Source organism: Carya illinoinensis, chromosome 6, assembly GCF_018687715.1.
Source record: "Carya illinoinensis cultivar Pawnee chromosome 6, C.illinoinensisPawnee_v1, whole genome shotgun sequence".
Taxonomy (NCBI): domain Eukaryota; kingdom Viridiplantae; phylum Streptophyta; class Magnoliopsida; order Fagales; family Juglandaceae; genus Carya; species Carya illinoinensis.
The window spans coordinates 4,680,662-4,752,750 of record NC_056757.1 but is presented as its reverse complement, the minus strand read 5'-3'; the positions used below and the strand labels follow the sequence as shown (position 1 = coordinate 4,752,750).

Here is a 72,089-nt window from a genome sequence, read left to right as displayed (position 1 = left end):
GCATACGGATTAATTGGTTAATGGTTTGAGTTGGATAAGGGCCAAATGGGACTTTTGGCGTGATATTTGAAAATGATTTGTTTTTGGGCCAAATGAGATTTTTGGCGTGTGTGAAAAAATATGATTTTATGGGTTTTGTGCATTGGCATCATTTCATGCATATTGTTTGAGTTCTATATGTTTTTATCTGGTGGTGTTTGGATTTTACTTACCTGCGGCACCATTTTTGGTATCGTAGATTTTGGTGCAGAGATCGAGGATGAGGAGGAGGAGGCTGAGCCCGAGGATGCGGTTCCGTCGGGGTGCTGAAGTTTATGTTTTGTATTTGGTTTAAAACTATACTTGTGTTTTGTAATATTTATTTATGTATGTTTTGAACAGCTTGTATTAAACAAGAAAAATTCAGGTACTTAGTCATGACTTTCGTTATCTGCTGCGTATTTTTTTTTGCACATTTGTTGCTTTTACACACACTTGACACTCGTCGATAGGATGATGACCCGTGATGTCATCATCCAGACGTCTCAATTTCCCCGTGTTCGTGCATGAGGATTTGGGGGCGTCACAGTTGGTTTTCCCTTAAGGCATAGAAAACAACCCTTAGATGCTCCACATGTTCTTCAAGGGTAGAACTATAGATGACGATATCATCTAAATAGACTACTACAAATTGATCAAGATAGGGATGGAAGATCTTGTTCATGAGTGTGCAGAAGGTGGCTGGAGCATTTGTGAGGCCAAAGGGCATCACTAGGAACTCGTATGCCCCATAGCGAGTCACACAAGTCGTCTTTGGTTCATCTCCTTCCGCAATCCTCACTTGATAATACCCCGATCTTAGATCAAGCTTAGAAAAGTACTTTGCATGGCCCAATTGATCAAACAAATCAGCAATCAAAGGAATGTGGTACTTGTTTTTTATGGTTACCTTATTTAGAGCCCGATAGTCGATGCATAGCCGCAAAGACCCATCATGTTTCTTTTGGAACAACACGGGTGCCCCATATGGTGCCTTGGAGGGTTGAATGAATCTGACATCGAGTAGCTCCTTAAGTTGCCTCCTTAGTTCTTCAAGCTCTGGAGGTGACATGCGATAAGGTGCTTTGGCGGGTGGTTTGGCGCCGGGTTCCAACTCGATCTGATGGTCCACCTCTCTCCTAGGTGGTAGTTGCTTGGGCAATTCTGGCGGCATGATGTCCTCATAGTCCCTGAGGACCTTTTGGATCTCTTTAGGTGGAGGGGAAGAAATCTTCACTTCATCTTCCTCCATAGAAGCCAAGTGAGACACTTCGCCCTTCTTCCATCATTTCTTGAATTGCATGGCAGATAGAAGCTGGGTGGTGTTTGGTTAGACACGGTGGGTATCATGCATGGACCACCTTCTAAGATGCACACCGAGTTATAGTGGAGAAGAGACACTACATTGAACTGTCTCAAGAATTCCATCCCCAACACGATGTTGAAGTCATCCATAGGAGCGACTGAGAAATCTACCATACCTTTCCAAGAGCCAAGTTGTAGCTCTACCCCGTGAGTTATACCGTCAAGGGGTTTGGTCTCGGAATTCACAGTCTTCAGCCATCCTTGACCCTTCTTAAGAGGAATCCCTAGCCGTGCGGCCTCTTCCTTCTTGATGAAGTTGTGAGAAGCTCCTGAGTCGACCATGACATGAGTCTTCTTCCCATTGATGAATACCTCTACAAACATCAAAGATCCATCCTTAATGGTTGGCTTTGTGCTTGCCTTGAGGGAGTTGAGAAGTTGTAGACACCCCAGGTGCGACTTCTCTCGAACTTCATTTTCTTCCAACATAGCATTGAGGGCCTTCCTCTTGGGACAATCTCTAGCCCAATGTGGCCCGTCACAAAGGAAACAAGCATCCTTTGGCTTCTTGTCTTTGGAGTGATCTTTCTTGCCCTCCTTTGATGTTGAAGGCTTGTCTTCTCGGTCTTTGTACTGTGGGGGCTTGAACCCCTTCGCTCCCCCACCCTTACTGTGATTATCCTTTGAAGACTTGGGCTTTGAAGAGTTGTTACTCTTATGATACTCAAATTCTTCTAAGGTTTCTGCTACTGTCAAGGCGGTGGAGATGTCGTTGACCCCACGACGCTTGAGTTCTTGAGCCACCCAAGATTTGAGACCATCAATGAAGTTGAAGAAGAGATCTTTTCCACTCATGTTTGTGATTTGAAGCATGAGGGCAGAAAATTCCTCAACATAGTTGCAGATAGAAGAGGTGTGCTTCAACTCTTTCATTCTCTTCCGCGCATTAATAGCCACATTCTCAGGATAGAATTGTTTTTTGAGTTCACGCTTGAACTCTTCCCATGAGTCAATGGTGCAAGTACCCTTCTCTATCTCACTATGCTTACGACGCCACCAAATACCAGCAAGATTAGTAAGGTAGAGAGAGGCAGTACGTACCTTGACATGCTCATCTTGCATGTTCAAAGCTTCAAAGTAGCGCTCCATGTGCCATATGTAGTTGTCTAGTTCTTTGGCATCTCGCTTGCCGTCGAACTCTTTTGGTTTGGGGGTATCTACCCTTGGTGTCGCCATCATTCCAGCTCCGATGGCGCCCCCATTGGCCACTGTCCGTTTGCACATGGCCCAATCCGCCTTAGTCTCCTCCAGATCGATGCGGTATTCCTCTATTTGCTCTTGGAGTTTTGTTAGCTCCCCCAAGACCCGGTCTTGGAAAGCAACGTTCTCAACATGTTGTGCTTCAATAGTGGGGTTGATGATGCTCAGAATGGACTCCTTGAGTGATTCGGATTGTCCCTCCAATCCTAGCTCCTCCAAACCTTGCTCCACGATGTCAAGTCGATCCTTGACATCCGCTACCGCCACCTCCATCCTTGTCACAGTGTTGTCAAGGGTGCTTACCTTCCTGTGAGATTGATCCCATTCCTCAATTTTGGCCAATATCTTGGCCATGGCCTTCTCAATGCCATCGAGACGAGACTCCATAGATGAGGTTGAATCCTTCGACCTCTTGTTCTTTCGTGTCTCTTGAGGCTCCATGGTGATCTCGCTTGGATCCGCCATCCTAACTTGGCGGCTCTGATACCAACTGTCACGGACTTAGAATTTCTTCACACGTCCCGTGCGGCCTTAGGAGGTTTTGTCTCCACAAAGCTCCTAAGTAAGCCTTCTAAAGGACTCAAGACAATAGAGAACAAAACTAGAGAGAGAAGATAGAGAGAGAAGCTCTAGAGAACTTGTTTGCTCTTATTGCTTGGTGATTTACACAAATGAGACTCCCTCTATTTATAGGGAACTCTTGGTACAAAGAATGGTTAGGATTGTGACACTTGTCACCAATCCAAGGGTAAAGAACTTTCTAGATCACTACTCTAGAATTGTCTATAAAGCCATTCCCTAAGAGGTTCTACACCATTCTAGAATACTCCACACAATTTTACAAGATTCAAGAGTAATCTACAAAGGGCTAGGAGACTCTAGAAGGTTATAGAATTATCTAGAAAAATCTAGGTGGTGACGCCCCGCCCCCACATGGAAGGAGTTGACTTTTAAGAGTATCTCCATTGACTTGGCCAAAATTTAAATAATATGTGTAAAAAAAACCCCACATTGGGTTGAGCGTATCTAAACTAATTTAGACTTGAGCTATAGTATTTGGCCAAATATAAATAACCATTATTCATTCATCAAATATTAATATATTAATTTCTCATTTCAAACAAATAAATTAAATTAATTAGAATATAATTAACATTTAACATTTAGAATATAATTACTATTAACATTTAATAATAATTTTTTGTAATATTAATTTAATTAGAATATAATTATTATTAACATTTAATTGGTTGAACTACAAATTAAAAGTGATAAAATAAATTAAATAAAAATTATTAATTTAATAATATTTTATTATTATATAGAGAATGAATGGCTAATCCAATTTGGGGATTGAATTTAGATAGAATAGGCAAATGTAAAAAAGTGTTGATATTAGCTAAATTTGAAGATGAATTTGACTAAACCAATGTGGATGTTCTAAAATAGCTTTTAAAAATTTTTATACCAAAAACAAATTTTAAAAACTAAAAACCAAAGAACCTAAAGAAATGGGAACAAAATATAATTTAAAGAGTTTTAATACATCACCTGTTGTTTGAAACTTAGATCTATTATAATTGATGATGCAATTTGTAAAAACCTCCGAACTTGCGATCATAATCACGATTCACAATACTTGTTATATAATTCTGCCCAGCCGGTGGACTCTCTATGGCCTCAATTACTGTTTATAGGAGATTCTTGATAGATGGAGATCTTAGTTGATTGCCAAAAGTCCTCCCCTCATACCTGGGCCGTTCTTTTCAACATTGTTAGCTTACTTCTTATACAAGCATCAGCAAAGCTCGAGTTTATCACTAACCCACATTTTATTCAAGTAACAAGTCTAGTATTATAACATGATTTTCTCTTATCCCTTCACATATTTAAGATATGTTCATTATCAATATAGAGATATGTAAAATAATAAATACGAATTCATTTAAGTTTATACAAACTTATATGAGTCGAGTTTGATCTTATACAAATTGTATCATTTAATAATCGGTTATAATTTTGTATTTATGAAAAAAATTATTTAATAAATTAATCAAGCCGAGTTTAAGTTTAATGGAGCCACTTGTCCAAGAATTTTGCTTATTTAAAACCATATTCGCCTGTTGGTGTATCAACTATCAAGTGATGTTTTAAGCTATTGTTTGGAATGCAAGACAATGGACACATTCTTTGACCCCTTTTCAGGTAGGCATTCCCACGGCCACGTTCCCTTATTAGTGGAGTACTCACGGGTGCATTTTCAACTTGGCCTCGTGGACCTTATGGGCTTCGTTTCGTTTTTGCTGGTTTTGCTACCCGCACCCTGGCCGTCACCCATGATGAAGAGAGAGAGAGAGAGAGAGAGAGAGATGCATGAGGCGGTGGAGCCGAGGGCGATGATGAGAGGGGGAAAGATTGCGATAGACGATGACCGGACGAGATTGGGGACAACAATGACTGCGGGGCAAAACAGAGGAAGAGAGATTTAGAAATGAAAGAGAGAAACCGTCAATAATTCTATACATCATATTATTATCTTACTTGTATAATTATATCACATTAAATAAGATGCGGCATATTTATCACTATTGAATGATTATTTATTGTATATATTTTATCATTAAATAATAATAAATAGTCACATCATATATAACAAAATATAAAAAAATAGTAATGTGATGTATATCAACACTGTTTAAATATATCTTATATATATTGGGAGCCTCGTCCCCCCAGCACCCAAATGAATGAGGGCGTTTGCCCCAAGCTGGGCCTAGATATGGGGCGGGTCGAATGAGGTGATCTGCTGCCCAACCTTACTTAAAAGACCAATATTTTTGTTATTATTAACTTGCATTGTATTGAATTTATAAAAAATAAATAACAAATTGATTATATTTTTTTCTAAGGTGGAAAAATTGAAAATTACAGCCAATAATGGGCAAAATGCCGGAGATCAATATTTTAGATTTCATTTGGGTGATCATTTTGATTTGTATGAAATTAAATATTTTGTTTAGGTATACCGTTTGGAAATTAGCTATGTATATACAGATAATTAATAAAATAAATACATATATATATATAAGTATGTATCATATATGTATTTGTGTGTGTATATATATGTGGAAGAATTGAAGACTTTTTAAAATGAGTATACATTAAAAATATTAAAAAAAAGTAGAGATATATGTGTTAAAAGATAACATTAAAAAAAATTACAAAAGTAAGTTGTTAAAAAAACACAAATAAAATAAAAAAATTTACAAAAATATTATTCAAATTCAAAAAAATTACAAATTTACTATTAAAACAGTCTAAAATAAAAGAAAATTTTTATTCATCATCCTTACTAGGGGTGAAGAAAGGTCGATCCAGTCCAAACCAGACTGACCATGGGACCGGTCATTCTCAATCCAAGATTATGTGGATTTTTAGTTTTCGATCCAGTCCTGGGGTTGGATTTTTCTGGGCTGGACCGGATTACCAGACTAAGAAAATATATTTTTTTTAATTTTTAAATATATTATTTTATATAATAATTGTATAATTAATTACGTAATTTTCATCTAAACTATTAGTACATTAACAATATAAAATTTTAAATATGTAATTACAAATTAATATTCTATTAATTAACAAATATATATTATCAATTTACTATTAACTAATTAGTAATTACTAACATCTACATCTATGATCTAATTAAAGTTATTAGATAAATTTTTTATACCTAATTTGTAAATTGTAAATTAATATAAAGCAATTATTATTAATGTAAATTTTAATTAACTAACTTATCACCAACTCACCATTTAATAATTTAATATATTATTTTTATATAGTAATTATATAAGTTAATGATGTAATTTTTATCTAATTTATTATTATTGACCATATAAAATATTTTTTAATAAATTATTTATATAATCTATATTAATAATTCACTTAATTTTAATTTAGTAATTTAAATAAATTTTTTATTAATTTATTTAAAGAAAAAAAAATTAGAATAGACGGGACCGACGCAGACCAGCGCTGCTACATACAGTCTCCTTTAGGGGACTGTATTGCAGTCCCAGCATGGGAAATGTCCATATTATCCCCACTTTTGAGCATAAATTTACAATATTACCCTTACAATCTAAACCCAATCTGAAAGTGGGCATTTGAATATGTGCGTGACTAACTCTGGACTTGTTTCCCTCTCCCCTGTGCGTGACTGAATCTAGACCCATTTGTTGAAGGCAGCACACCATCGACGAAACCACCACCTGCTCCACCATCTTTTGCCGATTACTTCCTTGGTAAAAATGTAGTTTTCTCATGTTTTACTGATTTACATTGTAATAATTTGTCATTTTTGTAATGTTTTTTACTAACATAAACTCTCGACATCTTTTTTTTTCTTCTTCTTCCTTTTTATTTTTTATTGTCGTTTTGGGAGAGGGTGGGAGGCAGTGGCTGAAGTTTGGTTCTTAAAACTTGGATGTTTGCATGAAACCAAATTGGTAAAACAGAAGCCGATTAGTGGGTTAGTGGGTTGGGTAAAACAGAAGCCAAAAGAGGCAGGTAGATGTATAAAAAAGTAGGAATGTTGTATAGGCTTTGCTTTGAATGTTGTATAGGCTTTCTATTTGCCCTTTTTCTAGTCGATTGTCTCATAGTTGGTTTGTCAAACTTACAGTATTGGTTTGTGCATAGATGATGTGTATTCTCATCTTTGAAGAAAGGAAATGTTATGCTTATATATTCGGTATAATGGGAGGAGCAAGCAACAAATTATTTATATTTTTTTACAATAACGACATATGCTAAAAATTTGCTTAATTTCTACTAATGCATAGTAGGTTATGTGTTTTTCTTCCGTTGTTGTTTTTGCAATTCTTATTTGCCATGATTTTTTTGAGGGGTGTTATACATATTCTTTTATATGTGTATACACAGTGTATACATGATTGTGTATTAAGCTTGGTTAATGAGATTGGATATGTTGTTACGATATGTCATGAAGTTCATAAAATAGACATTTATTGTCCTTTCAAATTCTAATGATTTAAAATGTTGTAGAGAACTCTAATTTTTTTTATTTTGATTTTTTCATTTTCATGTTGTGCCTAAATATATCAAGATTGTTCTTGATGGAGAAATGGGGAGAATGCACTTCTGCTAGGCGACTGCTGTTTTTTATGGAAAACAGTAATTATATGGATACGCCAACGCCGGGGGATAATGAGGTAGTGATTGATAATCATGATGTAGTGTTGGGGAATGATGATGATGATGTGGTGGTTTTAGAGCCAACACCGGGAAATGATAATGATAGTATTTCAGAGCCAACCTCAGGAAATGATGATGATGGGGTTTTAGAACCAATGCCGAGAAATGATGACAATGGGGTTTCATTTCCAACGCTGGGAAATGATGATGGTGATGGTGGGGTTTCAGAGCCAACGCCGGGGATATTTTTTAAAACTGAGAAAGAACTCATTTACTACTACAATCAATATGGGAGACAGGCTGGATTCGGCATAATGACACAAAGAAGTAAAAGGAAAGATGATGAGCGTGTTAGATATGTAACACTTGGTTGTGCTCGTGGTGGTAAGGCAAGAAAACGTATTACCAACATTCCCTGGATATGACAGAGAAGCTTAAAGCAATGAATTCGATTTATACTAAATCAAAACCCCAAGCTACTATTGCAAGCACTCATATTTCCGCTGATGCTAAAACTGGAAGTTCGAAAAAAGTGTTGAGTTCTCGTGTTGTCAGATGCAAAGGTAGGCCCCCATCAAAGAGGAAACAACCTACCATAGAGAAGTTGCAAACCAAGAATAAAGTTGGTGGCAAGCGACAAAGAAAAAATGTAAGAAGATTTAAATATTTCGATTTTGATATAGTTTTAGAGCATTTAAGCATATGCTGAATTTTAACCAATGACTATTTAAATGTAGGCAACTTCACATCTGAAAGATGTACAAAACGCCGCAGATTCAGTAAACTAAATTGGTACACCACAAAGTGTACCATCGCAACTGCCTGGTACACAACAAAGTGTTATTTCTCAGGTAACTTTAGCTTAATACTCCCTATTGCATCTGTCTTTCGAACAAATCATTCTAATGAGTTTGCATGATTTTAAATATTGCATGAACTTCTTGTAGGTGAACTTTGAAATGCATGGCCCTCATGTTGATTAATGGAAGACATTGTAGACTGCTGCAGAAGACAATGTAGACTTTTGTATTAATGAGATTTGATGGGTTTGGATTGTGTATTTACATTGTAGACTGTTGATGGGTTTGATTTATTTAATGAAATTTGAAGACTTAGATTCCACAAAGTCTGTTTGTTGTTCAAAAGTTCATGGTCTCTTTAGCTTGATGATTTGCCTCACTTCTTGTATTGTTGTGACGTTGGATATAAGAACCAATTATAGGATATTTTCAAAATTTCAGCATGAACTATTTGCCATGGTAAACATTTTTACCCTTAAATACATAGTTATCCAAAATACATAGTGCGACGTTCACATTAGATAACACAAAATCAAAGAGTTTCATACATAACTGCTGGGTTTGTCCCTTGTACACGGATTCAAAAAGGTGACAAACCAATCGATTACAACCTACTTAACAACATTACACTTTTTGTTACACTTTACTTAATCTTCAATTGTTCTTGATCCTATCCAACAACAAAATAATAGAATTGCAAGTCCCCAATACACGCACGGTCGCATGCGTGGATTGTTATCATTGTTTATTAGAGCATGAAGCTCATCCCGATCGGAGGCGAGTTCTTCTTCCCTTTTTTAGAGTTCTTCCTCCCATTTTCGGAGTTGTTCTTTTTTCTCTTCGAGGTGACGTTCTCTTTCACATGAAACTTTAGCTTCATTTTCCATTTCGATATCTGCCCATAAAAAATACTTGCAATATGGCCTTCCCTGCAGCAACAAACAACTTATGATGATTAATTATGGGAATTAAAATATCAAGTTCAATATTTGAAAAAAGATAGCACAAACGTAATATTTACCTCTCTATTGTAATTGGGACACGAATAAAAAGGTCGCCTTGGATTTCTAGGGGTGTTCGACAATTTTAGACGTGCCATCTCCCCACATAAACATTTTGGAGGGGTGTTCGAAGATGATGAAGCATGTGATGAGAACATTGCATATCAAAACTTTGAAAATCTACATTAAGAGAAAATACCAATGTTGATAAGAGCATTCAATAAATATCAAAGAATTTTGAAGATTTTTTTTTTGGACTAGGAGGTTTTGTATGTAGGACTAGGTTTTAATTGTTTTTGGCAGCATATATTGTTTTTGGTATTCTGTTTCAGTTTTCAACAGTAATAGTCAGTTTGTTGGTTTTTTTTTTTTTCCCTAAAAAAGTGAATTAAAATAGTTAGGGTGATTGGTTGCACCCTCCTTTTTTTGCTTTCCCCTTGAAAAGGTTTTTATCCAATTCAAGGGAAGAGGGGCCACTTTGTCATAATATTACAAATTTAATATAAGATTTACCTTAGATCAAGTAGAAGATCTCCTGGAATTTTTATCCAAACCTATGACCTAGAGTGAGAAAAAGATAGACACACATGTAATGTGTCCTCTAATATGTTTTGAACATTTAATATTGCTCTCAGGCGACTCACTTCATATTATATGACATCTAAAAATATTAATCTAACTAATTCTGCCTCGAAGATCCAAATCTTAATGATGCAAAGAAAAATAAAAAGTGAAAAATCAGAATTTTAATGAAAGATAAGTCAGCGGATTTTGGATAAGACATGACCTTTGTTGTAAAATAATGCAATTATAAGAACAAGCAATTAAACAAAGGCATGTCCCATTGAAAGCTCTTTGTTTACTTCCACATCCTTTGAACTGAAATCCACAATAAATTCCCCTTCAAGATTATCACTAATGATAAATAAATAAATAGATAAAACTGTAACTCCAAGATCAGTACAGATAAAGCTGTAAACTCAGCTGGATTGAGAAAAATTCTCTCTACTAAGCATTTACACAAACAGTTGGCATGCATTACGAGTAACATTTTGGGCTACATTGTTTCGGCAGTCTCTAATCACCCATTATACAACAATGTCCAAGTGTTTCTAGAATAGCATAGATTAACAATACACAAAATCTACAAATTTTGTTAAATATACTCATAGATTTCGAAATTTTTTTGAAATCAAAGGGATAGTATCCACACGGATTCACATTCAATACCACAATTTCAGGAATGAAAAGGGATATCCGAAAGGATTTATCGTATTTTCAAATCCTGAGCGAACGGAAACCGACGTACCAGGTAGCGACGACGACGAGCGAAATCTGGGCAGTGCCGTGATGGGGCTAGGGAAGGCCGGGGTTCGTTGATGGGCAGTGATATCTGGGTAGTTCCGTTTGTGTTTTCTTCAATCAATTATCCCCGTGTGTTTTCTTTCTTAAATGAAACGGTGTAAATGAAACGCACCCATTTCATTTATGGCGTATATTGCAATCCCGCATACGGGGCTTGCAACCAGAATTTTTCAACATTAAAATGGAAAATTCCGTTGGGCTGGAAGAAATTCAAAACTACGCTGGTGATCTCAGCCTCAACCATAAAAGCATTAGCATTAGCATTTGACTGATTTCGCATTATAGGTTATGTTTATTTTATAATAATTCCTTTTTTTAACAATATTACAATGAACATAAGATCACGAAATTATTTTATAAAATCTCTTAGCTACAGTCATCTAAATATTTTAGGAGATTACATAAAAATAATTCAATAAATTAATATAATTTTATATAATTAATCAGATTTATTTTAAAATAAAAATAAATTTATAATATAAATATTAAGCCACGAATTAATTTTACGTAATTTCTCAAATATTTCTCGAAGGTTGTTTTTGGGGTCTCGGCTCCGTTGGTCTTTTGGTTGCGTAAAGCTCGAGTCTACTTGTTCTTCCTCCGAAACTATTATCTCCCATCGCAGCCCAAGGTAACATTTTTCCTCTTCCTTTTCGGCTTTTCCTCGTATTGCAAATCATTCTCTATTTTCCTTATTTTTCTTTCGCTGTGAATTTGTTTCCTTTCGTTTTCTGAACTTTCGCTGTGAATTTGTTCATTTCATTGTTGGTGGGCAGTGATAATAGCGGGTTTTGATTGCATTGGTAGTTCGCTTGTACGGATTTCAAATTTTCTATTCATCTATTCATCAGTTCGGATCTTTGTATTTTATAGAGTGGTTTAGATCTTGTGTTATCCTCCCCCCCCTTTCTCCTTCAGTTCTGTTTGTATATTTTTCTATGTTTTGTGTTTATTATTTCCTGCTTGATTTGGATTTCATTTTTAAACTATTGCTTGTTAGATTTAAATGACAAAGATTTTCATATCTGCCACGCTGTGGTTGTTTTATCAAAGCAAAACAACTAAGCAAACCAACTAAAAGAGACGACCTAAGTGAGAGGTCATGAATAAAATTACGGGTACCATCCCTCTTTCGTAAAAGAAAAAGAACTGAAATTGATGACCATTAGATGTAAAATTCCTTTTATTAATTTGGATTTTTTTTTCCTGTATTCTCTGCCACCAAAGAGAGGATCAGACTACCTTGTTTAACGGCTACCTAAGATTTTTTTTGGAGTGGTTGTAAATTTTTGCAAGAGAAAGGGAGGGGGATCAAACCTTGGTTTTTTATTTTATTTTTATTTTTTTATTTATAAGTAAGACATTTATTAAAACACCTAATTACGTATAGCCCAAATACAGAGGAAGTATAGGAGGAAAAAAACACTTGTAATTACAAGTTAAAGCTGAAAAACAGCATAAAAGTCATTAAGACAATTCCCATCCATTACAATAACTGAAGCCCAAAAGCAGCTAAGTACGAAAAAAGAAAGATCTAATCCCTTCCACTGATCGTTCTCTATTGTCAAAGGATCAAACCTTAGTTATTATTCGATGAGTTTCTCCTTTTATATTGAATTTCACTATCATCTCTTCTTGGATCTAATCCCCTCATCAAGTTTATATTTGAACAGTTTACAGATCTCATTTGTTGCATTACTGGACAAAAGCACAGTGAATTAACTTATAAACAAGGATCACTGATGAGTGATGTTTAATAATTTATAGGAACTTTTCAGATTTGAAAGCAGTTGTCTATCATATGCATGTCCTTGAACTTTTCAGAGCTGTGTGTGTGTTTTCAACTATCATAATGATCCCTGCTTTTGAATTTCAACAATTTTTTTTTTTTTTTTGATAAGTAATTTTATTGAAATAAAGATGGGCATTGCCCAAGTACACTGGAAGTATACATGTGCATACACCTAATTAAGATTTTCAACAATTTTGTTTGGAGGCAAACTCATTTTTTTCCCCAAAATTTTCATTACCCTGTATATATGAACTTCTTTATCTGGATTGATATTTTCATTACCCTGAATGTCGACTAATTTTTACCAGTTTTATTAGTTTAAGTTGTTTGAAAGCATCAAGGTTTCAATAATTCTATAAAAAGTTGGATAAGCAGAGTTTTTTTTTTCCTAATTGTGAATTTTGTTGCTAGCATATCTATTTAATACATAAGGGGTGTCTAAACGAATGAGCTGATGGTTGAGCAGGCAAGTAAGAAGCGAGAACTTATTCATTTCCAGCAAGCATGTCATTGAACAATGGAATGAGGTCCTGTGCAAGGTTGTTGATGTCCTCGGAAGCATTTATGGCAAAATCAGGTTAGTTTGGTGCCATCTGCTGCTTTCTAAGGCATCTGGTGTTCCCCATGCCATTTATGGCATTTGTGTCTTATGTTATAGTTAAGTGCATGAACAATATTATATCAGATATGATATTTTGGAAAATATTTTTATTAAAATATATTAAAAAAATACTTCTTTACTTATCAAAAAAAAGATATGTTATTTTGCAAAAAAAAAAAAAAAAAAAAAAAAAAGGAATGTATGCAGGATTTCATTTGTCTTGTGGCTTATATATTTTTCAATGGTTTTAATTATGCTAGTTAATCATAATCAAAAATAACTTCCCTTGAGATCTAGTATGCTATGATGATTTGGACAAATGCTGCGTGCAAACATGTGCATCATGGTTGTGCAAAAGGGAATTCTGAAAGATGCTTGCACTTCAGTATTACAAAAGAATTTAATTGGTACTGCACTTGCATGACAAATCTTTTAGTTTATTGAGCGTCTAAAATTTACAAATATTAGCCAAAATCTCATAATGTGTTAATTCGTATTTATTCCCGACGCGTCAAGGAGCTCTCTAGTGCTAAAAGGGTGGACTTGGGGATGAGCAATGGCGGAACTAGCAATTGTGTTGAGGGGGGGTCAACTTTTCTACTGCATGACACATTTATATAAAGAGTAATGCTAGATACAGTCTTAGGGTATGCAAGCTCTAAGCACTCCATTTGAAAAAAAAGTGGAGTCCACCATTAAAAAATGATTTTTTTTCATGTAGGTCCTAGATAAATAATCTTTCTTGTATTTTCACTTCAGATTCCATATTAAGAAACTCAATATTGTATAACAAAAAACGTTGGGATTCATATTAATAAGTTTATTATTTCTCCTAAACTTAAGCTCCGTTTGGATTCGGAAAGCATCTCATTTAATCATTACAACTTTTACAAATTTTTACATAAAATATAATAAACAATTCAACTTTTTCAAATCCCAAAACAATAATAATATTAAAAAATAATATTCTACCAATATTTTATTCAACTTTCATCTTTCATATAAAACTATTTCATCTCATCTCATTTTATCTTTAAATACAAACCAGCCCTTAGTTTTAATTTTGATTTTGGAGAAGCCACATCCTTGAAAATAGATAATATATAGACATTAAACAAAAATTTGGGGCAAAAAAAAAAAATTGGAGAGAGATTTTTCTAGGAATATTAAAATTTTAAAGATTATATGGAAATTATAAATTTTTTTGGGGGGGCCATTTTTTATATTTGTAGAATTATGTATAAAATGTAGGGGAGTAATTTATGTTTTCACAAAGTTTTGGGGGGCGCCATGGCCCCCCCAAGGACAACATGGGTCCGCTACTGGGGATGAGCTGTAGATCCAAACATCTTGTGTTTGATTATGCATTATGAATTCCCTTCAATAATCCTTTACACAGTTCCTGGCGGGTGGGGTCGTGCATCCAAGGTTTACTCCTTAAGGGTGGGTTTGATGGGCCTTGCCCTGGTGAGGTTTCCCATCATTTTAATAAAATTATTTTGTTTTTATTTTTTATGATGATGAATCAAGGAGACTGTGCAAGCTCAACGTGTCTTTAACCTGGTTAAACCCCGGACATGTGTAATGCCTTTCCATTACACAGATCAGGTAAATTATCAGTTTTTCATCAATGAGATGCAGTCCCTAGAAATTGTTTGCATTCAATGGCTCAAACCTTAGATTTGGTGGGAGCATACTCACTGAGACCAAGGCCCTTACCACTGGAAACTCCTATAAAAAAATCTCATTTGTTCTTGATACTTTAGATTCTTTGAACCAAAGACTGGTGTACGACTAGTCAACAACTCAACTGTTGTGGGTCTATCATTGGAGTTTCTTAAAAATATTAGAAACCATGAAGTTAGAGAATTGCAAAACATATGGAAATAGTAAATGTGGTATGATGTGATATTATGTACCATGTTTGAACTTGCAATCTATTGTGTTTATTAAGCATGTAAAGTTTTCCTAAGTTCCAGATCCCTGGATGCTGAATGGCTACTTGTCAAATGTCAAAATTGTGAATGCTTGCCCATGTCACTAAACTAGAACAATTGACTTTTTTTTTTTTTTCCTACCAGTAAAGAGGGGATTCCACTCAACCGAGGTGAAGAGAATGGGGGGACATGGTCACGATGAACCTTACTATCTGCATGCCAAACACATGTATAACTTGGATAGGATGAAATACCAGAAGTTGACAATGAGCCTTGCAGTGTTCACTGCCTTCAGCATTGGTGTGGCTGTTCCTATCTTTGCTGTTGTATTCCAGCAAGGGAAAACAGCTTCTGCTTGAGAACCACCCCCCCCCCCCCCCCCCCCTCTTCCCTTTTTTTCTAAATCAATAAGAGATGCAGTATCCGTGTTGATTGGCCAGATTTGGTTTGGTTTGGTTTGAAAATTGTCTCATCTCCTCTTGCATGTATTCTGCGTCTCTATGGATTATTTTGTTTTGAATGTCAAATACATGGCCGCAAATGAATAAATTTCTTCCGAGACCATTGAATTATCTTGATTACTTGATGGATGCTTTGCATCGCCAATCACTTCGTTAATTGGTATCTTAACGAGGGGAAGATTCATGTGCTATTTGATTCAGGATAGAAAGAAATTTCTTGCAGTTTTTTAATAGGGCAAAAATGAAAAAGGTTTCTTCGGTGAGATGGATCCCTGGCATACGGTGTGACCTTTCATATGAAATGCATTCATCACACAATTTACTTAAATTATGTTGTAGCAATCTTGTTGATTTTACCATGAACTTGCGTTTGAGAACATATTAACCCCACCCAAAGGATCTTATAGCCAGTAACAAATAATCGAGGAAGGAGAGGTTTTTGTTTTTTTCAATTCTTCTATTTTCAACCGCTGGCATGTAATTGGTGTGGAACCATCTGATGTGGCATTGGTGATTTAAAAAATAAAAAAACGATCGAAATATGTGAGAAAATGGGAGGGAAACCAAAACCCACCCATCGCGAGCTGAACCCAGAAACTCTCTGAACGATTCCGTCTGCATCTGTGGTTGCCGCCGTGGACTGAACATATTGTTGTAGTCGCCGTTCTCACACATTCCAGATTTTTGCCTCCGAACGACGTGGGTTGGACTCGATTTTTGCTGCTTTGCTTCTTCCACTACCACGGTTATTGAGTGTTGAGTATTTCTTTCTCTTCCACGCCTTGATTTTCTATTGTTTTTCAAACATTCTCTTATTTAGAAGTTGTTTTTGTTCTTATTTTGCTTGCAAAACGAATTGAAAAGGCTAAATGCGACATCTTTAAGGCATATTCAGAGCTGGAAAGCACCATTTTTGTCTAATCATTATCTGTAATAGTTTTTCCTTTACATCCCTGAGCTTTAGACCACATCTAGTCATCTTCTTGTTCCCATTAGTTTCTACACATTTTCTTATTGCTATGTGGGATGTGGCTGCTTGAAATTGTCACAAGGCAGTGTGGATCTTAAGGTTACGGATTTTTTCTATCTTGCATATATACCATCACTACAGAAAGTTAACTGCAGCATTTAAAAATCTGTTTTTGTGTTGGACTTTGGTCGTTTTATTGAACTCTAGACTTTATGTGTCAAACACTTCTTTGAATTTTTGATGTCTGAAATTTTTGGTTATTCCCTTAGATTTTCAATATTTTTCTTGTTTACAATCAACAAGAAATAGAGGTATAAAAAGTTGTTGAAACTTTGAGTTTGCTTCATAATATAAAGAAAAAGAAACTTTTTCATCAGCATAACTCTAACATCCTTTCGAGTTGTGAATCTAATTCTCACTCCCTTTTGTAATTAGCCATTAATGTACAGAAAAATCAATATAATTGACCATTTATAACAGTTTCTTCTCACCATAATGTCAACAAACATTGCAATTCCAACAAAACATTGATGGAAATTTTTAGAAGTTCACCAACATAATGCACCAAAATGATTTAAACTAAATTTCAGCTTCAAGGTCTCCGTTTCACTTTAATCAAAGAATGTATTTTTGGTTCCATGACCAACGGAGATTCTCTATAAAAATCGTTCATTTATACTCTTTGATGAATTTTCTCGGCATGAAAACATCCCTAGAATTACTGGAAGAGATTTTTATTTTCCTTATATGGTGGCATTATGTCCATCTTAATGCATAAAAATATATTTTATGCTCACAACATTTCAGTAAAATTTCTTCTATTTCAAGTTTGTTAAACTCATCATGCTTGGATTAGTCCTAGACTAGCCTCTTGACCATCTATTATATTTTTTGGCTCTTTAATGCTTGTGTTGTCTGATTTGTATCTATAGTCTTTGTTTTGGGTTATTGTGGCCCAAAATTGTTATATTTTTGTGGTAAATAACAAAATTCTATACCCCCAGAAGAGAATGCTAATGGATTGGTGATTGGGGGCCCAAAATGTCTGACATATTAAACATTTATTTTAAATGAGATACATTGTATCAGTTCATAGATTTTAATGTAGTTTTAGTTATACAATATTGCTATTGACAAACTGCATTTGTCTTCCTCTCAGCATGGAAAAAGGAAAAGAACATCCTAGAACGCTAAGACTATCTAGCTCAAATCCCTCATCTGTGGTATGTTATTTTATTTAATATATCAATAACATTAGAGTAGAGATTAGTTGATATTTATTTTCAAAATACATCAATAATTTGAAAGTATTTCATTTTAGGACATACCATCAACTTCTCCAAACATCCCAATTCACGGTTATTATGGACCAGTGCTTGCATGGACACCAGCTTTTCTCATTATCAACCAATATCCAAGCAATCTACAGGTGGTGCTGTCATATTTTCCATTTAATTTTAATAAGTTGGTTTGTTTCAAGAGTTTAATTGGATTTCTTTTTTTTTTTTTTTTTTGCCAGAATGCTAGTTATCCATTTCAACATGACATGGAAGGCCAGTTGTCGAACATCAATACAAGCTTCGTTACAAACAGATTTTAGGGTACAGAGGATAATAGACCTGACGTTGGGGAAACCGAAAGGCCATGTACATCTTCTAGAGTTGAAGAGATTAATTCTGATAGACCAGATGCACAAGAAACAGAGTATGGCAGTGGCGGAACACCTAAGAAAATGCAAATGGATGGTGATGATGAGCCAAAGTCGGGGATGAAGTTTAATTCTATACAAGATTTAATGAGTTATTATTAAGAATATGGTAAGAAATGCGGGTTTGAGGTGATAACTAAAAAAGTGAGAGGGGAGAGAATGAGACTGTTAGATATGTCACCCTTGCTTGTACCCGTCGTGGGAAGGTTAGGAATAGAATCTTGAATGTCACTAACCCACATTCAACAGGAAAGACGGAATGTATGGCAAACATTAATGCCTTAAAAGCTACTAATGGAAAGTTCAGGCTGACTACAGTTCACAATATCCACAACCACAGGCTCAGTCCAAAGAAATCCCGCTTCCTTCAATGTAACAGAGAAGTGAGTGAATCTGTTAAAAGAATTCTAAATACAAATGATTTGGCTGACATCTGAATGAATAAAAGTTTCAGATCTCTTGTTGTAGGCGTGAGTGGATTTGAGAACCTCCCGTTTTTTAAAAATGATTGTCATAGTTACATCGACAAGACATGACATCTACGACTGGGCACAAGTTGTGCTGCAACACTTCGAGACTACTTTTTACGGATGCAGTACAAAAATTTAGGGTTCTTTACATTGATGGACTTGGATGATGACGAGAGGCTAAAGAATGTATTTTGGACCGACCTCCGTAGTAGAGCTGTCTATCAATATTTCGGTGATGTGGTAATCTTCGACACCACATACTTGACGAACCGATATGGGATGCCCTTTGCACCATTTGTTGGTGTAAACCACCATGGGCAGTCAATTTTGTTGGGAGTTGGCTTGATTTCATCTGAGGATATTGAGACCTTCGTGTGGTTATTCCAGACCTGGTTGCAGTATATGGATGGTATAGCGCTGAAGGCTATTATCACTGACCAAGATAGAAGTATGAAAAATGCAATTGCAATTGTTTTCCCAGAAAGCCGATATAGATTTTTCCTGTGGCATATCCTGAAGAAAGTTCCTGAAAAGTTTGGCTCCTATAGTTCTTACAAAAGTAGAATGAAAACTGCATTGATGAAATGCTTATATGACACCCAAAAGCCGGAAGAGTTTGAAAAATGTTGGGATGAGTTGATCAGCACGTACAACTTGCATGAAAATGTCTGGTTGCAGAGTTTATACATTGAGCATGCCCTTTGGGTACCCGCCTTCTTGAAAGAGGTTTTTTGGGTTGGAATGAGTACGACGCAGCGGAGCGAGAGCATTAATGCCTTTTTTTATGGTTATGTTCATGTTAAGACAAACTTGAAAGAGTTTGTCGATCAGTACGATAATGCCTTGAAAAAGAAAATTGAGAACGAAAAATGTTGTAAATTTCCACTAATTTAATCTCACGATTCCTTGCATCTCTAGATCGCCAATTGAAAAGAGATATCAAGATTTGTATACAAATGTTAAATTTAGGGAAGTTTAGAACCAACTTACCGACATTATCGACTTGGACCTAGTTTTACATAAGGCGAATGGTAAAGTAAAGACCTATATGGTAGATGATGAAATTCGTGTCGAAGATTTCACGAAGCTAGTGACACACTCAGTAGATTTTAATGAGGAAGATGTAGTCGCCAAGTATTCTTGTGGTTTATTTGAAATGAGGGGGATAGTGTGCTGACACATCTTCGCTTTGTTCAAATGTAACGGGATTAAGACAATGTCAGATAGGTACATTTTGAATCGATGGAGGAAGGACATCAAAAGAATATACACGTTAATTCACAGCAACTATGACGCAGGGGAACAATGGGAAGATGCTAATAGATATTCGAGTATGTTGAATATATGTTATAAAATGATTACTTGTGCAGTGAGTTTGAAAAAGCGTATTGAGGATGCAACAACTAAGTTGTATGCAATGATTGACATGTATTCTGAAACCCAAGAATTCCCATCGATGACTCAAAATTGTTTAAATGTTGGTGGCACGACAAATGATACAACTACAATTGGTAGTTCAATGCAAGTACTTAGTCCAAGGATTGTTTGAGGGAAAGGTAGACCCCAATATCTGAGAAGAGCATCTAGGATGGAAAAAGACCTGTGAAAAGTTAAGGAGAAGACGAAGAAAGCGTAGGGAAAAGGAAAACACAAGTAGGTGCTTTTTGTAATATTACCTTCTTTATTTAAATTTTATAAATGCTATCTGACAAATTGGTTACTATTTTATTTGCGAGATGGACATGATACACCAGTCATGGACATTTGCAGGAGGTTATTTGGCCCCTCCGATTTGGACGTCTCCAATGTTAGACACTTGCAGGTAATATAATAAGTTATTATTTATACTTGAGTTATGATTTGTTGCTGTGTTTTGTACGAGTTTTTATCATCACGATATTCCAGAAAGCATACTAGCATTTAACATTAGTTGAACACAAGTCCAAGAAACAGTAATTCAAAGTCAACAAAGTGTAAGTGGATCCCCATAGTTTATCGTTATTTTAATGACATTAGTCGACATCACATTAATATACTAGTTATTATTTTTTACAGATACAATTTGGGTTGGACGAATCACAACCGCTGCACGTTGAGTTTGATAGATCACAACCACAACAATGATATTGAGTATTTTTGGGTCGGTATTTTATAATATTCTTGTTCTTCTTCTTTTACTTCTATATTGAAATTGATGGTCACCAGTTTTAATGTCAATTACATTTGTTTGAGTAGCATTTGAGTAGTTTGAAGATGACATATACTCAAGTAATACGTTCGTGAGGTATGTGACTATTATTTGTAAGGAGAAATATTGAGGAATCTTCAATCTGGAAAGTATTTTTTATGGTAGAGGAGAAAACTTGTAATATTACTCCTATATATATAAAGTAATAAAAATGAGGACCATATACGAAAAATATCAGTAAAATCCCCATAAATATATATATATATTTAAAAAAAATGAAAGTAGAAGATTGGTCCTTCCAAGTAAAATAATTAAAAGATTTGGAAATACTGCATTACACTGAATTTAATATATCACTTGGATGATGACAGTCTAATTTGTCATTGGCTTGACAGGACCAATGGAAACTGATGCTATAATTCTGCGAGTTGCAAGCAGTTTTGAGGTTCTTGTATTTCCAAAGTCACGTACAGCTGGGAGTTACAACAAGTTTTAAGGATCAAAATATGTATCAAACTATCAAGAATTATGGCTATGTATATGAATTTATTTTGATGTATGTAGAATTATGGCAGTCATTTTGAATTTTTGTGGTTATGTTCATATATCGTGAAGAAAGATGATGTTGATGTCTTGCGTGTCATGCCTTAAAAGCTTTCTGCATAGTTGTTTATATGATTGTAAACAAGTAGAAGATTGTTGGTGTTTATATTGTAGAAAAAGGAGGGAGTAGCTGTACTACATTCACTAGCTGTTGTGTTGTATCCAGAATACCATTTAAGGAATAGAATTTATATGCCTAGTTGTGTTTGACTTAGATGAATACTATGGATGGTGTATGCGTGCATGGTTATCGTTATTTTATTTGTTGCTGGTTTGAGTTGGTCTGTTAATTTGGACTGAATTAATTATGACAGATGGGGTTTATGATAGGATCATTTTTTTGTGAACATCTGGAAGTAAAATAAACCAAATGAGTAGTCACAAGTGAGTAGAAGCAAATTACAATTCTCTTCTAGTAATCTGGAAATTCAAACCCATAAAATTACAATAAAATGATTACTTCCAGGTGCTATTTATAAAGTATTTACATTACTTGCATCAAACTTTAAAAAGGCAAATCAACTCTAGAGTTCAAGGATGTACAAATATTCATTTCACACCAACTCCTTCCAACACCTTCAGGGAATAACCAAAATTAATTCACTTCTCTAGACTCCTTCCAAGTGTAGAGAACAAGAGCCTACAAATATTCAAGAGCTTAGTTAATGTCATTTCCTTCATCCTTCAAGGAATAACCAAAAATTCAAACATCAAAAGAGACATAAAGTCTGGAGTTCAAAACAGAAGCCAAAGTCCAACACAAAAACAGAGTACTAATGCAGCATCCCAATACATTCGCTTTAGTGTGCGTAAAAGCTTCCTTTCAGTGTCTTGTGCGTGACACCCCAACTCCTTTTCGAACTAATTCACTATCTTGCGAAGGTCAATTTCCCTTTTCTCGAGAAGCTCGACTGTCTTCTCGAGATCTTTCGCCTTCTGTAGTAGGTCATCAATTCCTTCTCGAAGTTGGAGCTCAGTTACTTGTTACTATTTTCCCATTGGAAATACTTGCAGAATGGTAATCCCTGAGCATTAAAATACAGATCATATTAATGAACACTGTTAGAAATGTTTAATGTAAGGCTAAAGAATGAGCTTCGTTACCTCTGTGTTGTAGTTTGGACACCCTAAGAAGGCTCATCCAGGATTTTTTGCAGTAGTTGAGTATTTCAATGTGGGTTTGACCTCACATAAGTGCAGTGATTGACCAAAGGTATGTTTAGCAAAAGAAGAAGAAGACATTGATGATGATGATGATGATATTTCTAACATGAACCAAAATAACAATCATGTCAAATAGAAGATAGGGAGAATATACGCATGTAGATTGGTGATTCAAGAAAACTGAATCAATTCCAACACCTAGCAGTAGCAGTACCAAGAATTTCAGTATGTGTTCCAATGTGTGAAGAAAATGATATCAATTCCAACATTTCAGTAACTCCTAACAGTATCAGTCCCAACAAAATAAATGAATAAGTTTCACATATAATTTACAAAACAACATCACAAGCAAAGCCCCATTTTTTCACAATAGCATATAGGCAAAACAGAAACTATTCCAGAAAGCCAACCACATTTACTATGCCACTTGATAAAAAGAAGACTAACCCTCATCATCCCTCAAAATCCAGTTCATACAAGCAGTACAACACATTTCAAGATGGAATATGAAATAGAACGAGTAACTCCTAGCAATAGCAATACCAACATTTTAATTTCATTAACTTCAGACATACAAGATTTTTCCCAACTAAATAAATGAATAAGTTTCACATATAATTTACAAAACACCATCACAAACAAAGTCCCATTTTTTCACAATAGCATATATGCAAAACAGAAACAAACCCAAATAGCCATCATCCCTCAGAATCCAAAGCTCATCAAATGGAAATTCATTCCACTACTTTTAATTTTCATTTAATTCTCCACAGGGATTCAAAGAAAAATAATTTATCAGAGCCCAAAATAGAAAAACAGAATATAAACAAGCTGTGTGCACGAAACACTTTATAATGTAGATGGTTACTTGAACCAGCCAAAATGAACCTCTACAATTAAATACGCATGGCCAATGTGTACCTAACTCATCATGACTACAACCGGTAATATCTACTGGCACCGAGATGTTGCTTGTCACAAATTTATGTTTTTTGAACTATCCTGCAAGATGTCTGATCATATTAATGCTTTAGTTATAAACCAAGGATGAGAAGAATTAATATTGAAACAGTAAAGATCTGAATTAATATACATTGAAGAAGATGACAGCTTACAGTCAAATGAGAAATATTTGTTTCTGTAGTAATATGTATAAACCTGCAAGAACAATTGACGGGAATGGAATGATGAGGGTCGTGTCATATGAGTTCATTTTTTTTATACCCTTAAACAGATTTTTATTCAAATAATATCATAATTTTAAAACACTTAATCTCAGTTACATCCAAAAAATAATTATATTGAGACTCATCCTTTGGACAACTAGCATTAATTATTCAATCATGATTAGCACAAGAGATCCTTAATTTGATTATCATATTAAGTACCCAATTATCCAATCTAGTGAACAAAACATGAGTTCCACTTAACGTAATTAGTCAATATATATAAGTGATCTGTGTGTGATACTTCTAATCTTTTTACAAGGAAATTAAAAAAAAAAAAAATTACCAACATTAGAAGAACTTATTGATATTCCCCTTGCTCCAACGTCCAAGTGCACCAATGGTAGTCATCTTCAATCCAATTGCACCAATGTACATTAAAGAAAGAAACCAATGTAAAACAAAAACAAAATCAATTAAAGTAGTACTTTTCCCCATAAATATGAACAATTTCAACAAAAAAGTTTAACCTGGTAAAGAAATCAGCAACCTTATTAAGTCACTTTTAAACATTTTCCATATGCAAATAAATTATTGAGCTTCACGAACAAATGACAGGACGAGTTCAAAAGCAAAAGTCTTCTTTTTTTCTTTTCATCAGGTATGAGCAAAACAGACACAGACCTAAGTAGACCACTACTTTTAATTAGAACCTCTACAATTCCAATGCACATACCTCAGACTCGAGGGCTCATCAAATATAAATTTAGAAAATAAAAATAGAGGGATTCAGAGTGATTTTTGCCTTTGATTCAAACTTTTAATTTTTATTATGGTGATTCACTTCTACAATTCCAATACACATACCTCAGACTCGAGGACTCATTGAATAGAAATTCAGAAAACAAAAATAGAGGGATTCAGAGTGATTTTCTCCTCTGATTCAAATTTTTAATTTTTATTATGATGATTTACCTCTACAATTCCAATACACATACCTCAGACTTGAGGGCTCATCAAATAGAAATTTAGAAAACAAAAATAGAGGGATTCAGAATGATTTTCGCCTCTAATTCAAACTTTTATTTTTTATTATGATGATTCACCAATGTACATCAAAGTGAAGTTCTTAATCAGAGCTCAAAAATAGAAAAAAAAAATATAAACAATCAGAAAACACAAAACCAAAACACATTAAAAGGGAGAAAACTAACCTAATTTTGCAACGGCATGATTGATGAGTATGGCAAATTTTTTTAGGTTAGGGTTAGGGTTTCGGTGCTCTGTGGGCTTCACATTTTAGATGTGGTGGAGAAGATGACAGGGCTTCGTGGCTCTGGTTAGTGGGTTCAAATTGAGTTTGTGGTTCGTGGCTCTTCAGTAGGAGCCTAAAACGTGGGTTTGTGGGTCTTGGGTTTGAGAAGAAGACGAAGACCTTGGTGCCTATGGGGACTGCTCTGTGGGCTTCAAATTTCAGATCTGGTGGAGCATACGACAGGTTGCTGTTGTTTCAAATCGGCTCTGTCTTTCGTGGCTCTTCGATACGAGCTCCACAACATGGGCCAATTGTTGGGTCTTGGAATTTCGGAGAAGATGAAGACAAAGAACAAGTGGAATCGATTTGGATGGAAGGCAGAAGCATTCTGGGAAAGACGATGGAAATGGAAAAGTGAGATGAGGAGGGTCTTCGTAGGGGATGGAGCAAGAAAAAGTGAAATGAATTTTCACTGAATCGAGGATGTCAATCAAGTACGTGGGTTATTTTTGAATTTAAATTCTAAACGACACTGTTTTGAAAAATTTGCCACGTAGGACACAGGGTGACGCGAGGGTTCCACGAGCGGTTGCAAGTAGACTTTTGTTTTTTTTTTTTAGAATCAAATATTGCTTTATTCACTATTCAGAAAATAGATACACTGAAAGTCATGAATGTAAAAACATTGATGAGTTTAAACATTACACCATAGAACATTCCTCTGCATCCACAAGGTTGAATAAAATCAGGAGGATCAGACCACTATTGAAGAGTATCTTCAACATGAAGTACATCAAAAGATTAAAAATGAGATTATAATAATTGAATCTCCCGAATAATAGGGCTGCAGCTATACTCTTGGTCATTGAGGCGCTTGCGGTTGCATGGGCTTTACAAATTCTCTCCCACATGGGGTTCTCTCACTTGATCCTGATCCTGGAGGGAGATTCTCCTGTGGCTTTAAAGATTGGAAATTGAGGAAGGAGAGTTGGTTTGGAACTTTGAGGGTGAGGGCTTGGTTGGGACTAGGGATGAAGCTAGGATTTACGCAAAGGGAATGTAGAATGAAAAAATCTTCACAATTTTCCAACACTCCAACATCCCATCTTTTTTTTTTTAATTTTTATTATTTTATCTTTTATCAAATATTTAATATATAAATAATGAATAAAATAATTAAATTAATTTAAAAAGAATAAATTCAAAAAAAAATATTAAAAAAATATTAAAAATTTGAAAAAAAGTGAGGTGTTGGGGTGTTGGGAAGTTGTGTAGCAAAACCCATGTAGAATATATATAAAAGGTTGTATATAATAAAAACTAAAATATTACTTAAAAGCATGCATAAGTATATAGGAGATTTCAAGTTTGGATGTAAAATAAAAAATAAAAACATTTAGCATGCCAATTGGTCTCAATGTTCTTCCAATAAATAAAGATTATTAATTATCACATTCCTTCTCAATATATATGATTGTTAAATTATCTTATCATAAAATTGTATGCTATTAAATTTATTATTTAAATATTATACGTCATCTTTATCTTTATCATCATTTTATCCTCTCGATAAAATGATTAGAAACTAATTTATAATTATTTACTTGTCCATCCATTAAAAAAGATGATGATTAAAATAATAATAAATAATAACTTTTAATATTTGTATAAATGATTTTTATCCTGTCTAGCTGGCTCGCTCCATCATTTAACATCCTCTGCCAGCACGGCAAATCTCAACCGCCGGATATTCGCTGACCTGGCACTCAGTGTCAGCGCTTTGATTACCATCGATTTCTGTATCTTTGTCCAGTGGGGTCCGCTTCACTGTTACAGATAAAGGGCAAATGGACTGTTGCCATGCTGGCATGATGAGATGCTGAGTCGCTGACTCCTGGGTTCAGGCGCATGTTGTTCTAAGGGGCATTTCCGTAATTGGGGAACAGACATGCCTTATGTCCCCTTGCAACGAGACCGAGGCCAATGGGGAGGGGTTGTTGTACTAGTAAGCAACGGTTTCCGACGGCTACGCCCTTTTTATTGTAGTTTTCCACGTCGAAAGCTTTGAAACTTTATCTTAATATCAAACCCCAACTTTTTCGGGTTTCTACTCAGGAAAATGATAAAATAACCTCACATTTACAATTTCTTTACAACCTTCTAAAAATATAATATTATTTTAAATTTTTATTTTTATTTTGATTTTAATTTGATGTGTTTAAAATTTAAAAAAATATTATTTTATTAATAAATTATAAATAAATTATAAGCCTATCATCTCCCTTCTACTACCTTCTAAAAATATAATATTATTTTAAATTTTTATTTTTATTTTAATTTTGATTTGATGTGTTTAAAATTTTAAAAAATATTATTTTATTAATAAATTATAAATAAATTATAAACCTATCATCTTCCTTCTACTTATCTTCTCTCTCTAGGCAGTCTCTAACTTCCCATTAAATGCTCTCTTTATGCACATTCCTCTTTGGGACATTTTATTTGAACGCCTACTTCTCGTATTAAATGCCCTTTGGGAATGTTAGCACTAATTTTCTAGCAATGCGTATGGTGTATTTATATAATAGAATAATTCATAAATTCTAGGTCAGTTTAATTAAATGTATTAATCATATATATCTGTACTTCTTTAAATTCCCAAATTTTATTAACAAATACAATAATTGTGACTTTTATCACCTAAATACTTGCTAATACAAAATACAATAAATTGTAAATATTGAATTAAGAGTCATTCTATTCAATTGTCTACACCACATATAATTTATTTTTTATTTTTTTTATTCTTGTTAAACTAATTGAATTCTTCTATTCATAATTCTGCACTACATACTTATTAAGAAATAAAAATAAAAATATAAAAAAAGATATGTGGTATAACGATAATGAGTAGAATTATTCTTGAATCAATATGATTGAGTTTCTAGTTTCTGCTCAATTTTTTATATAAATTAGGTGGCTCAATTCATAAAGAGAAATATAAAATTTTAAATTCTCGATAAATGAATTCTAATTTCTAAAATAATCATTGAACGTGTGATATTAAAAGAACGCTCTATTTTTTTCTTGATACAATTGGAGAGCGGAGTTTGATAAAGAGAAATATAAAATTTTAAATTCTTAGGAAACGAATTCTAATTTTCAAAATCACTAGATGTGTGATATTAAAAGAGTAATGCTCTATTTTATTTTTCATACATTTGGAGAGCGGGATTTCAAACTTTAGTCCTTTATTTTGGAGGTTGGGAGTAAATTTTAATCAAGCCATAAGTCTTTAACATGTAACGCTCTATTTTTTATTATACCATTAGTCATATTTAATCTAACATATTTTAAGTGACTTCATATATCTACTACTTAAATAAATTATCATCTAAAAAATATCAAAATGTCAAGATTTATAATTTCTTCATTTTTCAATTAATTTTATAATTCCAAAAAATAACATGATACATCGAATAATAACTTAATAAGATTTAAACTCAGTTATGGAATTAATTTTTAAGAACTAATTCGGTTCAATTTTTACGGCATATGCTAAAGAAAGAGAGACAAAAAAAAAAAAAAAAAAAAAAAAAAAAAGGAAACCTTGGGTCCGTGAAATACACGCTGTAGGAGACGAGACTGGTGAACGCACGATACTTGGCATTCTGATGTTGTTACGTTGTCGTGGGTGAAACTGTAATCTAGGTGGTCAATAAGAGCCATACTTGAATTATGCCACTTCCTCCGTGCCCCTTCTCCGACCCCAATACGGCACTGTCTCACTCTCTCTCACAGCTCAGACCATGTCTTTAGAGGGAGACACACTAACACCCGCACTCATGTTAAAGAACCCTAACCCAACCGTATCGCCCCCTCCTTTCCCGTATTTCTGCCTCGATTCCTTCACTTATTCCTTCCCTAATTTCTAAAAGATGTCGCCTCGGGATCCTACTTCGGCGACCAATCTCCGCCGTCTCGACCCCAAACTCTGGCGCGCATGCGCTGGAAACTCCGTCCACATCCCCACTGTCCACTCCAGGGTTTACTACTTCCCCCAAGGCCATGTGGAGCAGGCCTCCTCTCGTCCGAACTTCCTATCCCCTCTCGTCCAGTCCAAGCCCCTCATTCTCTGTCGGATTACCGCCGTCGAGTTTCTTGCAGATCCGATCACCGACGAGGTCTTTGCAAAACTTCTTCTTCAACCGATTGACCCCCAACTGTCATCGGCCTTCCCATGTTCCTCTTCGTTTATCGAAGCTTCTAGGAACCAGCCCGACCGAAACGACGGCGCCGGAGAAGACGATAAGGTCGTATCCTTCTCTAAGATTCTCACGCCATCCGATGCCAACAACGGCGGCGGCTTTTCCGTCCCGAGGTTCTGCGCCGACTCGATCTTCCCTCCGCTCAACTACCAGGCGGAGCCGCCGGTGCAGACGTTGTCGGTCACTGACGTTCACGGCGTGGTCTGGGACTTCCGGCACATTTATCGTGGCACTCCGAGGCGCCACTTGCTCACTACTGGTTGGAGCAAGTTCGTGAACCACAAGAAGCTAGTCGCCGGCGACTCCGTGGTTTTCATGAGGAACCCTGGGGCCCAGATGTTCGTCGGGGTCCGCCGCGCCGTACGTTCGAGCAATGGAGATTCCAGATATAGCTTGCCGACAGGCGGAACAACGAGAGTAACGCCGGAGGAGGATAATGCCTGTGGCAGAGAGGGGTTCTCGAGGAACGGGAGGGGCAGGCTACCGGCGAAGGCAGTGGCGGAGGCCGCGGAGCTGGCAGCGAAGGAGATGCCGTTTGAGGTGGTGTATTATCCGAGTGCAGGGTGGTCGGAGTTTGTGGTGAAGGCGGAGGCAGTGGAAGAAGCCCTGAACGTGTTTTGGACCTCGGGGATGAGAGTGAAGATGGCAATGGAGACCGAGGATTCATCGAGGATGACTTGGTTTCAAGGAACGGTTTCGGGGGCTTCAGTCCCGGACAGCGGGCCTTGGCGGGGCTCTCCCTGGCGCATGCTTCAGGTATATTTTTACACAGCTTTTCGACTATGTTTTACTGTTTGAGCAAATATGATTTCTGGGACTCTATGATATGCTAGGAAGCACTTGGCTGGTGTTTTGTGTCGTACATGGGCACTGCTTGGACATGGCCTGATACGCGTCCATGAAATAAAAATAAAACTAAAATTTTGTATGCTTTTGATACATGGCAGGCTACGTAGGCTACGGTTGGTAAACTTTGATATACGTTTGGGGTAAAACAGAATAGAGTTTTCTTAATAAAAAAAAAAAATATTCTATTGAGTTGATGTGTCCTAGCCATATGGTGCCATAGTATTTTAAGAATTTCATATTATCCTATCCTAGGGGGTCACCTTAATAGGCCTTAGAAATGTTGTCTTATATTTAAAAAATCTTCGAGACCACGAGCGGACATATTTCTTCTTCAATACTTGGTTCCTTTTGGGCAGTTGCTATGTGGACACGTTTTTATGATTTTCTTGTACATTTTTATATTTCTAATTAGGTGCTTCTCTTGTATAGGTCCTGTGTATTTATGGCTATGCTTTTTGTTTTTTTAATGAAAAATTTCAATGACTTTTTAAAAAAAAAAAAGAAAAAGAAAAAAAGAGGAGAAATGTTGCTGCCTCATTCTCTCTGTTGGTTAATGTAGCCTGCACTTGATTATTGATGCGTGGGGTTAGGAAGAATGATTACACTCTTCGGACTGATGCCCTCTTTCTTGTCTACGTAGTCTGTCATGATTCTTGACATGTTGTCTACCTAAGGATAGGGAACTCTAATTATATATTTGGAATGGTTATTAGGCAAAATCTAATTACAAGCATAACTGCGTACTAATATGTGTACCAATCTAATATGATTGGTTAAAAAGTAGATTTTATTGAAAACAATGCTGATTTAAATTTTGAATATGAATGAATCAGTATTGGTACGCAAATTAGTACGTGACTCTACTTGTACGTAGCAAAACTCATGGTATTAATGGTGAAGATCAAGGTGAATATAGTTGTGTTTGAATATACAGGCATGATAATGATAGAGACTCGTTATATGTTTGGAACAGTTCTAGCAATAGACATCAAGGTGAATATTTCGTTTGAATATTTGACTATGATATGACACGATTAAAACTGAAATCTTGTGCGGTTTAGTGGTTATTTAGTGCTTTGGAAAAAAGCATCTTGAAAATTTTGTGATGTCTCTGAATTTGATTTGAACACTCTTGGATTTAGTAAAATAGCTTGCATATGGACATAATTAATATATCTTCCTTTGGTGTTGGCATGATGACTTTGTCAATTGTCAGTGGCACTGAAAATAAATATAATTTCTTAATAGATGATGAGACATGGAAGTGAGAAGAGTTTATTTTTAATAAAGTAATGTATTCCAGAAAGGGCCTTGGAGGTATATGATGCTTGCCTTAAAATGTGTTAAAATAATGCTTATTTTGCTTCTGTCTAATTTTTAGTTAGAGAACTACATATTTTCTTTTATTCCTTTTAATTTGTGTTTACTTCTAAAATTTTCTGTTGTGAATAGGTCTTGTGAGGGAACATGACTATTGTTTTTGTGGGGGTCTTGTGAGGGATCAATGATTCTTCATTTACCTTACTGTCAGGGCCAGCTTATAGGCCCTGGTCGGGCACTGCAAGGTTGGGTGGGCGTTGGGGTTGTTTTTACACCACATAACTTTATGTTTAGGCAGTTTATGTGCTGTATTATTATTTGTAGCCGACCTTTCGAGATTTTGAAGTTTCTGAGCTTCATTGCTTTGTTACAAACTTAGATACTAAGAATATTAGTACATATTGGTCGATTAAACATATGGTTGCGGTTTTTATGCTTGATATTTATATGCATTGCTTTGTTACAAACTTAGATACTAAGAATATTAGTACATATTGGTCGATTAAACATATGGTTGTGGTTTTTATGCTTGATATTTATATGCATTGCTTTGTTACAAACTTAGATCCTAAGAATATTAGTACATATTGGTCAATTAAACATATGGTTGTGGTTTTTATGCTTGATATTTATATGCTCTGCTTGTCCCAATTTATGCTGTTGATTGTTAATTATAGAATGAAAGTGAACTGTTGTTGATCAGGGTATTGGCAACTTGCTTATTCACTTCTTTCTGTAAAACATATTTCAGCGATATCATTATCCTTTTAAGTTAATAATGGTTAAATATGCGCATCTAGTGTAGTTATGGTGACACAGTAGATAACAAATCTTCACATAGCTTTTATATAATGCTGAGATAATATTGTGATACTTATATCACAACAATATCTTACCTTGTTTCCCTTGGTTTCCTCGGTTGTTTATAACTCTATGTATCACAGGTCACATGGGATGAACCTGGAGTCCTGCCGAATGCCAAGGGAGTGAGTCCTTGGCAAGTTGAATATGTTTCACCAACATCGCCACTCCATACTGCATTTCCTCCTGCAAAGAAATTCAGAGCCCCTCAGAATTCTGGGCTACTAACCGATGGAGAGGGGGACCTTTTTTTTCCCATCACAGGATTTACAAATTCAACAATGAGTCATGTGAGCCAATCATTGTTGAATTATAACACTTTTCCTGCTGGCATGCAGGGAGCCAGGCAAAATCTATTTAGACAATCAGGTTTATCCAACCTAGGTGAAAACAATATTTACACTGATAATTCCTATGGAAACAACATGGTGCCAAAGTTGAAAACTGTTTCCACTGAGCTGAATATTGGCAGTTCACAGTCTGAAAAGCTATCACCTGATAGCCAGAGTAGTGTGCTCTCCTTTGGCACGGAATTGATTGGAACCCAGTGTTGTAGCTCAACAAAAGTTGGTGCTGGTTGCTTTCAGTTGTTTGGTAAGATCATTCATATGAAGCAGCCTGTTGAAAGTGGTTTCGATGACAGTGGCTGTACAGAAGATGATGGCATCAAAGGGTACAATGAAACTGAACCCTTAAACAATCCACCGGATCTTTCTTTGACTTGCACAAAACCGCTTGACAGGCTTGATGTCCAATGTAAGAGAGCCCCGACTGTTGGGGCATTTTCTTTGTAGTGATTGCATCTATGTCTTACAGATGAGTAGCTGTACAGGTATGATTTTTACTCACTGGATTTGACTAAGCTTGTTGGTTTATATGATGAAATGAAATGATGTATGTTCCTAGAGATATGTTGTACACCTAGTTGTTGTATACATTCTTCTTAAATTTGATTATGGTTCATTGGTTCTTCGGAGTTTTAACTTTAATCAGTTTTAAATGACATGTTGTCCTTTGCAAAAACTTATTCAAGCCTTACCTCTTGGATTGCATACATATTTTCTGTTTCGCCATGGCACTGACTAACAGTTCCACCTATGTAGTTTCAATCCTACTTTCATCATAATCATACTTGTTTTTACTTAAAAAATAGTTAGTTCTTTCATTAGATTGTTCATCCCTTGTGCTTTTTTATACAAGATAAAACAAGATAGGATGTATTCAAGATAAAACACTCAACTAGGAGGGAGAAGGAAAACAATGACACCAAATTGAAATAATTGGAGAAGCCAAAATTGTCCTGATCCAACACCCAGACATAAAGGGTTTTTAGCATCATGGTTCTAAGCTCAACCATCATCTTCTCACAATCTTCAAAGGTCTGAGTCCAAAAACACCACATTAAACATAAAAGAACCATCTGCTAAACTTCCATGCTGCATTAACCTATATATTCTGAATTCTCCAACAAGCTAACAACTCTGCAACAATTCGAGGCATCGCCCATACTAAACCGAAGAGATGAAAGACGGAGGCCCACATTGTACTAGCCACTTCACAATGAACAAAGATGGTCAATGGTTTCCTCACTCTTCTTACATATAAAACACCAATCAATCACTGATATGATATTCTTCTCTCTTTCAAAGTTATAAAAAAAATTCTTCTCTCTTTCAAATTGTCAAGTGCTAAAATCTTCCCTGACACTATTGTTGATACAAAGAAAGCCCTTTGTTCAACCAAATGCCTTTCCTAGGAGAAGGGGGGCCTGTGGGGCGCAATGCATGGTAAAAATCTCTGGCCTCAAGCTCCTTTTTTTTGGAAGGGACATACCGGATCTTATGTTGGGATCTAGGTATAGGAAGCATTCAAACATCGACTCTAATTGATTTCATCGATCATCTTTAATAACTTAGAATATTATCTGCTACAATTTTTTTTACTAAAGCATTGAAATATGGCAATCTTCATAAATTCTCCATGCATCTAGAGAACCTAAATCTTGTTCCATCACCCTATGCGTCTTTCTGGTACATCAGGAGGCACATGTGAAGTCACCTGGGTTAGTTGGGCTAAGTACTATCATATACATAGTTAGTAATCTTATCAAAGCACGGAGTGTCTGAACTTTGAAGTAAATTCATCCTATCATGCTTCTTCTCCGCATGATAGTTACTCATTTCCTTTGAAGACACCTCTGAGAGTAGCTTTCTTTGTTTGCACAGCTTCCTTGACGAATGAATATCCTTACTATGGACTATTTACATAAAGGGAAAATTATTGTGATGGATTGGTGTTAACATGTGTAGGAGTGTGTAAACGATAGATCATCTCTTATTGCATTGTGAAGGATCTAAAACTCTTTGGAATGCTATCTTCAGTTTAGGTTGGGTCATGTCTCGCAATGTGGTGGAACTTTTGGCATGTTGGAAGGGGAGGTTTGGTTGCCCACAGAGTGTAATGTTGTGGAAGTTAATGCCAGGTTGTTTGTTGCATTGTATATGGGAGAGAAATGACTAGAACTTTGAGGATAAGGAAAGATGGTGGTGCCCTCAAGGATCTCTTCTTCAAAACCCTATATCATTGGATGATTGGTTATTTTGGTTTTTCTATTTCTAGTTTTCAAGACTTATGTACTCTTTTTTTGTCTTTCTGCTAGATGCTTCTCATTTATCCGTTCTATATACTCAGGTGGCACCTTTTTGGTCATTAATAAAGTCTAACTTGTTAAACAAAAAGGAAAGGGCCTCATAGAACAGTGTGAAAAAAATTTCATTTCCAGTATTAAATACATAAAATGAATGCCTTGTTCATAATGAACCATACAAACAGACATATAGATGGATAACTGAAGTACTGAGCAGTGAAAATCTCATGCTATGTAGTCATTACCGGCTAATTGTTCGAACCCAAAAAGAGTAGCTACTCTATATGGGAGCTTATGATTGTCTGGACCTGTTTATAAACATTTTAGAAAGTAGCATGTCTGTAAGGCACCAAATCATCGTACCAATTATGTTTGATACTAGAGTAAGAGAATCATGAACTCTCACTGACTGAATGGCTTCAAGGTCTCTATGTATCCTTTGATCCAAATTAGAGTGAAAAACTAAAAACCAGAGCTTAGAGGTATTAGAACACTCCAAAAAAATATGCATGGTTTAGATGATGCACGTTTGATGGGAAGATAAAACATACAGTTATTGTTTTCTCTTAGTTGTCATTATTTTTCTGAACCTTGTAAACTAGGATGAGGCTGCTCATGCATCGTTTACCAGCAATTATGAGACTAAATTTTAGTTCCCTTTACCACCAAGTTTTGGTGACACGTTTCTTTCCTCTTTACTGCAGGTACTTAAGGCAGGCAGAGGCTGATTACAAATTGACCCTTCCGGTAGTTACTTTGTTAGGCTGGTTTGTTTTAGTTTTGCCATTTGGTAACTTGAAACTATTGCATGCTTGGTTTTGGATGTCAGAGTGAGATTTGATATATCAGATTATGGTGTTTTGCTTTGTTTGGGATGGCTTGTTCTTATTTGCTTGTGAATGGCTAGGGATTAAAACCTTTTCTAGCTTCTTTCACAAAAAGCGGTCTAGACTCTAGAGGAACTTCACATTTCAGTCATAGGAAGATCCTTACATTTAGGAATATATAGCTTGGCAATGGATCCAAAGTAAATCTGACTGTCCCGAATAGGAATACTTTTTTCTTTCTAGATACTGTTTATTATTTGGAATTTACATGTTCTTGAATTGGATCTTATCCTTTTTTCCCCCCTTTTTCTTTAGAGAATGGTCATTCTTATTGCGAATTTTCATTTCTAGTTGCACTAGCTTGTGTCATATTTTAAGTGGTCTTTTATTTTAGTAGTTTATCCATGGAGCCATTTAAAATGTCGGGTCGTTGATAGGTGTGACTAAGTGTGATAAAAGCCGAAACAAGGGCAGTTCATGATACCATGTCTCCCTTTTTCATTGAATAAAAAACACTTCTCGATAGCCTCAAATCCACACAATTCGCATACAAGTCAATGAGTGCATTTTCAACAAAAATATTTGAATAATATTCCTTCCTAATCACAAAGCCATGGATTGTTTTACCACTCCTAAACATTTGCATTGCAGAACTGGCTTTAAGAATTGTGGGCACCAAATGTTTATTTAGCAGTATACCCTCATTAGCCATTGACCGAAACATTGAAAAAGGAACCGTGGATTGCTCTGGCCTACAAAACGCCCCTATCAATGCTGCATAAGCAAGCAGAGATCTTTCAGGATTCTCATCGAACAACTAGCGGACAATTTTTAGAGAGTCCACATTCTTCGAGTACAACGCGGCATGTCTATAGCCAATCAAATAATTGGACTCAAAAGCGTTAGGTTTCACAGCTTGAGCGTGGACTTGTCTGAAATTAGATAAGCAGTTACTTTTCAGAAGAGAAACACAATGATTAACGTCAACGCGTACTTTAGAGCTTGAATCAAAATGATGGAAGGTTCTGCTGGAGATTGAAGCAAGAAGGGGTTCTGAGTATCTTTGGCTTTAGTTGGATGTGGTGTTGAACTCATTAAGAGAAGCCACTGCCGCACGAAATTTGAAATTGGGTGTCTAGTGGTGGAAGATTTTGAGCTTACAAGAGTACGAAGCGTTAGGGAAAGGAAGCAAACCATTATGTAGAATTGCCATTGTACAAGAAATATAGAATACGAAAGTAACGAAATGCTATTTGGGACTGTGCGTTCACCTTGTTGTGCTAGAAAGATTTGAAAAATCTTCCATCGACCGAAGGTTTCTTTTTGTATATAACTTTTGGCCTTCCTGTGGGAACCAAGATCATGGACAAAATACTCAATAAACTAGATGCTAATTTCTCCCAAGATTAGCCATTGAAGTTATAGAAAACCATATATTCGTAAGAGAGTTGGAGTGTAAGAGATATTTTCACATAGATCTTTGAGGTGGATTCAACAATTTAGGTTGAGATGTGTTTAACTTTTTTATAAGAAATTGAAAAAGTAGTGCATCTTATTAATAATTGATTTGAGATGAGTTGAGTTGAAGTGAATTGGATCTAACAACCAAGTTGGGATGCAGTGAGAATTGAAATCTTGGAGACTCAAATCTATGATACCTAGTATGTGGTTGGTTTGAATGCATTTGTTAAATAGCATCATTAATACATGATAAATGCTTTAATCACAAAAAAAATTTCTAAAAAAATAAATTCATAATCTAATGTAATTTGATGTAATACATTGCCATGTTTGAGGGTAGAGATGGAATTTTTGAGTTTGAGATGAAAGTTTAAAATATTATTTTTTAGTATTATTATTTTTTTGAGATTTGAAAAAGTTGAATTATTTATTATATTTTGTGTGAAAATTTGAAAAAGTTGTAATGATGAAATGAGAATTTTGAATTTGAGATGAGAATTCTTATTTATCAAACCTTCATTTATAAATATAAAATAATAAAATTATTTTTATTATAAAATAAATATAACTTATCATATAAAATTATATTAATTTATAAATTTATTTTTATTAAATCTCTTTATAACTATAATAATTTGACAAATACCATTCTTTTTTAACAAATGAATAGAAAAAGAAAGAAATTTAAAACCAAGGAAAACTACATTTTGCAAACAAAACTGCTAGGTGCAGTCGTCGCATATAGTCGCCGTGTAGTCGCCACGTCATCATCTATTTTTTATTTTTTGAAAAAAAAGAGCCAAAAACTTCAGATCGAGCTGATTCCCGCTTCTTGCTCCTTTGGTCTGCAACCTCGTCTTTGTGCTCACAGAAGGTTAGTGGCTTCGTGGTGCTCTGGCCATAGGCGATCTTCAGTCTCACAGAAATTTCATGGTGCTCTGGTCCAAAGCTTGCAGTGGTCTTCGATCTCACAGAAGCTTGGGTTGTGGCGTTGTGGTGGTTTGGTCTGAAGCTTCGTGGCGTCGTCTTCTTCTCGAGGTCGTGTTCGGCTTTGTGGTGTCGTCTTCTACTCGAGCTCGTCCTTGGCACCGAGATCTTCAAGTCTTGAAGTGGATCTGTGCAGGTATTTTTGTGGGTCTAGTCTTCGTTCGTGTGGGTCTTGAAGTGTCATCTTCATTTGTATGGATCTTTGAGAGGCCGTAAGATATTCGGATGTGTCCTCTTCTTCGTGGATCTCTATTACGAACTCTTTGAAAGAGACACCATCAGATTTGGTAATAGTAGGTAGGCCAGACTGTAAGATAGAAAGGTTATTGCTTCAGAGGCTGCTCTTCTACTTCCCTCCAAGTTCAGCTACAAATTTGAATAGGTAATATGTTCTAATGTTTAGCTTTTCTTGGTTGGTTTGTAAGGTCTGTTATATTTTCACTCATAAAAAGGATATATAGGATGTATATATCGGCTGGATAGAAAAGATGTCCAATTATAAAATGAGTAGTTGCACTAGTATCGTAAATGGTACTTTCCATCTAACATAAGCTCATGCAAAATTATGGCAAGCATCAATGCAATTTGATTCTGAAATGTGAGACTTGGAATTGGCATTATCTCACTATTTATGAATATCGATTTTGTGCAATCAATTATCGTGAATGGAATTTTTACAAATAGAACCAAGAAAAATCAAAATGCAACCTCAGCGTTCAACCCTCAAAATGCAATCAATTATCTGGATATTTTCTTTCTTGTTTGTGACTTGGTTGACACTTGTTTGTGCCTTGAATTAGTTGGAAAAGATACTTTCTTTCTTGTTTCTTGGTTCTAGTTTGTTTGATGGGTTCGTGTCAAAAGCTACGTGAGCTGAATTTATACATTTCTTCTACAAAAACAATCAAAATAAACTTGCATCTAGCAAATTCTACTGCACATGATGGTAAGTCTAATTCTACTGAACCTTTAAACCAGTAGCAGTGGCTAATGTTATAGTGCATATACAATTGTTACAATTCTACTCAATCTGGATTAAAAGATACCTGGTGAACTCTGCATTTCCAATTTTGAACTCCTCTTATATGATTGTGTCTTTGTGACAATATGCAATTTAAATTTAAATTCAAAACTCGTCAGGAGAAAGTGGAAGTTACCCACTTTTCATGAGCAACTTGTGGCAAATCACTTAAAAAAAAAAAAGAAAAAGAAAAAAAAAAAGCCTATTCTTGTTGCTTTATTGCCCTTGTTGGGATAGCATGAAGAAAGTGGCTTATCTCTCTTATATCCCAATATTTGGTATGATATGAACATCACTGATCACTAATGAAGAAATGGAAAATGATAGAATTTGTGACTAGAATTTAACTTGCTAGACTTTCTTATTTTCTTAAATAGTGTGAGGAGTTAGGGCTTTACCAACTGTTCTCTAAATGTGAATTCATTGCAGGCTTTGGATTTTTTATTGCTGGCAAAATCAAGAAAGGCATCCATTGAGCACCTTGAGAAATTGCATTTCATCTCTCTAGAAGGCAACCTTTTGTTTTCAACTTGTGAATCTATCTGAATCATACCTCAGCTGTTGTAACCAGAATGGAATTTAGGTGAAGTCTTGTATTATATTGGAAAATGATTAGATTTCCTATTCATATGTAATGGGTTCTCGGATACTGCTTATTTATAATCATACATAGAGATCATGTAACTACCACCACAAGTGGATCTTCAACTGATGATAATGGGGTTAAGCCTTTTTGTAATGGTGTTAAACCTTTTTGTAATGATGATGCTTCAGGCATACTAAGCATCTGTTTAGTTTTATGTACGTGATGAGTGTGGATGTGTTATTTCTGTAAGCGACCTAATACATTTGGTTAACAAGTTCATGACCCTTTTTTAGTGCACAGCAAAAACATGCAAAAGTTTTTGAGTGAAAAGTTTAACTGCCTTTGTTGTGCACAAGGAGGATCAATTTGTATAATTATTTTTATTTTTATTAAGTATAGAAGGAGGATCAATTTGTATAATTATTTTTTATTTTTATTAAGTATAGCATAGCAAACAAAAGCACCACATAGCTTTTCACTGTATACACATTTATATAAATGTGAACCGTGTGATCAATGATAGTAATTTAATTTGCTCTTACTTAGTATGTATATATGTGCTGTAAAGCTGATGTATTAAGGATGAAAATGAAATACACAGAATAGAAATGAGAATCTGACTTCCTTTGAGACATTGTGTCGAGCACCTAAGTGCATTCTTTATTTCCTCTGTTTTCATTATTTCTTCAAAGCTCATTCGATCCTAATTCACAAACGATACCATCCTTGAAATGCTTTAAACAAAGTCCAAGCAAACTATTGAAAAATCAGTTAAAAGAAGAACCGAGATGCACTTGTTCTACAGTGGTAGCTTGGAGCAGCCCTGTCACAACCATAAAAACCCAACAAAGAATGCACATGACTACAGAGGCTAGAAATCCAAATTCTTGTGTCACCGCAGGAATTGCAAGGATTCCTGCACCCATTGTCGTGCCGCAACCAGTAAAATTTCACTTGATAGGCTTCAAAGTTCTCTCTTCAATGTGGCTTGGTTAAGGTTGGAGAAGAGCCGCTTGAACTCAAACACTTCATTCTCCTTCTAGGGAGGCGGATGAAGATGACCTCTGGGAGAAGCATTTCTGAAAGGCTCTTCTTTGATGGCGTTGAAGTTGAGAGTTGTGGTGAGTGTGTAACAATTTTTTTCTCGAAGGGATCAAGAGAAGGGTCGGAACTTGAAAACAAGCACTAGGCAATGCCATTTCCATGTTCCGTCGTCCTCTCGAGCTCATCTTCGGCTTCGTGGGTCATCTTCCTCATATGGGTCATCTGCTTCGTGTGGGTCATCTTCCTCATATAGCTACTACCACCGAACTAGTCTTCACCGAACTGGTCTTCTTCTCCCGGTGGGTCACTTTCATGGATATTTTCCAGTTTCTAAAATTCCAAATCCACTGGCCCTTCGCGACAACATCTACTATAGCTTTAAGCAAAAAATCAAATACAAACAGAACCCATGTTAGTTTTTCATTGGAAAAAACAAACAGGAAAATGAAAACATTTACAAAATCATAGGAAGGGAGGGACGTGCTTCGACGAAGGGAGGCGCTTCAAGGGGAGGGACTTCATGGAAGGATCAAGAGAGGAAACACAAAAAGGGAGGGAATTGCAAATAAAAAGTGAGGGAAGGAATGAGGGCACATTGGCTTTGTTGTCCAAAACGATGCGTTTTGTTTTTTTATTCCACATCAGCAGCCGCTTACACAGCGCTTGCACGAGGCGACTGAACTTACCATTTTTCTTTCAAACTCTATAAGTACAACGAATACGGCCTTTTTTCTTATTTTTCTATATATAAAACAGATCGTCATATGGCCCACTTTTCGGACAGAGAAGAGAAGGACGGCCGAGATTTCCACACAATCCACGAATGAACCTAGACGTCATTTAATCCCGGTGGACCGGTCCACAGTTCCCAAAGGGAAATTAAGAGCAATATTATATCGTAAAATTGTAAATATCATATAATTATTTTAAAAAATAATGAGATCTGTAATTAAAAAATTAATTTTTTTTATATAAATTTTATATTAATTAATTTTTTTTTAAAATAATTGTATATCACTCGCACAAATATCATCTCTCACAAAATTAAAGAGTCTAATCCTCGTCCACGTTTGCGTCTACCGGTTATTCCCAGTCACCTAACCCCTCATAAATGTCCCGAATCCGGATGCGAGTGAAGGACGCCCCTCCGGCTACGGCTCCCACCAATTTTCAGAGCCAGGCTCGTCTTTCCCTTCTCCTCCCTAGCTTCCCGGAACTTCCACGGAAGCTTCTGCTTTAGCTGCAACCTCTCATAGTTCGTCATTCCGTTACTTCCGCTGCACCTTCTCCAGGCACTGTTGTAGTTGTTTCTGTTACTTCTACACTTTTCCTTAGGAGCGGACTTGAGATTATTCCCATTTATCCTCGCGCAAATCTGGTGATTTCTGTCTTTTTTTAAGGTTTAATGGATTTGCCAAATGCTCAGTCGGGTCTCTCTCTTGGGCTCAATTCACATGCATCGCCGGTTTCTAGAGACTCTAAGGTTGACAGCCCGATTTCGCTTCGTATCGATTCGAGGTTTTGTACTTTGCCGTATTCGGCCCAACCCGTTCCGTTGCAGTTGATCGAGCTTAAAGAAGAGAAAAATGAGCTCGAGAATGGCGAGGACCTTAGCGAAGATGAGAAATTTAGCATTCTTGGACATTCTGTGTGTTTGAAGAGGCCGAGAGATGGGCAATCATTGCTCTGCACTAACCCTCCGAAGCGTGTTGCGATTGAACAGGGGCTTGAGTCAAGGCGAACCGCGGTGCGGGCCTGGGGAAACCAGCCGCTCAGGGTGGCTGACCCGGAGGTCCACGAGATAATGGAGAAGGAGAGGCAGAGACAGTTCAAAGGAGTCGAATTGATCGCTTCGGAGAATTTCGTCTGCAGGGCTGTAATGGAAGCTCTGGGCAGCCATTTGACCAACAAGTACTCGGAGGGAATGCCCGGAGCGAGGTACTATACAGGCAATCAGAATATTGATCACATTGAAGTGCTTTGTTGCGAGCGCGCATTGGCAGCTTTTGATCTCGACCCTGAGAACTGGGGTGTGAATGTTCAGCCATACTCTTGTACCTCTGCAAATTTCGCGGTTTACACTGGTCTTTTGCTTCCGAAGGATCGGATTATGGGTTTGGATTCGCCATCCGGAGGGAATTTGAGTCACGGGTACTATGCTACTAGCGGGAAGAAGGTCTCCGCTGCTTCGATATTTTTTGAGAGTCTCCCTTATAAAGTGAACCCACAAACGGGTTACATTGATTACGAAAAGCTTGAGGAGAAGACGCTTGATTTTCGCCCCAAGATACTTATTTGTGGTGGGAGTTCGTACCCGAGGGAGTGGGACTACGCAAGGTTTAGGCAGATTGCAGATAAATGTGGAGCGGTGTTGATGTGTGACATGGCTCATATTAGCGGTCTTGTGGCAGCTAAGGTTTAAACTTCTTCTGGTCTTTTTATGCTTGATTTGGAAATTTAGAATTTAATTTAATGTTGATTTAACCTTTTGATGCTTTAATTTGTTGTTTCGGTGCATTTGAATTTAATTTTGGCAGTATTTTCTTACTCTAAATACAATTTCTTGTGGATCATATGAGCTAGCTTTGATTTAGCTACCTTGTTTGTACAAAGCGATGGTGTTACTTGTGGTTTTGAGGGCATATGCCATGAGTATCCCGGTTTTCATAGGAGTGGTGCAGTCTAGAGCCCTCATAGTCTGTCGTGTTGTGAATATTTAAGTGATGGAATGAACCAGCTCATCGAATTAGCTTTTATTACAAGCAATCAATCCATTTATGTTATCGTTTTTTGACCTCGACTTTGCTGGAACAACGGTTAAATTATATATATGACAGCCATAAGTGAGGACTATTAATAAAATTGGGGTACCGTCTTCTTCTTAGGAAAAAAAAAAAAAATGTACACGGCGGTATAGTTAACATACTAATATTTAAGAACCTCCTAGTAGTTCACCTCCTTAGATATGATGCCCGCGTGTTTTTTTTTTTTTTTTGTGCGCACGCGCGTGTGTGTGAAGGGGGGGGGGGGGGGGATGGGGAAGGGGCTATCAATATTCATAAAGCCTCATAAGTTTCTTATATATCGTTAGATTACTAGTAGAGCAGAACTATTTATATAAATCAATAAACAGTATGACGTATCAAAAAATAAATCAATAAACAGTATAGATACACATCTTCAGATCTGCTGAATGGGTTTTAGTTAGTGGAATCCAAATTTCTTACTCAAGTTTGTCCATTGTCAACCACAGGAATGTGCAAGTCCATTTGAGTACTGTGATGTTGTTACCTCAACAACTCACAAAAGTCTCCGGGGTCCAAGGGGAGGTTTTGTTTTTTACAGGAGAGGTACAAAATCAAGGAAACATAGCTTTAACCTTAATCATGGAGATGGTAATACTCATTATGATTTCGAGGACAGGTTAAACTTTGCTGTTTTTCCATCGTTACAAGGGGGTCCTCACAATAATCACATTGCTGCTCTTGCCATAGCTTTAAAACAGTAGCTACTTTGGAGTATAAAGCCTATATGCAACAGATGAAGAAAAAGGCTCAGGCACTAGCATCTGCTTTGTTGAGAAGAAAATGCCGGCTGGTGACTGGGGGTACTGACAATCATTTGTTGCTTTGGGATCTGACTGCTTTAGGCTTAACAGGTATTCTGATTTGAACTACTCAATTTTCAATCCCTTCCTAAATAAAAGATTGTAGAATAGATTGGAAAGGATAAACTTCCCTGTGTGGAAACTTTTTAAACTTCTTATTGTTTGACTTTGGTACTGCATTTAGTGGTGCCCATCTTGACTTTATGAGTATAACTTCACTAAAATTGTCTTTCAGTAACTTTTTTTTTTTTCGTCTTTGTTTATGCCAAATAGTTTTTTTTGGCATCAAGCTATCATGAAGTTTTTGGTTTCTGGTATATAAATAACCTAAGTTAGTTATGAATATGGACTGAAAGTATCGTCTCACAGGCTGGGCTATAATCAAACCGATTTGAGCCGAATAGGTTGCTCGAGCTCGGTTAGCTTATTTGGTTGTTCGAACCTGGCTTGAACTCGAATTAAGCTTGAATAACCTTGTTCGAACATGGCTTGCTAAATATTAATTACATAGCTTGAGCTCAATTTTTTTTTCTTGAAAAAATAGGTTTTTTCTTTTAATTGATGTAACAAATTTAATATTTTATAAAAAAAATTCTAGTCATTTAACTATTCAACCAAATAGTTTTGATAAAAAATGTAGAATTTTTTTACAATATAAATTTACCTCATAGTTTTTAAATTAAAAAAAAAAAAGTAATGAATGAGACAAACGCAACAGATTCAACCATTCAATATATATATATATATATATATTAGTATATGGACAAGAGAATAAGTCAGAAGTTCTAGTTGCATAATATATTATTATTAAATATAAATTATGATATACATTACTAGATATTATATTTCCAAATGTATTATTAAGAATACGACATAAGTATATTGTTACAGTTTATAGTTAAGCACCTTTATTACAGCATAGGGATAGAATAATATGCAACTATAAGTTATAGTTATAACTCACAATATGTTATATCATTTGTCCAAAATAACAGGATCTGTTATTTGGTCAGGTTGTTTTGAGAAACCACATTATATACAAATTTAATTATATGATTCCCTTGATTGAAGAGAAATACTTTTTTTTTATAAGTAATAAGATATTTCATTGATATAAAGATAGGCATAGCCCAAGTACACTAGAGGTATATGAAAGCATACACCATTTAAGAACTAGAAACCGTTACGAAGAGAAATACTATCATCAACTTAGGTCATATACCATATATACAAGCTATAGTTAATCGTTTAAAGTCAAATCAGTTTATAATTATAACAATATGCTATAGTAAATCCTGTACATGACCTTTGGTTATAATAAAGTTAGTTACATGAGTAAATATGTATATATGTAAGTTATACATATATAAGATAAAAAATATAATCCAAATAACAAATGATAACTAAAACATATATATATATATTATGTTTGTATAAAACATGATTAACTATTTTTTTTATAAGTATGATTAACTAAATTTATAAATTAACTTGTATTAAAACATAAAATAACTTGATATATTATATGACTTGCAATAAATATAAACTAAAAGTACACAACTATATATATATTAACATATATAACCAATTACATGAAATATCTTTCGTAAATTTTTTTTACGAAATATCCTATGCACACTTTAGGACATAACTATGTATATTATAAACAAAAATTTTATGTGCAGTCATTTTTACGTATTCTTTTACGCACTCCACTGATGTGATTGGTTGTATATTAAAAAAAAATTGATGCAGCCAATCCCATCAGTAGAGTACACAGAGAGTACGCAAAAGTGACTGTATGTAGCATTATTTATAAATAAAAGGAAACTATTAATAATTTAATAGTACATAGTTAAATATATAAAATTAGATAACATGTATAACATATAACGCATACATTACAAGCTTTAAAACTAGCCAAGTCGAGAGAGCATATGTGAGTTTGGCTTGTTTAATGTTTGAGCCAATATTAGTGTTTATGGACAACTCATTTATTAAAGAATAATTTTATTTGATTGCCTTTACACCACAAACTATCCACGGCATAATTTAATTTGAAAGATAAATTTTAAAATTTGAATCTTACAAATCAAATTATGCCATGGTGCATGGTGTAAAGGCCTTCAAATGAACTGAGTGTAGACGAGTCAAGCTTGAGCTGTTCAAGAGCGACTTGTTTATATGCACAACCCTATGAGTGACAGGCATACATGCATTTGCTGTTATACACCTCAAGACCAAATTTGCCAGTTACTTTTGACTTACTTTTTGACCTTTTCGTGGGTAACTACTTATGGTTTTAAGACAAGTGCTTCTTGTTGCTCCTTTGTCGTTGAAAAGAAGTGTAATCTTGGTCCTTCAATCATTGAAGAAGGAGATGAAAATGATTATTTCAAAGACCAAAACATGTATCACAGTATCAGAGTACATTAATTGTAAATATCTGATTAATGGTGCATCAAGAGGAAATGTGCCGTGGTTTGATATTAATTTCTAAAGCTCTATAGCAATCAGTGTGTAGTATTGATGCCATTTATATTAGGTTGGCTGCCAATGAAATTCAGAAGTTTCTAGTAGCCTAGGATCCAGAAGTTTTTAAGTCCCAGCTGCATTTTCTACACTCTGGTGTATGTTTTTGTAAACATCCTTGTCTGAAATCTGAAGATTGATTGCGCACCTGTAGGAAAAGTATAGGTTTTGTAGATATATTGCCAATATGTGAGAAATTTCGCTGTCATGACTATGCTACCAGCAAGTCATGAATAGGGAATACTGTTTTCTTGACTAGTGTAGAAAGTGGAAAAAAGCCAACAAGCAAAGGAAAAGTTTCAATATCTTGTAGGGACACATTTTCTACCTTTTTACTTCTGCGGTACAATTTAATTGTTAGCTTTTTTACTTCTAGGTAAAAATCTGTAAACTAACTCCCTAAATTTGTACCACGTGTTCTGAACTTTTTACTCTTATATTTGTTTCCTAGGGAAAAACTATGAGAAGGTCTGTGAGATGTGCCTAATCACTCTCAACAAAAGTGCTATATTTGGTGATAATGGTGCTATTTCACCTGGAGGAGTAAGAATTGGTGAGTAATTTTTCCCTATTGCATTTACAAGTAGGGCCAGAAAAGCTGTTCTGCACGATTGTTCCACACATTTTTGTTTTTCATATGTAGCATTATCTACTTGAATTGTGGTTGAGCTGTAGCGTAAATGCCATTGCCTTCCCTTGTAAGAAAAAGGGGTTGGTGGAGGGTGAAATTGTGATTTCAAGACCCATGATGCATGTGTAACTTTCCAATGAAGGAAAAAAAAAATGTTCTGTTGTTTAATTTCAACCTGTAACTGATCTGCAAAATTGCTGAACAAACAGTTTCCCAGTTTTCCAATTTTTAATTTTAATCTTTTTTCAAATGGTGCAAAGGAAGAATGCTTTGTCAGCATGCTTCTCCCTCTATGGGTGTCCCAAGGAAGTAATTTTAAAGCTTTCCATAATTTTATATTATCTCGCCATTTTCTTAATTCTAACGTGGCAAATGACACAAGTATATTAATCTACAGACTTCATTTCTTTATTACAGGCGCTAAATAATAAATGGATTTGAACTTTACAAGCTGAAGATTAACTTTTAACTGTTTTATTTTCTTTATTTTTTCTTTCGACTTTCTTATTCAGGTTCTCCTACCATGACATCAAGAGGTTGTTTAGAGGCTGATTTTGAGACAATTGCAGAGTTTCTTCTTAGGGCAGCTCAGATTACAAGCATCATACAGAGGGAACATGGAAAATCACAGACGAATTTTCTGAAGGGTCTTCAGAACAACAAAGATATTATTGAGCTCCGAGAATGTGTTGAGACATTTGCTTCCCAATTTGCAGTGCCAGGATTTGACACTTGAAAACGTTAGAGAGACAGCTGCGTGCATCTGTAACAGCATCATCTTGCTCCTGTGGCTTACCACCACTTACAATTTACATGGTAACCCGTCCATTTTTCTTCCATGCCCTCCTGTAAATTACGCCCAAAACAAAGTCACCATTCAGTTTATGTTGCCCAAAAAGTTTACGAGCATCGATCAGAAAGTCCACGACTGACATATTTTTTATGATTTGTAAAATTTACACCAGAATAGTCGTCCGTTTATTTTCTGATTTATTTGTGAAGACATCATAGATATCTCCAAGTTGTGGCGGTCTGCAGCAAACACTGTTTATCGTATACTTATATGATTACAGAGATGGGGTAGATTTGGATAATTGCTGACTTGCTGTTCCAAACGAGTTATGCTTGTGAATGGTTGCATTTGATATTGCTCTTGATTGTGTCTGCAATTCAGATTGTTTTGGTTATACGTATCCACTGAAGCTGTTTTACTTCCAGTAGCGATAGCTGTAATAGGTCATGATGTAGAAACTCTAAATCATTTCACCCTGGTTGATTTTGCTATTCACCTTGAAACGATCTGCAGCTATGGTTTGTATCTTATGCTTGTGGAGTTTTCTCAATTCAATTGAGAACCTTGGTAAAAAGCAAAGGCTGAAAACTCCATAATTCTTTTGCAGTGGTCTATCTTTCTTTTGTTCTTTTAAAGAGTATCAAAATCATGGCCTCTGGTGATAGTTGTAAAAACATGTTATGCTGTTTTAAGGGTGGTGGCTACCCATTGGTTTTTTGGTACAGAGCTCTGCTACCTGAATTTCTGGCATCCGGCATGTTGTCCTTTGTTCTCTTTTCAGTTTTAAGTTTACTCATTTGTTTTTGTCTTTATCCTTCTGTCTGTCACCATTAGATTATTCTTTTGTTGTTTACCCAATACACTCATATGGAACCCCTTGGGGGAGGCAAGGCATGAATTTCCGGCAAGGTACAAAAAGCATAAGATACGGTTTGAACTGAGAAAGTGACCCTTGAGATTTTCTGTTCAATATTATTTTATGTTATAGACCCTCAAAACCACAGAAAAAAAAGGGAAGAAAAAACAGGCTGCAGAATAAAATTTTTCTCAAAGGAGATAAAAAGAGAGGGACCCTGATTTTGTTTTAGAAGAGACATGTCAGGAAGAGGAAGCTTTCATCATCGACTCCATTGCTTTCAAAAGAGAACCGAATCAGACAAAAGCTTCCCGAGAGCAAAAGAAGCTACTGCTTTTGAAATTAAAGCAGCCAAGGAATCTCACAGTCGCCCCTACGATCAGTCCTCAACCCCACCCTTCCCATCATTCTCTCAACACCTAGAATCATTACTCATTTTCTATAACAACTATAGACACCAGTACTACCTATGAAAACAAACAAGAGGAAGTTCACCTTTTTCTTTTTATTTATTAAAAAAAAAAACAACATATAATAACAATGCAAAAAGGAGTGAGGGCAAACATAAAAAATAATAAGAAGCTTCTATTCTTTCTTTAAACCCAATTTTAAATAGGAGATGGATGAGGCGGCGAGGTGTTGATGTTTAATGTTTTGGTGTATTGAGGTGGTAAAGAAACTTGGCCCCGCCATGAAAACCAGACCTTTTTATTATTATTAGTATGTGTTTGATTTTTACTTCTTGGATTCTCATTTTAAAGTCGTCTTCTCTTCTGAGACCTAGAAATTTATGCATTCTAATTCAAGAAGCTTTTCCTCTCTTTAGGTGGATTGCTGAAAAGAAGAAGAAGCCATCCCCAAAGCTTCAACTTTCAAACTGTAGTACCTCTAGTAACTAGGAAGAGCAAAACCCACAAGAGGAGAAAAAGAACCCAAAATGATAAAAACAAAATAAAATAGAACAAAATAGAACAAAAGAGGCCGGAGAGGAGAGAAAAGGCTTCAAGGTACAACAACCACTCTCCCCCACCCTCCCTCCAAAAAGAAAAAAGGAAAAAAGTCTGATCCTTGCTTCTAATTGTAAATATTCATAATCATCATCATCATCTTCCTCTTCTTCATTCTTTTCCGTTTAATTTTTGGGTTTTCCATCCATCCATCCATGTGACCATAAGTCCACGAGATTCCATATTGCTCTCTTCTACAGTAAACTCTCTCTCTCTCTCTCTCTCTACCTATGACTGCAAAAGTCCAAAAGCTTCTTCCTGCCTTCAACAATTTCATCAAAGAAATCATCGAGCTGCCCAACAATGTTGTCAGCACCAGATCTTAACACCCCAAAACACCCTCTCAAGTTCTCCACTCTCTCCCTTATCCCGACCTCTGTTTCCCACTCCACCACCTGCGACCTCGACGACGAACCTCCCCTCCTCTCCAATTCCCCTCTCAGCTCCTCCATCGCCACCTTCGATCTCCTGAACTCGTACAGCAGAATCCCCGGCCTCCCTCCCATCTGGTTTATTTCCGCCGCCACCCTCTGCTGCAGCCTCCCCGTCGATATCATCAGCCCCGACCCGAAGAACAAGCATCCCTCGTACCCTCCCAGCAGAGAATTCGACTCCGGCCAGCAGTACACCAATCCGCACAGCAAGATCATTAGCAGCAGCGAGCTCACGTTCCTCATTGCGTACAGAACTCCCCTGAAGCCGTTGAACCCGTTCAGCTTCGACTCGATGGACACCTTCTCGTCGAACCGCAGCGACAGCGGCTGGATTCTTGTTTCCAGTAAGGCTCTGTTCTCCTCCTCTAATCCCAGAGCTTCTCGGCGACACCCGGAGATTGTGCGAATGACCTGAATAAGAAAATGAAAATTTCGTTCATCTTCAAAACGTAACAAAACCAAACTAAAATAAATCCAAAAAAGATTGGCGAGTTTGCGATGGACCTGGCGAGAGAGTTGCGAGCTTAGATGACGATGATTGTCGAGGGAAGAAGTTATGTTGAGGCCTGCAGAGTAGTAGTTTTCCATGCCGGATATGCCAGACTTGAGGACATGGCAGACATCCCAGAGCTTGGAGCTCTCGTCCATGTACTCATCGAGCCACTTCTCACCCACAGGCAAATGGAGCTTCTGGACGAGAAGGGTGAGCTGGGTGTGGAAGGATCGGAGAAGTGAAAGTACCCGTTGGAGAAATTGGATTGACATGAAGTTGTTGGAGAGGTAGACGCGCTCGAGATCATCTATTCCACGCGTAAGAAGGGAGTAGAATCCATTGACAGAGTTGGTAGAAGAAGGATCCATTTGTGGTGGGGAAAGAGAGAGTTTCAAAGGGATGAAAGAAAAGGGAAGGGAAGGATGTTAGAAGAAGTGGGGAGAGAAAGAAAAAAAGGTTACAAAGAGAGAGGTATATAAATTGTGAAAAAGGAAGCATGAGGAGGAGAAAGAAGAGAAGAATTGGAAAGGAAAGGAAGGAGGGAATATCTTAGAAGCAGCAGCAGCTCAGCTCAGCTTAGCTCAGGTTTCTATGGTTGAAAAGGATTGTTGGGAGCAATGATGGGTGTTTCCTACAAAGGGGAAAGGATGATTGGTAATATGCCATTTTCATTGTTAAATGGTGTGATATAAACAGTGCATTCTTTTGTAAAAATAATCCTTCCTCCTTACTTAATACTTTATGTTTTGATATCTCTGTTCATTATAACATAGTATGATTAGAGTTGTATACGAGAATACAAGTGTCCTGATTGATAAACGAACACTATTTAAAAAAAAAAAATATATTATCAAGAAGTGTATCAACCTATATAGACTTATCTCGAATGGAAGCTTGTCTTATGAACCGATAAAGACTTCCTAATTATTGTTGCTAAATTCTTTAACAGACTCCCTCAAACTCAAGGAGAAAGAGAACCAATTATACACTCAAGGGTTTAGTTAAAAAAGTGTGTGCAATTTTAAACTTATGAGATAAGAAATGAACATAAACTTGTTTGAAGCAACGCAAACAAAATGATTATCAATTGCAATATGTTTAGAGCAAGCTTCGAAGATGATAGGATTGCTAATAAATATGTTTATAGCAACCAATATTATCATGCCAAGTTCACTTGAGAGAGACTAAGGCCCCTATAGACTATAATAGTATTTGTTGCCCCGTTTAGATTTTGAGCCGAATTGAGATGAACTGAATTCTTTATAAATAATAATAAGTTGAAATTATATAGTGGGTTTTGTGGGGGGCTCATCTAAGATAAGTTTATATGTATTTAAATATTAAGATGAGTTTAGATGTATTTATAAAAAGTTAAAAAAGGTTATAGGTCCCGTATATAAAAATGTATTAAGTTAAAAAAATATTATAAATTCTACGTGTAAAGAGATTTTAAATTGAGATGAATTTAGTGATTTGACAGTTAGATATTTAGATGTTAGATTAAATTTAAAATTATATTAAACTGAACTGATCTCAATTCAATTCAATTCAAGATCCAAATGCAACTTATGAAATTAGAGTTACATGTCAGACCGAGATATTGTATTTTACTCTAAGCAATTAAACTTGGACAAAAAAATAAAATAAAATAAAAAGACACTTTCCCTAAGTGGACTACTAACCATCATCATCAAGGCACCCAGCCCAAAACAATTCATGTAAATAAAGCCCTATTAAATAAAAAAGAATAAAAAACTCTTAGTTAAATGAAAGAGACCAGAGTAAGAAGGTTTGAAGGTTTGACTGGATTGACTGGGGGGGTTCTGCTTCTGCTGCTTGTAATTCTTCCCATTTTTCAGATTTACCACTCATGCTCTTGATGTGAGTGCTCTTCGGCTTCTTCTTCACTCTCTTTCTTCCTCGAGCAACTGACTCTGCTCTTTTAACTCCCCCTACATTCTATTGAAATTTGTGGGTTTTGTTCTTCCTAGATATTTCTTGCTTTGTTGATTTTTTCAACAAGGGAAGGACTTGGAATCATGAGGTTCCTTGTATATGTGTGTTATGTAACCTTCCACTATGCTTAATAAGTCTTTTCAGGCCACATTTTGTTCTTTATTTTATCCCTTCTTGCTAGGTCTAAATGGATATGTTTTTCTTTTTCATCATGAGGTACTGTTTGGATAATGAGTCGAGATGAGTTGAAATGAAAATTAAAAGTTGAATAAAATATTATTAGAATATTATTTTTTAAAATTATTATTGTTTTGAGATTTGAAAAAATTAAAATATTTATTATATTTTGTATAAAAATTTAAAAAAATTATAGTGATTAAATAAGATAAAATTAAATAATTTTACTATCCAAATGAAACCTTAACCAAGTATCCAATTTTAATTTTATAAAACTCGACATGAAAGACGTGTAAAGAGCATGCTCTTTACATCAACTTGTGAATATGTGTGTTAAGATAACACCCTACTTGTTGACAAAAATGGCCTATACCATTCCACACCAAAATGTATAATAATCATTTTAATTTAAAATAACAATGGGTTAATATTGTAAATGCAACATTTTAGTAACATTAATGTTTTAAACTTTAGTCGAGTTGGTCGTGGGATTTTGGAGAATGGGACATCAAAAGAGTACGTTGGTCTTTTAAGATTTGGTTGGGAAGTGAATCGAAGAAGATAGAACAAAGCATATATAGCATTATTTTAGGGCATTGATCCGGTCGCCTCATTGATTTTTCCACAGCTAGCCTTACCTTCTTATTATAAGTTGTCCACTGTCCAACGTTATGCCCATGCTTCTATTAAAATAAAAATAAAATAAAATAAAAAATTAATCATGCTTTTCTATTATATGTGTGAGGTCAATCCACACGTGCATTTAATTAATGTTGTATTTCTTATTTTTAGAATTCGATGATTCAATTTTCGGACATAATATATATTAGAGAGCTCAAGTTGTAAGCTGAAACATTTTGCACAGTGCATTGAAGACTCATTTGATCTTGTATTAAGAAAAGGAAAATACTCTAGCCACAAAGGAATTATACAAAAATAATCTCATACACTAATATGATTTGATGCGGTTCGTCAGATTGTATAATTAATTTTATTATAAAGTAGATATAACAAATCATATAAAGTCACGTCAGTTTGTAGAATTACACTTTTGTGAGTGTAGCAGGACGTATTCAAAATAAAATAAGTACGGCAGGTCATATGTATGATCTCTTCATGATGTACCAAGTGTTGCATTCCTTGATGGATGAGTGCTAATACTATTAAATTAAATGGTCCCAGCATGCGTTACACTGTAACAAGTCTTGTGTACTCCATTTAAGATAATCTATATATAGAGATGACTACGTTAAAAGATTTCTTTAAAGATTCGGGTGATGAGTTTCACTATTTTAGTGACTTCCTGTTATGTTTGACAAGCATGACTGCAGATATACACAAACTTTCTGCATTTTCATTGCGCTTTCATGTAATTCATTAATATTGCTTACATACAAGTCAAGAGTTCAGAACTCCCTCGTCTGAAAATTTCAGCAGGATCATTTTAGAATTTGATATGATATAGAGGGTTAGAAATCAAACCTTAATCACTCTTTAGGTAGAAATCAAAATGTTATCTGATTTACCTAAGATTAGACTTGTGAATGGCTTTGGATGGATACAAAGTCTCCATCCTAATACCGTACCAAGTTTTCTTTATAAGTACTACTATTTTAAGGCCTTTACACCACGCATCATCCATATGACATAATTTAATTTGTAAGATTCAAATTTTATTGATTTGTAAGATTCACAAATTAAATTATATATGTCACATGGATGGTGTGTGATTTGAAGGTCAGGATGCCTTAACATAGGGTTATTATTTCTTTTTATACAAAGTCTCCATCCCAATCTCATACCAAGTTTGCCCCCCTTTTAAAATTACTAAATCCTGGAACAGTTCAAAGATATTTCATCTAATAGCAAGAGATGTAACTTGTATAAATATCCCAAGATGATTGGTTGAGATAATACATACAATGGCATGTCATTACCAGAAATATAATAGTTAGAATAACATGTCTCCTGCCCATTGTTTTCCAATATTGACATATATAGTAGTTGAGTTTGAAAGGAAGTCATCTTTATGCTTTTGTTTTTTTGAATTATTGTGTCTGTTTGTTTGTTACAATTGAATTACATACCCATCAAACAAACACCATGCCATTGCAACTCGATCAAATCCGAATGGATTGACAATCTTATACCAACTCACCCCAAACACAGGCATTTCTTCAAACCTGATCTTAAATTAACTTCTTAGGATCTAAATTTTGCCTGCAAAACTGAGGTAACTTTGGATATGTGTGTGTTTATATACACATTATTTGCTTATCTATGGTAAATATTATTCAAAGAAACAAAGGGGGCTTTGGCTCAAATTGTATAGAAACATGACCTACTCAAAAGGGTTACAAAAACTGAAAATAGAGTGTACAAAAAAATGGCTGGCTGCCCTCATGTGGGTCCAATGTTGGTATGTGAGCAGTAAAAGAAATGGACGGCTATATTTGGTTGACAACATCAACATCAGTACTTTCATCCATCATGATATCATGACCCTATACATGAGTCTTTTTAGGAGAATGCTTCATTTTCTCCTTAATGGTCACAGATCATCATGTATACACAACTGCATGCATGCATGCATGAATGGCGCTCGATCCAGAGCCTCCAACCACATGAAAATGATACGAAAGAACTATTGTTTATGTTGAGAAAAAAAAAAAAGAATAGAAAAAAAGGAACACACACACACACACACACATATAAGCCTAATCTTGCTCTTCCGCTCCTCATTCTCTGATGTTCAAGTGTCATTTGTGAGCTGAAAAAGAGACTTCCGCTAATTTCTACTTTCAAGTTTCATGTCCTTTCTTTCTCTTTTGTACAAATGGAAATCACTTTTCATCTTTCTTTGTGCTTCAAGTGAATTTAATTTATTATTTTCATTTCTTTACTTGCCTGCTTAATAGTTCAATTCCTTACCATTCAATGAGGTTGGGTAATATGAAATTGATTTAGTAACTGAAAAAATGGTTTCTTATTCTTCTTCTTCTATTTACTGGACTAATAAAAGTTTAGGTGGAGAAGGAGAGTTCGTTTTTTTTGGGAAGTGTTTGGTTGTAGAGAGAATGTGGGAAATGGACTGAAAATTAGAGATGTTAGAATTATCATGTTCTCTTGAATTCTGCAGCTTTGTACGTGATGAATAGAAATATGCACTACCATCTGATCTCGGTTGCTTATTTACCGATACCCAAAAAGAAAAAAAAAAAAAAAAAAGGAAGAAGAGAAAGAAAAAGAAAAAAAAAGTGGCCGGTTTCTCCGAAACTTTGGTGATGGGTCTAGGCTAATTAAGCTTTGTTCTGTTGATCGAGCTCAATTATTTCACAAAAAAGACCCTATATATAATCTCGTTGAAAAGTTATACCTAAATGATTTATGATTTTGTCTTAGATTGATAGCTATAAATGTAGATAAGAGCTTATAATGGGACACACGATCATATTAATAATTTTCTTTTCTATTCTTTTGCTTTCAAATAGAATATATAGAGATGGTAAAGCATGCAGCACCAAGAAGACTCAATTCTTTTGCAATTTGATTAAGTTATTGATCATCTAGATTTTCCTTGGTTAGATGTCCATTATATAATTGTTGTAGTTAAGGGTAAAAGTAACTTGTATATGTATAAGTTTTGTTTGATGTCCACTCGCCTGCTGACTGTTTGTGTATATGATTAAAAGATATTAATGTTGAATATAGATTTTTCTTATATTTTCAACTTGCCTACTTCACATCTCTAATAGGAATGGATTCAATAACTCATCAAGATGCCTAATTCAGAAATATTCCAATTACCATGAGAATTAAAAAGTAGAAGTGAAGATATATTTAGATAGATTTTAATGAAATGAAAATAGATTTAGAGAGTTTGTTATTTGATGTCCATGAAAAGTGGTTAGCTAAAGTGAGAGAAATGAATTCTCTAAACAAATTTTAGCCGCAACCAGCCCCTTCACTACTAATGCTGTTAGAGTTGTAAACATATTGCTCGTTAGGGAAAAAAAAAAAGCATCTATGACGAGTTATTTAAAAAAAAAATAATAATTATTTGTGTCAAGAATATACTCATTTTGATAGAAAATGATCATTTTTTAAGGAAAAAACTAGATACAAATAAACATTTTTGATCTTACAGTAGAGATTTGATCATTTAGTTGCATAAATAATTTTGGATTTTTGAGAAATTTGATCTATTTTTTTTTCCCTCGATATCCATCGTGGTCGATCTCATTCCATACTCTAATAAAATTGATAATTAGAATCTTAAATTATCAAGTTTTAGAAACTTGCATCTTTGGTGATCGGATTTGAGAATTAAGATAATTATGTGAAATGTCCCATTTTTTTTTATCAACATTAACATGATTTAGATTTAATGGATTATATAAATTGTAAAAAAAAAAAAAAGTGACAATTTGAGATGTAAATATTAATAATTAATTTTGATAGTTTAGAATATAAATTTAAAAAAAATGGTAATAATTTGGAGTACCAAACGTACGTAATTCCCAGCTTATTTCAACCAAGAAATATGCATATATATATGCGACTGATCACAATGCTGAATACCACACTAACAATTACTAAATAAAATCCATTTTAGTTGAAAATTAAATAGTTGCAAAAACTGGTATTATTGTACGTACTCCTGTTTGGAGAAAAGGAAAAAGAAAGAAAATTAAAGTTCTTAAACAACTGGACGATAATCATATTCTCAACCTTCTAATAAAGTAGGTTTTTTTTTTTCTCTAGTTTCATTTCATCTGGGCCACCTAATAACTCTTAGATTCGGGACACATTTGATGTAATTCCTAATTCGAAGCAAGACTAGCAAAAAGAAATAAATATCGTGCAACCAACCATGCAAAAGAGATTGAATTAATTACATGCAAAGGATCATGTAAATATTCTCTCTGTTATAATACTTGAGACAAGTTGTTTGCCATACATTATATATATATATATATATATATATATATATATCTTACAATATTTAACGTTGTATAAATTAATTCTCGTATAATATATATGAATCTCACATAAACATGATTTAATACTGTATTTATCTCTTAGCATTGAACCATCTACTTTGGTTTAAAAATGGAAGAAAATCTCAATGCAAATCTCAAACATATGAGAAATTATATTTCCAGTCGTGGAGTGCGTAAACACCGTGCAATCTTTAAAAAAAATGAATAAATACAAAATTTACATGAATAAAATTAATTTTTAAATAGTAGATCTCACTTTATTTCAAAATGATTGTACGGCTAACTCTTGCGTACTCTACGATTGTATCTAGCATTACTCCAAACATAGATATACTGGTGTACATGTATGTGTATATATATTTTCTCATCACGGAAAAACTTCATTTCAATGACATGGTAGCTAGGCTGGTCTGAAGTTTGTGGAGGGTCATACTGTTGCTTATGACCTGATTATTTTAAATTAAATTAAGTTTCCTCGCACAGATCGTTGAACATCAACATATATGATTCAAGCAATCATTCGTTTTTTTTTTTTTTATTATTATTATAAAAATTTTTAATTACCGGGAAGCCAATGGAATCCCTCGATGGTGTTGATAAATATATATATATATATATACACACACATCAAAAGTAATAATTTATTATAAGTCTTAAATAGAAAAATTCCAAACAGTCTCTTTATTAAAAAAAAAAAAAAAGATTCTATCATCAAAACTATTATTAAAAATTATTCATCAACTATTAGCATTAGATGGGATTAATTAAGGACAAACATGATCACTTTAACTCGTTTTCTTAAGTTTTCATGATATCTTAAATATTTAAGGCCATATCTTAAACTTTTTATTTAGTTCATTTCTAAGATATATATGTACTTAATTATCATTAAAAATGCATTATTTTGATTAATCATGCCTCCAAATTATTAATAGAAAGATTAATTTCAAACCAATCACCCACTAATTGTAGAATATATATATATCCCATCTTAATCCTTCCACTACAAATTATTTTCCACTATATTTTTTTTCTTTAATGAATAATGATATTCATGCAATTATTTTTACAGTCAACCAATGTGATAGTGTCGTGACTTCATAAAATATATATATATATATATATATATTAATGTTTTTCATTTAAATTTTACATGAATACCCTCTATTTAAAACAGACTTATAAAAGAGTTGTAAAAACACTATGCATGCGTGCCTTACTCATAATCTACCAAATCACAAGTGCTCGAGAGAAAAAGCGATAAAGGGAGTGAATAAGGGTCAACCAATTATCATATCCTTTTATGAAGAAGACCAATGAGCATATCTTTTGAGTCCATTTATATGGGGTCTATGCAAGCTCTAACTATAACCCCATTAACTTGGCCCTCCTTGACTAAAAATATTGATGGTGAAAGGCAAGAACATGGATTGTTTTGCTTTTTGCCTTTTGGTTCAACAAGAGAGGTAGCAATACTCCGATATCATCTCACGTTAATGAGAAATAATATTTATAATCTTAGAATATACAATCTACATATAATCTTTTTAAACATAAAGAGTGTATATTTCAGAATTGTATATAATATTACTTTATATTAATATATATATAGAGAGAGAGGGGGGGGGGGGGGGCAGTGCCATTTAGCCGGTTTCTCCTCCCCCACATAAACCATCAACGACTAAAATATTCATAGCAATGTAAAAACAGTAGTGGTAGTGCTTGTAGGTTGGCATTAGATGCCGATGGATGTGATACATAAAGGGAATCCTTTGGTAGAAGTCCTTTTTCATGATTAGGATTTTGATCTAAAACTTGTGTGTGTATATATTCGGGGTTAGGGTTGAAGGCATTATTACGTCACCCATATATGCATGTTTCGTCAGTGGGATCTACAATATTATGCCATATCTCAGCAATATATATATATATATATATATATATGGTGCATTAGGGCTTCATGTGGAGAATCTGCAGATCATCATGAGATGCCTAGCTATTGCTACCAATATCTTATGAAATTTTGACAAATGAGGAGTTATTTGATCCTGACCATGAGCCTTCCCCAACTCACACTACTACTACTCAAACATCTCCAACTAACCTGTCTCTTTCAACTCATTTTGTAGGTCAAGATTGATCCTTTAAGGGTAATCATGTGAATAATATATTATATATATGTATGTGCAATGATTTTATAAAGGAAACTTGCATAAGTTTCTAGGCATACATGAAGAGCAAATTGCAAGTGCATGGTACGCATGCATGTCCCTCTTTCATCATGTCATTAATATATATATATATATATTTTTTTAAAAAAAATTGATTTAATTTCGTAGAGTTCTACGTATGGACGCAACTTTTAGGGAAATGGAGCCGAACCATTTTGTCGACCTAAGCCATGGCCCAGCATGTCATGGGATTCGAGCCCCCCTCAGATTGCCTGCCCGTTCATGCTACTGGGGCTATATATGGGCCGTAACGTAAAATATAAGAAAGTGGGCTTTTGTGCTCGAACGAATTACAAGCTCACAACAAATTGACAGCTTAATGCTTAAAAATTAAAATAAATAAATAAATAAACACTTTACCCTCTAATGATCTAATTTCACAGCCAAAAGCGAAAGGTCTGTGACAGATGATGAGGACCTGCACAACAGTGACACCATTACTGATCATCTGAAGTGCTTTAGACTTTAATATATTACTAATATAAACTTCATAATATTATAATTTTTTTCTTTCATTCTCTGGCCGGTGCATGAAGGTCATATAGAAATCAATACTTATAAAAACATAGACCAGCCATACAAAGAGGGATCCGTGGCGCAATGGTAGCGCGTCTGACTCCAGATCAGAAGGTTGCGTGTTCGATTCACGTCGGGTTCAATCCCCATTCACCCTCTGCGTATATTTTTCGCTTTCGCGTTTCAACCAATGACGGACCTTTTGCTTTGAAGATTGAAAAAGATTTTTTTATATTATAAATTATTGTTTATTTTTTTTGTTAAATATATAATATATAGATGATGAGTAAAAAAATTTAATTAGTTTAAAAATAATAAAACAAAAAAAAAAATTAAAAAAATGTAATATGTAATATATGATGACGTTCAACTACAAGACCCCGCTTGCATAAGTCATGCCTGAATTGAACATTATTATTATTATTTTTCTGGTTGGGAGCAGTTTTAAGGTTGAAAATTCTGGTGTCTTAGAGGAAAAAAAAAACTGTAAATAATAATTGAGATCTCATGATCGTTATATACAATTTGAAAAAAATGGGATAGGATGTTGATAAGATAACCAATATGTAAGCATACAGTTTTAGCAACTGGGCACACGTGTATTATTTTTATATGTATAATTATAAGATCCCACTACTCTGTCATCTGTAGTTTATAGTTGTAGGTTACGGCACTTTGTTTTTTCTTTTTTCTTTTTTTATTAATTTTTTTAATTTTTTTAACTATTTTCTTAATTATTAGATAAAAAATACGTCAATATAATTAAAATCATTTCTTTAATCACTAAATAAAAAAAATATTTTGACCAAAATTAGCGGTCAAGCACAATAGCTTTTTCCATAATTATATAGGCAGCCCAGCAATAATCGCTGGCGTGCTATTAGTACAAATGCATTTTTTTAAATATATTTAATTATTTTTTAAAAATAATAAAAAAATCTTAATATATTAAAAATTATTTCTTTATTAAATATTAAAAAAAAAATTAAAGATGGGTAATTTGGATCGGTACACTTGCAGCCGCCTACCAGATTTATTCTACACAGGGATACACTTTTGCTGTACGATGCCATGCCTAGCTGCCGCATTTTCTGATTTATGCCATTAATAGCTGCTACTGCCGCATCTCTTGTGTGCAGGTTTTCCCGTCCCATGGCAATCAAAAGTGTGAGAGCATCCACCTATACGGCCCTCGTCTACGGACAAGAGCCGAATAGGGTGGGTAGGGTGGCGGATGGCAATGCCCCACCGCCTAAAACTAATATTTAGGTTGTTTTTTCTTTTTTGTAGGAAGATACGTGAACATTTGATTTGCTTCCCTTTAAAGTTTAAACCATGCCAGACTTTTTACTAAAAAGGTTCCTTCTTTCACCTTGTGAGAGTAAGGTTTTCTCTCAAGGTTCCTTTGTGGAATTCTTTAAGATCTTTCTCTCGGGCTCAGGTCTGTAGAGATGGTGGAGGGGGATATATCGTCTCTCTATGAAGGCTTAAAATTAACAGATGAAGAGAAGCAAGAGATAGAGGTTAGCTCGGAAGAAATATCGTTATCAGCCTCTAAAAGCAAGCTCTGCATAATGATATGCTTGATTTCTGATAAGGAAACTAATAGAGGAGCTCTAATGAATACGCTGCCAAAAATTTGGAATGTAGAAGGGAAAACTGCATTTAAAGAGGTTGGGAGAAACAAGTTCTTAGTGGAATTCAATTCGAGATTGGACAAAACAAGAGTGTTGAATGGTCGCCCATGGTCATTTGACAAGTGCCTCCTGTGCATTCAGGACTGTGAAGGTGCCAAGTCTATTAAGGAAATGCAATTCTGCCTTGAGCCATTCTGGGTTCAATGCCATGACATGCCATTTGCTGGCATGACGGCAAGCATGGGGCAGAAACTGGGAAGCTCCCTGGGGAAGGTGCTGATGGTGGACACGGACGGGAGTGAAACCTGCTGGGGTAGGTTTCTACGTGTGAAGGTAATGCTAGACGAATAATGATAGGTTTACCACTACTTTACCACTCTTTTACCACTTTTTTTAATTTTTTAATTTTTTTAATTTTTTTTTTTTACTTAATGATTAAGCAAGTGACTATTATTAAAATTATATATTTTTAAAATTTTTTCTTAATGGCTAAGGATGTTAAAAAAATACTTAAAAGAAAATGATAAAAAAATAAATACACTACAAGTGGTAAAATAGTGGTAAAAGGGTGGTAAGTGTATCATTACCCATGCTAGACATAACAAAACCTTTGGCAAGAGGCAGGTTTATCTCTCAGGATGGTGAGAAGTTCTGGATTCCGTTTAGATATGAAAGGATGGCCAATTTCTGCTATCATTGTAGAGCCATTAAGCATGGCAATGGAATATGCGAAAGGCTAGAGATGGGCTTGCATGTGGGGGATAGTATCGGGCAGCAATACGGAGCGTGGTTGAGGGCCAGCAATAAAAAGCTCTCTCAGTCGATAGACAAGGTGGGGAAGTTGAATCACGACGGTGGATCATCAGAGAGTGGTTGGAGGGCACCCTCAGATGAGGCTAATAAAGAAGATGACCATCACCGGAAAAATGCAGAGGCAGTTAGACAGAAGGAAGGCAGCCAATCACACCCCACGTGGGAAGCTCCCTGGGGAAGGTGCTGATGGTGGACACGGACGGGAGTGAAACCTGCTGGGGTAGGTTTCTACGTGTGAAGGTAATGCTAGACATAACAAAACCTTTGGCAAGAGGTAGGTTTATCTCTCAGGATGGTGAGAAGTTCTGGATTCCGTTTAGATATGAAAGGATGGCCAATTTCTGCTATCATTGTGGAGCCATTAAGCATGGCAATGGAATATGCGAAAGGCTAGAGATGGGCTTGCATGTGGGGGATAGTATCGGGCAGCAATACGGAGCGTGGTTGAGGGCCAGCAATAAAAAGCTCTCTCAGTCGATAGACAAGGTGGGGAAGTTGAATCACGACGGTGGATCATCAGAGAGTGGTCGGAGGGCACCCTCAGATGAGGCTAATAAAGAAGATGACCATCACCGGAAAAATGCAGAGGCAGTTAGACAGAAGGAAGGCAGCCAATCACACCCCACGGATGAGGAGACTGCATCTGCCAGTGCTAGCAGGACAACTGTCGAGGTAGTGGAATCAGTTATGAAGGACGTGGGAGCAGCACTACAGTCGGAGCATGGGGGACAGAGACAAACAATTCTGTTAGAAGAATCTCAGGACCAGCTGGGCCCAGCAGTAGTGGAGGATTCTAAAAAGGGAAGGAAGTTACCATACAAAGGTAAGAGATGGAAAAGAAGAGCACGTGAGGCCAGACTTTCTCAAACTAACCAAGGAGTAGAGGGAGACAGTGTAGGGTCTAAACTCACCCATACTAGCAAAAGGAAAGCTCTGGATACACCTGGAGGTGGCGTGGAAAAAAAAGGTAAACTTACTGTCATAGATGATGAGGGTGATGATTTCTTCATGGCAGTGGCTGCTGAGCAGCCCTGCCAATTGCCATGATACTCTTGAGCTGGAACTGTCGAGGGCTTGGGAACCCTCGGACAGTTCGAGAACTTCGCCTCATGGTGAAGGAGAAGGGCCCAAGGATCATTTTTCTGTCAGAAACAAAGTGTAGGAGAGAAAGAGTGGAGGGTGTAAGAAATGGTTTGGGTTTCGAATGTAGTTTTGTGGTGGATAGTGTAGGGAGAAGTGGTGGTTTAGCAATGCTTTGGAAAGATGAGGATCAAGTGGAGTTATTCTCATACTCATAGAGTCACATTTCATTGATTGTAAGCAAGGATAATGGGGATCAGAAGGTGATGGTTACTGGATTTTATGGCAACCTAGTGGTGGAAAAAAGAAAGGAGAGCTAGTGGCTGCTTAGATGCTTAAAACCGACAGGAAACATGGCTTGGTTATGTTGTGGTGACTTTAATGAGCTACTCACAAATGAAGAACAGTACGGGGGAGTCAATAGATCCTTTTATCAAATGGAAAAGTTTAGAGAAGCAATTGATGAATGTGAATTTAGTGATCTAGGCTATGAAGGATCTAAATTCACTTGGAGCAATAAGAGAGAAGGTTCTGAGTTCATCAAAGAAAGGTTGGATAGGGCTTTTGGCAACCATCAATGGCAAATGGCTTTCTTTCAGACTAGAGTGCAGGTTCTTCCAGCTCTCCAATCAGACCATTTCCCTCTGCTGATTTCGTGTGACAGCAGTGATAGTGTGAGTAATAAAACTGGCAAGATTTTTCGATATGAGGCTAGTTGGTCCAAATAGGAAGACTGCAAGGTAGTAGTAGAAAGAGCTTGGGCATCAAACTTGGGAAACAAGGATCCTATTCTTAGGATTCAGGATAGCCTGTTGACATGCAAATCTAGTTTACAAGACTGGGCCAAGTTGAAAGGAAGGGAGCAAAAAAGAATGTTATAGCAGAAGAGGAAAATGCTAAATGAGCTGCAAGTAATCAATAAAGGGGAACTAAACAACAGGATAAAAGGGCTCCAGAAAGAGATAAATGATATGCTGGAGGAAGAAGAAATCCGATGGAGGCAGAGGTCTAAGCAATTGTGGTTAAAAGATGGGGATAGAAACTCCAAATATTTCCATAAATGTGCTACTCAAAGAAGGCAGTGGAATGAGATTAAACTAATTAAAGATGCAAGTGGAAAGGTAGCAAAAAATCAAGAGGAAATTAGCCTGTTGTTTCAAGATTACTACCAGAATCTTTTTGAGTCTTCAAACCCCCAAAATATTGAGGAAACCCTGAGGGATATAGTCCCAGGTGTATCAGAGGAAATGAATAGGCAACTAGTGAAGGTTTGCAGCTTTGAAGAGGTGAGGAAAGCAGTTTTTGAGATGAACCCCATGAGTGCCCCAGGCCCTGATGGTTTTTCAGCAGGGTTTTATCAAGACAACTGGCAATGTGTAGGAGAAGCTGTCTTTTTGGCTGTTAAGGAAGTCCTATCTGGAAGCCGTGGTTTGGACAGAATTAATGAAACATTTGTGGTTTTAATCCCAAAGAAGAAAAAACCAGTATTTGTCTCTGAGTACAGACCTAGTAGCCTGTGTAATGTTCTTTACAAAATTGTTTCTAAGGTGCTGGCCAACAGACTGAAAAACATACTTCCCTTGTTGATATCACCCTCCCAAAGTGCATTTGTACCTGGAAGACTAATTTCAGATAACATAATTGTTGCATATGAGACTATGCACTCCATGCAACACAGAATGAGGGGTAAGAAAGAAGGGTATATGGCAGTTAAATTGGACATGAGCAAGGCTTATGATCGTATTGAGTGGGATTTTTTGACTGCAGTTCTAAAAAGGATGGGATTTGTAGAGAAATGGGTTGATTTGATCAAGGCTTGTGTGGAAACAGTGAGTTATTCATTGATGATCAACAGAATCCCTCAGAAACCTTTTCACCCTTCAAGAGGCTTAAGACAAGGGGATCCTCTATCCCCTTATCTTTTTATCCTTTGCACAGAAATACTTGGCAGGATGTTGAACAAAGCTGAGGAGAAGGGCCTCATCTCTGGTTTTCCCTTTGCTCGAGGCTCATTATTGGTCAACCACCTTTTTTTTGCAGATGACAGTCTGCTCTTCTGCAAGGCTAATGCATTGGAATGGAGCAGGCTCGACAACTTACTGTCTCAGTACAAGAAAGCATCTGGCCAAAGGTTAAACCTGGAGAAAACTGCAGTATATTTCAGCAGGAATACAAGAAGTGTGACGCCCCCAAATTCCGTTTGGGATCGGACGGACATTTGAAGCGTCGAGACATGCAACACAAGGTTACCTGCCCCCGTTCATGACATATAAGATGCAATAATCCTAACATGCATCTAACATTATGCAATATTCGCAGCGGATAATTTTTTTTCTTTAGCAATACTATGCACCAAACTGAAAATATCCCAATACTTGAAACATACTTCATACATAAAGATCCATTGAATAACTAAGATCACAGCACTATTCCAAAATAGTTATGATCCAATAGTACTGGAGATGCAACTCCATCGTACAAGTAGTAATTTAACTACTATATTAACATTAACGACGCACCGTCGTTCAGTCGACTGTGTCTAGTTGGTCAGTTCCTGATCCTCCTTCAGGTCCTGTAACAAGATCTACCATTCGGGGGGAATGGTAGTTGGGACTACCACAGTGAGATTTGATTACAAATCTCAACAAGTTAACAAAAAACTTCCATACAGACTAATGATGCATGTATGACAGTAAAAGCATAAATGCATAATCAAATTCATAAGTAATTAAAGCATAACTTAGCGTACAACATAGCATAATTGACATAGCTTAAATTGAATCATGAACTGAACTTGACTTAGCATGAACTTGCTCTGAAACTTGAATTAACATGAAAAATACATACTCCACAGTTGTTGTGGCCCCATGTATTCTACGTGTAAATACATACTCCACAGTTGTTGTGGCCCTATGTATTCTACACAAACTTGACTTAACATGAAAAATACATATTCCACAGTTGTTGTGGCCCCATGTATTTTACGCATCACAATTGTAGTTAAATACATACTCCACAGTTGTTGTGGCCCCATGTATTCTACAAAAACTTGACTTAACATGAAAAATACATAATCCACAGTTGTTGTGGCCCCATGTATTTTACGCATCACAATTGTAGTTAAATACATACTCCACAGTTGTTGTGGTCCCATGTATTCTACACATCATAATGTACTCAAGATGAAATGTGACTGGAATACGAAAGGACTGAAGTCCTGACGTAACATAACGTGACTTGAACATAACTTAGAATACATGACCAACTTGAGATAGAAACATTTCGTAACATGACATAACATATAATAGACAACATATTTAACATGACATACTTGCAACAGTGAATATTACATGACTTGACTTACATGTAATAGATGACATACTTAGCATGACGTACTTGTAATGTACAATAATACATAACAGAATATATTATGTAACAGATAAAAATTGATGACAGAATAAATTCTGTATAATAGACAATTACGTGATAACTTGGCATGGCATGACATATATGATAACACACATACATACACTGTAGTTCTTTTACTTAGCACACATACACAGTAGACTGCCAGTAAGTTAAAAGCTAACTTACCTCGATCTCCGCATTTCTTATAAAACTTCAAGTGCGATCATGAGGAACTGTAATTAGTGATTCTAAAAGTTAGAACTAAATCACTAATAATTTGAAATATGAAAAATACTAACTTAAAGAGTAAAATTTTCATTTTACTCTCTACATGTGGGAAAATGACCGTTTTACCCATAACTTAAGGATTTTGCATACTAACTCTAAAAGTTTCTAAAATTTACATTCCTCATGTAAATTTTATCCTAAACTTAAATATCAACTCAGAAAAATTTAAAACAAAACACAACTATGAAGAACACACTATGGTTGAAACATCCATAGGTCATTTCCCTTTATTTTTGTTGCAATTCCTTCCAACTTCAAAACTCATGCTTAAACCAAAATTTTGCAACAAACATCTTCCAATCCTAAGTTCAAAACCATACTTAAAACATCCATTTAGAAAAAGCTAATAATCAACACCAAACTTTTTTGTAAAAAGATCCAAGCACTTGAATCACAAGTTTTGACCTTAAATCAAAACATCTCCAAGAATTTCAAAAATCAAATCTTACTTCTAACATATTCATAATATCATCCTAACATCAACCATGCTTTAAATCATCAAACTAAAGTCACCAAAATCACAAAATAACATTTGGAGTTTTTGGTTTTACACTTAGTCCAAAAACAGAAACTTTTTCCTCAACTAGTTTTGATAAATCTCTTGATCTATGACTTATAAATATATGATCTTCAAACCAAACCATCACATGGTTTAAAAAGATGTCCTAAAACATATATAAGTTTCTAATTCAAGATCACATGGTTAGAAATTAACCAAAACATAAATTTAGCCAAGAATATCCACACTTTGGCTTATTTGAATATCTCTTTGCATAAAATTTCATATCTTTGAAACTAACATCAAATATCTTCAAAATAATAATATAACATGTATATAAGATACTTAAGATCCTCCAATAAAATTATTAAAGTCATTAGAATAGGTTTAGACCACCAAAGAGTTAAACTTTCTCAAAACAGAAACTGTTTTTCCTCTTCCAGTTTCTAAGTTTCTAAATCTAAGAAAATCTTTCATCAAAACCTTTAATCATGCAAAAATCCTCAACCAATAGTCATATATACATGTTAACAATACTCCATAAAAATTTTGGACCAATATCTATCCATTAGCCTGGTCAAAAACTCCAAACTATAACATATTCTCCAGTTTACCTCCCAGAATGACCTTTCTATAGTTTATACAATATTTGACTGACCAAATGATCTTCAAATGGGGCAAATAAGATATCCATGTAAACTAGACTCAAAAAGGAACAACTTATATGAAAGAGACTTTATGATAAAACACTTAGAGAGCTTCGAAATTGGCGTGCAAAATACCTCCTAAAAGCTGTCCGAGAGAGAGTGTTTGATAATCTTTTATTGGAATGTGTAATTGAAGATAATTTCGTGGGGAGAGGTGGCTGGAGATAATTATGGATGAGATATGGAAGAGATGAGGCTGGAGTGAGAGTTAAGTGTAGGACTCTCTTACCCGAAGTGAGAGTTAAGTGTAGGACTCTCTTACCGGAGTGAGAGTGGAGTGTAGGACTCTCTTACCTAATAATATCTACAAAAATCAACTCAAGATATTTTTTACCCAATAATATCCACGAAATTAGTTCAAAATATTTTCTAAATGTGGAGTAGACTTGGAAGAGTAAGGTGGTTAAAATCTTTCCATGTGTATTTTAAATCTATGTTCTTAAGATATTTTCCAAATGTGTATTTTGCTTAGGTGTCATGATCTCACACCTTGATTTCCTTCACAATTCCATCTAATGGTTTCTCTTTGTGCTAAGTATCTAATACTATTCATTATGTGTGGTTAAGATCTTGTCAAGTATCCAAATAAAATTTCGCTAACCTAATTTGGACATTTCACACTGTGATTTTGAAAACACTGCGTTTAGTACGTTTACCGAGATTACTATTCACTTCAAAAATAAACGTAATAAACTTAGTACTGAAAAATCCTAAATATTCAATTAAGCCTAGTGGTGTAGACTATAATGTATTCTGACACTTCTAACTATCTCAAATAATTAAAATCGCATTTCTGGCACCATAATGAGTGATAACACTAACTATGTTGACAGGCTAAAACCTATGCGATTAGTCGATTCGTGTAAACTTACGGAATTTTCACAAGATTCTTAAGGTCAAAAGAAATTCCACAATTGAATTTCTAGCGGGCTGTTACAAGAAGTGAAGCCAAGGATGCTATCCTGTCAGGTGTAAGGCTGAGTGAAGCTAGTTCCTATGAGAAATACCTTGGCCTACCCTCATATGTTGGAAGACAGAAGGTGGCAACTTTCAGACCAATATTGGAATCTATAAGGAATAAAATGGGCAACTGGAAGGTGAAATTCCTATCTCAGGCTGGTAAGGAAGTGTTGTTGAAGTCCATAGTTCAGGCAATACCTACTTACTGTATGAGCATTTTCAAGCTTCCCAAGGCTGTATTAAATGCTATCAACAAGTCCATGAAGAAATTCTGGTGGGGCAGCAGAGAAGAGAAGACAAAGACTCAATGGATTCCATGGAAACAAATGGGAAAATCGAAAAGGGAGGGAGGATTGGGTTACAGGGACTTTGAAGATTTTAATTTGGCTCTCCTTGCAAAGCAAGGGTGGGGGATCATTCAAAATCCTTCTTCCCTAGCAGCTAGAGTTCTCAAAGCAAAGTATTTTTTCAGATCAGATTTCCTAAAGGCTAAAGTTGGAAGCAATGCTTCTTTCCTTTGGAGAAGTTTTCTGGAGGCAAGAACAATCCTGCAGGAGGGTCTCTTATGGAGAATCGGGAATGGGGAATCAGTGAATATATGGGGAGACAGGTGGCTTACTAGACCAACTTCATTCAAGGTGCAATCTCCCATTAAAGCAGAATATGCTGCCAGCAAGGTGTCTGCCCTTATTGATCCAAGCTCAGGGACATGGAATATGGTGTTGTTAAGAGAGATTTTTATGAATGAGGAAGTGGAAGTAATATGTAGAATTCTTGTTAGTGTGAGCAATATCCAAGACAAGTTGATATGGAGGTGTGCAAAAGATGGAAGATTCATGGTTAGAAGTGCTTACCACTTGGCAGGGGAGATGTCAGCTGATCAGAAAGGGCAATCCTCACTAGCCAAACAGAAGTGTGATTTATGGTTTAAGATATGGAAATTAATGGTACCGAGTGCCACACGTATGTTCATTTGGAGGGCATGTCATGACTCATTGCCAACTAATCAGAAGCTAGTGCAGAGGAAAATCCTAGTATCCCCACTGTGTCCTATCTGCAAGGCAGAACCAGAATCCATATCTCATGCCCTTTGGTCCTGCTGTGCTATTCAAGATGTTTGGGGATATAACCTGAATTGTTTTCAGAAGATGAAGGCGAGGGAAGTGTCTTTCAAAGAGTTATGTACAGATCTGTTTGCTGCTCTAGATGAACACAAGACTGCTGTTTTTGCTGCAACAGCTCATATGATTTGGAGAAGGAGGAACAGTTTTGTGTTTGAAAACAAGTTCATGGACCCGAATGAACT

The 72,089-nt window shown here is 35.5% G+C and overlaps 4 protein-coding genes, 3 long non-coding RNA genes, 2 other non-coding genes and 1 pseudogene across 11 annotated transcripts; 6 read left to right on the top strand and 4 right to left on the bottom strand.

Annotated features, from left to right (window-relative positions):
- Positions 1-9,087: 9,087 nt before the first annotated feature.
- LOC122312939 lies at positions 9,088-9,772 on the bottom strand. Its single transcript, XR_006243240.1, has 2 exons — positions 9,625-9,772; positions 9,088-9,532 (listed from the first exon to the last, which is right to left on the bottom strand). It is a non-coding gene; the product is annotated as an uncharacterized LOC122312939 (long non-coding RNA).
- Positions 9,773-11,451: 1,679 nt separating this feature from the next.
- LOC122312449 lies at positions 11,452-15,871 on the top strand. 2 transcript variants are annotated; one of them, XM_043127058.1, is made up of 3 exons: positions 11,452-11,600; positions 13,228-13,338; positions 15,444-15,871. In XM_043127058.1, exons 2-3 carry the CDS (start codon positions 13,266-13,268, stop codon positions 15,656-15,658), a joined length of 288 nt encoding a protein of 95 aa, XP_042982992.1. In that variant the 5' UTR covers positions 11,452-11,600; positions 13,228-13,265; the 3' UTR covers positions 15,659-15,871. The 2 variants fall into 2 exon arrangements, with proteins under 2 accessions (XP_042982992.1, XP_042982993.1); XM_043127059.1 differs by having other exon boundaries at positions 11,500-11,600; positions 13,173-13,338.
- Positions 15,872-19,061: 3,190 nt separating this feature from the next.
- Positions 19,062-21,592, top strand: LOC122312567 (protein FAR-RED IMPAIRED RESPONSE 1-like). The gene is made up of 3 exons (XM_043127209.1): positions 19,062-19,782; positions 20,279-20,419; positions 21,492-21,592. Exons 1-3 carry the CDS (start codon positions 19,062-19,064, stop codon positions 21,590-21,592), a joined length of 963 nt encoding a protein of 320 aa, XP_042983143.1.
- Positions 21,593-22,178: 586 nt separating this feature from the next.
- Positions 22,179-25,750, bottom strand: LOC122314355. Its single transcript, XR_006243690.1, has 4 exons — positions 25,244-25,750; positions 24,376-24,440; positions 22,804-24,021; positions 22,179-22,724 (listed from the first exon to the last, which is right to left on the bottom strand). It is a non-coding gene; the product is annotated as an uncharacterized LOC122314355 (long non-coding RNA).
- On the bottom strand, positions 23,563-23,641 carry LOC122314597. The gene has a single exon (XR_006243812.1). It is a non-coding gene; the product is annotated as a small nucleolar RNA R21 (small nucleolar RNA).
- Positions 25,751-29,001: 3,251 nt separating the features above from the next.
- On the top strand, positions 29,002-36,345 carry LOC122313953 (auxin response factor 17). 2 transcript variants are annotated; one of them, XM_043129296.1, is made up of 3 exons: positions 29,002-30,308; positions 32,666-33,414; positions 35,934-36,345. In XM_043129296.1, the coding sequence occupies exons 1-2, from the start codon at positions 29,223-29,225 to the stop codon at positions 33,374-33,376; spliced, it is 1,797 nt and encodes a 598-aa protein (XP_042985230.1). In that variant the 5' UTR covers positions 29,002-29,222; the 3' UTR covers positions 33,377-33,414; positions 35,934-36,345. The 2 variants fall into 2 exon arrangements, with proteins under 2 accessions (XP_042985230.1, XP_042985231.1); XM_043129297.1 differs by lacking the exon at positions 35,934-36,345 and adding an exon at positions 34,964-35,927.
- A 1,881-nt stretch (positions 36,346-38,226) lies between these two features.
- On the top strand, positions 38,227-40,369 carry LOC122312512. Its single transcript, XR_006243202.1, has 2 exons — positions 38,227-38,886; positions 39,955-40,369. It is a non-coding gene; the product is annotated as an uncharacterized LOC122312512 (long non-coding RNA).
- Positions 40,370-42,256: 1,887 nt separating this feature from the next.
- LOC122313540 lies at positions 42,257-49,019 on the top strand (annotated as a pseudogene).
- Positions 49,020-50,512: 1,493 nt separating this feature from the next.
- On the bottom strand, positions 50,513-52,214 carry LOC122313541. The gene is made up of 2 exons (XM_043128635.1): positions 51,520-52,214; positions 50,513-51,426 (listed from the first exon to the last, which is right to left on the bottom strand). Exons 1-2 carry the CDS (start codon positions 51,874-51,876, stop codon positions 50,806-50,808), a joined length of 978 nt encoding a protein of 325 aa, XP_042984569.1. The 5' UTR covers positions 51,877-52,214; the 3' UTR covers positions 50,513-50,805.
- Positions 52,215-61,461: 9,247 nt separating this feature from the next.
- TRNAW-CCA lies at positions 61,462-61,533 on the top strand. Its single transcript has one exon. It is a non-coding gene; the product is annotated as a tRNA-Trp (tRNA).
- Positions 61,534-72,089: the final 10,556 nt, after the last annotated feature.

Excerpts from the sequence above, each read along its gene's own strand:
- LOC122312567 (XM_043127209.1), top strand. The coding sequence starts at position 19,062 with ATGGACTTGGATGATGACGAGAGGCTAAAGAATGTATTTTGGACCGAC. Across the intron at positions 19,783-20,278 it reads AATTGAGAACGAAAAATGTT|TGAGTTTGAAAAAGCGTATT; the intron begins GTAAATTTCCAC and ends TTACTTGTGCAG. Across the intron at positions 20,420-21,491 it reads AAATGATACAACTACAATTG|GACCAATGGAAACTGATGCT; the intron begins GTAGTTCAATGC and ends TTGGCTTGACAG.
- LOC122313541 (XM_043128635.1), bottom strand. The coding sequence starts at position 51,876 with ATGGATCCTTCTTCTACCAACTCTGTCAATGGATTCTACTCCCTTCTT. Across the intron at positions 51,427-51,519 it reads GCTCGCAACTCTCTCGCCAG|GTCATTCGCACAATCTCCGG; the intron begins GTCCATCGCAAA and ends TTTCTTATTCAG.
- LOC122313953 (XM_043129296.1), top strand. The coding sequence starts at position 29,223 with ATGTCGCCTCGGGATCCTACTTCGGCGACCAATCTCCGCCGTCTCGAC. Across the intron at positions 30,309-32,665 it reads CTCCCTGGCGCATGCTTCAG|GTCACATGGGATGAACCTGG; the intron begins GTATATTTTTAC and ends TATGTATCACAG.
- LOC122312449 (XM_043127058.1), top strand. The coding sequence starts at position 13,266 with ATGTCATTGAACAATGGAATGAGGTCCTGTGCAAGGTTGTTGATGTCC. Across the intron at positions 13,339-15,443 it reads AGCATTTATGGCAAAATCAG|TAAAGAGGGGATTCCACTCA; the intron begins GTTAGTTTGGTG and ends TTTTCCTACCAG.